Source organism: Haliotis rubra, unplaced genomic scaffold, assembly GCF_003918875.1.
Source record: "Haliotis rubra isolate DU_JTF1 unplaced genomic scaffold, ASM391887v1 Scf592, whole genome shotgun sequence".
Classification (NCBI taxonomy): domain Eukaryota; kingdom Metazoa; phylum Mollusca; class Gastropoda; order Lepetellida; family Haliotidae; genus Haliotis; species Haliotis rubra.
Window position 1 is genome coordinate 234,751 of NW_025767293.1, and position 72,089 is coordinate 306,839.

Here is a 72,089-nt window from a genome sequence, read left to right on the forward strand (position 1 = left end):
GCTGCTTTTTGAGATTTGTTTTGAAAATGTTGACAGTCATTTGCAGTTCTACTAGTTCTTGTTGTTTGTTTCTATTGTTGTTTATAACTGGAATGTATTGTTTTCTATTTTTATCCCTCATTGAGTTTATTTTTTTCCAGACTTTTCTGGAATTTGTTTTGAAGCTTAGGTTGCTGCAGAAATTGTGCCAGTCCTGGTCTCTGGCCTTTTGTATTATTTGTTTTACATTTTGTCTAGCTGCCTGTGCCAGAGGAATTTTATTTTTATCTTTGCGTGCTTGTGGGAGATCTAAGTGCCACATCCGTAATGAATTCAACCAAAGTATTGAAATTGGGTTGGTTGTAAGAGCTGTGACCTGTTGTTTGGTACAGGTCATTGGACTGATTGATTTGGTGTATTTTGAGTAGTTTAGTCGTCTTGCAGCATTCGATTTGTTTGTGCTTTTCACTTTCTTTTGTGGGTTTATTTTGTTTTTCTTTGTAAGTGCTCAAAGCTGATGTTTGAAATGTTACTGGTTGAGGTTTTCCTTTATTTTGTGATTTCTCATGCTGTACCAGAGGTTTTTTCAAACTCAGAGAGAAGTGTTTGATGTTTTGTTTATCCCTGGAATCATTTATAGAAAGATCCATTTTGAGTAGTACCTTGTTACTGTTTGGAGTTGAGGTGTTTGGTTTTTCCCGATTTAGATCAATAGACTGATTGTATCTATCTTGTGTGTGGGTTTTATGATAGTTGTTGTTTGCCTGTTTAGTGTATTTGGTTTTCTTGGTTACATGTCTGTTGAGTTCAGCTGTGAGCTGTTGTTTATATCGACACTTATGGGAAAGTGAGCTATGGCCTGATATCCGGCAATGGATGCAGGAAAGACAAGCTTTACGTTTATCGAATGTATGGTTATTTCTGCTGCATTTAGTGCAATGTTGGTTTTCTGTACAATCTTTTTGAATATGGTCATATTGGAGACACTTTGTACATTGTGTATTTTTTTAAGGTGAGGTTCTACCTTGCGATCAATGATGCTAGCAATGGTATATTTGTTGTCAGGCTAGTGCCTTGGAAGGCAAGAACTACATAGTTGGTTGGTTTTTCTTTTGACATGATTCTGTTGGCAGAAAGAGTTTAGGTTTGTGTTCTGTTGTTGTTGGCTGTTTGGACGAGAGAATCTAGTTGTTGTTGTGTTATTGTTGGGTCTAGTTGTATAACCCCTTTTATTTGTTGACTCAAGTGAGGTGTTACATTTTTATCTGGAATGTTTCTGATTTTGTTTATTGCTTTGTAGTTTGGTGCAAAAGCTTTTTGTGTGAACTCGATGAGATATCCATGACCACAGTTTTAAGTTTAGCAGGTGGTACTCAATTCTGGCTAAGAGCCACACCCAAATTGGTCTACTATTAAGGTTTGAGATAGGCTTATATCCTTCAGTGTACTCGTAATGAGTACTTGTGTGTGGCTTACTGGTTTGTTGGGGTTTAGAATGTCCTTAGTGATATTGACAGAACTGTCAGATGATACTGATGTATCTGTAAGGGTATGATTATTGATTTTGTTTTCTTTTGTTGCTTGGTCTTGTTACTTGGGTGAAGTGAAACTCCTGTTGAGGTTCTGGTTTAGTTTTAACATTACTGAAGTCCAGAAGTCTTGATCTTGGTCTGGAAAATTGAGTTGTGCTTGGCTTTTATAGGTTTGGATATCTACATAGATGAAAGTATCTACTATATAGAATATAAAGTTTTTATAACTGTCACAGCATTCTCAAAGTATTGCTTTGTCATTGTATAAACGTTGTGGTAGGTTGTCTCCATTTCAAAACATGACAGGAAACGTATGAAACATGACCCTATGTGTGGTTTTATTCTGAAGGCGTCACTTCCTTTGTATTCCGCTGTATCAATCCACAGACTCAACACATGGCAGACAAAGCTTTTATAGTATCCTTCACAGCGTATCTGAATATTTTCTTAATAGCTTAAATGAACTTGATATTTTGCGTTTAATGCAGATGTTAATTTCATCCTTTTATTTATTTTGAATGTCGCTTTGATTGAGATTATACTGGCTGGCTGGCTGAGTATGGTTTTACGCCGTTTTTAGCAATATTCCAGCAATATCACGGCGGGGGACACCAGAAATGGGCTTCACAAGTTGTACCCATGTGGGGCCTTCGGCGTGACGAGCGAACGCTTTAACCACTAGGCTACCCCACTGCCCCTGAGATTATACTGATTTAACTCATGTTATTTTGGTTTACATTTTGTAACACTGTCAATATTTTCTCACCGTAAGTTTGCTGATGCGGAAACAACTCTTAATCCATAATGAATTCAAGTCAATTGTCATAGTGATCCTGTTTCTTCAGTGATATTTGCCCATGAGAATGTGAATGAGTGTTGTTGCATGCCGACTATATGTATATTTATGCAGTGTCATCAGTGGAGGACATCCGAAATGGACTTCACACATTGTATCTACGTTCTAGGGAATGAAACCCGGGCCTTCGGTGTGATGAGGAAACGTTTACCTACTGGGTTACGCAATGAACGAGGGAGTCAAAAGCTTAATTATATTGTCTACACAATCACCATACATCCTCACGTCTGTTAAAGAATTTTTTAGTTATTAACGTCTTCAGCTGGGTTAGGAATACGTTGAGCCAGTGGTCACATTTAGGTGTTAACATGTTTACCATATTCAGCTTTTTCAACATGAGTGTTGTGAAGGTGGTAGTGTCAGTAAGGCCTTGTTGAAAAATGCGACGGTAGTCGGCAAAAATTAAATATCCAGCCTACGAAAATGACATGGTGAAATACACAGGGATGATTCTATTTTTTAAAGTTTAGAAACTCAATATTTGTAAATATTTCCGAATTTGTTCTTGACATGAAAACACAATCATGAAAACATGGATGGTTCGTCCCATGTAGTTTCCGCCCATCGTCCTTCATGCAGATGAGCCTCACCGTGAAGCTAGGGCGGACGATAGCATGCACATTTACTTCCTCATTGCTCACTCGTTTTAGGACTCACATGTTTGCGTGGTTTACAGATTAAAATTAAAAAGCTCGAAAATCCAGAAGAAAATATAACAATGATCCTGGCTTTATTTTCAGGAGAAAAACTTCTATTTTTGGTTTTATGCCATTTGTATCAACTGATTGCAAGCATTGTACAATTCCACTGAGTATGTATGTTGACCAGTCCATTCCGTGTGTTAGGACGCCCAAGCAGTCAGAATGCTTATATATAGTTCACAGAGCCAAACAGTAACCGTATATGGTCAAAAGAAATTCAGTTTCAAGAACGTAACTTACAAAAGCCTTGACCCAACCCTATATGATACTGACAACCAACATAACGCTGGAGCCTCGCTGGTAGAAGTAATCAACATAAGTAAATAATCAATTGATCGAAATGCATGACAATCGCTTGACATGTTTATGCAAACTACATTTCTGTCAATCTTCTGCCCCTCCTGTGTCCGTTTCCGGAAACGGTTTCCATTTTCGGTTTTCAAACCTCGCCAGTTTATCTTTCAGGTGATATTCTAGTCCTCGTAAATAGACACATGGGAGATATTTGATAAAGGGAAGTTGAAACGTGTCGCTTGAAGTGCTAGGCGTTGATGCTGTTCTAATGTTACACCGGAAACCGTGATGTCATTTTAACCAATGAAACAACGTATGTCATATGCTCACAACCCAATGCTACTGCGCTTGACAACACCATTGCCTGTTTCATATATTAGCCACAAAAAGTAGCGGGTCGTGAAAAATATATAGTCGCCACATAGGAAATAATGGGAAATAAAATATATATTAGAACTATATATGTACACAAATACAGATGTAAATACTGTAAATAGTGAACTGAACACATATGCTTTTCGTTTCGTGACGTCGGTTGTTTCGACATGGACCTGTGAATCGCGTTTGTGTATATACCTCTCGATACAGTGAGTGTAGCACTTGAGAGAGTGAGCGAGTGAGGTTAGTTTTACGCCGCACACAGCAATATTCCAGCTATATGGCGACGGTGTGTCAATAATCGAGTCTGGACCAGACAATCCAATGATCAACAGCATGAGCATCGATCTACGCAATTTGGTTACTATGACATGTGTCAACCAAGTCAACGAGCCTGACCACCCGTCCCCGTTAGTCGCCTCTTACGACAAGCAAGGGTTACTGGTGATCAATATTCTAACCCGTATCTTCACGGTTGTACTTGAATGACAAAACCGCTGTCGATTTGAGAAGCTTAATAGCTTGACGTTTGATCGCTCAAAAAATATATGAGACAGCAATGAAGTTGCCGATCGCGGATGTGTAGGACGTCCACGTGTTACAACGCAGGTCAGGACAGACTTATAGGTGACAAGTTCCAGACTGCTCAGACCATTCCAGGACGTCAGCGTATCCACACCAACACAGACAGGAACTGATCACGTCATTACGGGTTACGACCGCCGTCCCACAATACGACCTAACCTGACACAACGTCACCTAGAAAACTGTCAAAGGATGGTGCCAAATTCATGTCCTCCAACCTCGGTCCAGATTTATTGACGGATTTGGCCGTTGCTAAAGACGTCTTGCAATTGGGGGAGTCTAAAGTTTATACCTGTCATAGAGAGGAATTGCTATGGAGATGGTTCCATGGTGATCTCGCGTTCGTCAAATGCACGTCAGAGAACCCAATTTGTTCAGAGCAAAGTGACATGCGTGGGCTGCAGAGATATTTTCGGATCATTGGCAATTCCTTTTTCCGACTTTATGGCCCAGGATTAAAGAACCACTAAACTTTGTTTTTTGTTACTCTTTTAACCATTACATATGAAAGATTTGTGGTTAGTCTTATGCGGAACACCAAATTTATTCTTTAAAAACTTGTGGTTAATTAATACCGAGCGATTAAAAGTGGCCAAAAAGTCGCCTGCTTCACTCTCGCCCGCCAACGAAACCACAGACAGGTTACGTAACTCTGTCGCCAGAGCACTGCAGTGACGTCATATGAGGAACGATTTTCAGTTAGTTGTATAGAAAATGTGTAGCACGCTCATCATTTTGATGATTTCTCGACATCAACGACGACATGCCGAATCGTTGCTTTGTCGTCAATTGCTCCTAGGGGTCGGGCGATGGTGTCCCCATGCACAGATTTCCACAGGAACCCGCAGTTCGTGCTAAATGGGTTATGTTTGTGAGTGCGAAGCGAGCGTTGTGGAAGCCTGAAACGATATCTTACTTGTGTTCAGACCGCTTCACGGAAGTTAAAGAATCAAAACTACTTACTAATTCTAGTAAAATATGCATATGATTGATGACCATAAAGATTTTCTATGACACAACTTGTAACCTAACGATTTCTTCCTCGGAAGTGAGTTTGTGGTCGAAGTAACAAATTAATAATATTGTAAGTAGTATTATATTGACACCCACCTCGCTGCCACGAGAGAAATTGTTATGTTATACGCTATGTCATGCAAAATCCTATTGGCCATCAATAAAATACATATTTCACTACCAGTAGAAAGTAGTTTTGATTTTGTAACCCGGTGAAAACAAACCTAAATACCATTTATCCTCAGACTGGCGGATGTTCCCGACAGGGCGCCGCCATTTTTAAAAATAAAAAAATCTGTTAGAATTAATGAGATTATAGTTTGTTTTCATCAAGTTAGAAAATCAAGACTACTTTCTACTCGTAGTTAAATATGTATTTGAATCATAACCAAACGGATTTTGCATGACACAACTTATAACATAACGATTTCTTCCACGGAAGCGAGGTGGGGGTCGAAGTCACAATACTGCGCGACAAATTCCTTCTACATTCCCATGGTTAATGACCATCACCAGTATGTAGATACTAGTCAATGTGCGTCTGTATATTTGGTCTTATAATCCTAATTAGTTTATTATCATACTTGTATGCATTTTGAAACGAAATAAAAAGCAGACGATCTGCTGATACTTATAGTGAATTTATAACAGAACTGTAATATCTAGACATTTTATAGTTTGCCAATGTGAATCATAATTCGCACACACACCCTAGTGCATGTTGTCTGTCTCATTACACTTCACGGCGAAAACAATGATTCTGTTGAATGCTACGACAAATGAATAAAAACAAAATGCAAATATTAAAATTAAAACAGATTAAAGTTATGGGAACAATATCAGGCCATTACCTTGTTCGAGGAATGTATCCATCAATATCCACAAAACTGTTCCAAATGATGTGTCTTTTAACAGTTTAATATACGAAAAAGTGATAAATCTTTTCAGGTATTGGTGTCTCATTGGTCACCCAATATAGCACACCTGGCAACTAATTGCATAATGTCCGCCTTTCTTTAAAAACAGTAATTTAGTTAGCCAATAATGGGCAATCAATCAATGTATTGCCGGTTAATCCTTTGAAAGAAGGACGTTGTTTTTACGCAGACACCGACACGACAGAGTGTATTCAGTATAGATTAGTAAATCTACATACATAAACACTACCTTTTGACAACTCCGCTGTGTAAGATAAAAGTAATTAATCAATCAGCGTGTTATCGGTTAATCCTTTGATCGATGTTTATAATGTTGAATATTTACTCCAGACACAAGAAATGCCAAATGGGAACCTTTGTCGGGTAATCTAAGTGGTGTTACCACTAATTATACCTGTTATAAATTCATCAACTGACCATCAAGTGAATGATGACAAATAACATGTGTAGGTTTATACCACCTAACACGGGTTACAACAAGGGAGTATTAATTGCTGTATTGCATCTGAAAACTTATGGGCCGACACTGTTTTGAGAATACAAACAGATTTTTACATGACATGATTAAATGTCGAGGTAAAAAAACACAGAAATGGGATCAATTTGGATCAGTCATTATACAAATAGGGCCTAACGACACCAATCGATTTTGACAGAATCGTCTATGAAAACAAGTTGTAACTCGGAAACTAGGCAAAGCAGGAGACAAAAGTAAATGACAGTAGATTGTGAGAACATATAGCTTTAATTTTCCACAACAATTGTCACGATTTCAGGTTTATACAGGCCTGTAAACAAGATAATTTAACCCCTAAAATGTAGATGAATTCTGCATCGGCCCTCAAAGCTATTCCTCATATGACGTCACAGAGGCGCGCCGCTCTGATTGGTTGAAATTTCGTTCGCGGGTGAGAATTGTGCACTGTTGTCAAAAAGGTCGATTTAAGTCAATTAAAGGTCGAAATGAGTAGTTTTAATGACGGGGTTTCATTTATAACGATGCCAGTTAGTGATTTATGTATTTGTACCCCCTTGGGTTTATGTGACCTTTAACATTCCAGCAGCACAGTGCCCATCCTCACACAGCTAGGGTTACTGTGCCTTGAATTGACATTTGATAGGATATCTCCCATAGAGCATATGTGGGATGAAATGGAGACGAGTACAAAATATGACAGATAATGTTTATGATACACCTACAGAATACCAGATACCTACCAGCCATATTGTTTAGTGTCACGTCACCCTAACCCTAACCCTAACCCTAAACCATACCCTAACCCTAAACCTAACCCTAACCAACAGAATACCAGATACTTACCAGCCATATTGTTAAGTGTCACGTCACCCTAACCCTAACCCTAAACCTAAACCTAAACCTTACCCTAAACCTAAAGCTAAACCCAAACCGTAAACTCGCGTGCTTTCAAAGATTACGTTATTCTTGAATCTTACCAATTTGAGGGCAGAATTGCAGAGGATATTACAAGTCATTTCACGAGCCTTTTTTTCTTACAGACCAGGCGATGTACTACTGTTCTCGCTCAACGCCAAAAATGTTTTCGACAGTAAAGGGGAATAGAAATTTATTAATATACTGAACTTTAGTACGGGTTGACGCCTTAGTTTTACTGTACACAGCCAGTGTCCAAAATATTTTTTACTGTAGAGAAAATAATTGTAGAATGACGAAAAAGCAAGACTTAGGTGTTTTTTGAAAATGTTGGAACATGTTTTATACACAGAGCAATAACACCTGTCTGAATCATTATGACGCTGAGAATGCGTGCATTTAGTTGATTCACACACGGAAGCAATATTATTTACTTTCGTGTAAGATAGTCCCCCTGAAGAAAATACTACTAAAGTACTCCCAAGTGTGGTAGAGATAGTAATGAACAAAACTTACATTTAAATAATTACAGATTATAATTGGTTGGTTTGTGATTTAACGCCTCACTCAGCAATATTCCACCTGTATGGCTGCGGTCTGTAAATAATCGAGTCTGGACCAGACAATTCAGTGATTAGCATCATGAACATCGATCAACGCAATTGGGATACAATGACATGTGTCAAAATGTCAGCGAGCCTGACCACCCGATCCCGTTAGTCGCCTCTTACGACAACCATGGGTTACTGAAGACCATTTCTAACCCGGATCTTTACGGGTCCAGACTATTTATGACATGGATGATTGTGTCTGATGGGCCGTTGGACGTGCATTCATCAACTGATTTACCGATTTACCTGTCTTCCGATGTGTCTGACAAAATGCGTCCTTGATAAATGTTTAAATTATTATTCACAGTAGGAATAGTAGTATGGTATAGTAGGAATGATATATTGGACTCTTATTTTGGAAGATATTTCGTTTACTTTGTATTGAGTGTTTCAAGATTCGCAAACAATAGTCGATGATCCAACCTAATGATTGATAGCATGAAAGACGACACAAACCACCAGGTTACGACACCCGCATCTTCACTGGTAGAGATGACTTTTTGTAACATCATACTCAAATGCTATTTCAGAAGTGACTGTTTTAATTGTCTTGTCTGTGCGGATTCTTACAAATTGCAACATTTTAGATTCTTTCGATTTTTTTAACAGATTGAGAGTGAAAGACACTAATTAAATGAGATGTAACGTCCCTGTACATTATAGCAGCTAATTGTTTCGATATTGACATATTTCCATACAGTTATACGTGATAGATATTAACTTACAACTTACATTAGAATAGAGGGAGTGGGTCAGTATGGTTTTACGCCGCTTTTAGCAATATTCCAGCAATATCACGGCGGGGACAGGGGACAGAAATTGGCACTACACAATGTACCCATGTGGGTAATCGAATCCAAGTCTTCGAGCGAACGCTTTAAAAGTAGGCTACCTCACCGCCCCTTAGAATCCAGAACAGATAACATACATACATACATACATACATACATACATACATACATACGTACGTACACGTACGTACGTACGTACGTACACACACACACACACACACACACACACACACACACACACATACATACATACATACACATACATACATACATACATACATACATACATACATACATACATACATACATACATACATACATGCATGCATACATGCACGCACACACACACACATACATATACCACTGTGCATACATACATGCATACTTATCTTAACTTCATGTAAAATACTTTAATTTCATTGGTCAATGACGGTTTAACAAGTTTCCGTGTCACCCTCCCAGTGGCAACTGGGAAAAGTATTACCCGCTGCCAGGGTAACCGCCAAGCTCTCCGCCGAGAAGCTGAAGCTCAAACAATCGTATGACGTCATAATATGACGCATGCCGTGCCCGGAGTTTGAAAACCGTTTGATCAGCTGTTATTGTGTTCACTTTGTACAGATTTTTTTTTACTGACTTTGACTGCTTTATTTAAACTATTTCATACAGTGAATGGTTTGCACACTCGCTTTAACATAATTAACAATTTTTATAGCAGTTATATGCTTGTCAGAATATGTTTCACTGTTGTTAAAAATCCAGTTGAGAGACAGACGCCATCTTGTTTGCATGTCATGTAGTCGGTAGCGATCTTTAACATAAAATAAAATGATATCTTGTACATTTGACATGGCGGTAAGATAAATACGTTGTATGCTTCTCTCTCGGGTAATACCCTCGAGAGAAGCATACAACTTATACACACACACACACACACACACACACACACACACATACATACATACATGTACATACATACTTACATACATGATACACACATACATACATTTGTTTTATTCAAGTGGTGCTCGGTCAAAGAAATAGCCGCATTAAGAATGAAGATTCCATTCAAATATTTACTCAAAATGTTTCTGTGTAAAACATTGTTTAGCAATATGTTACGATTAAGGAAGAAATTTGTATCTTTCCTAAAAACAGTGGTATTAGTACGCTGTGTAAGAGTGTAGTGAGCACGGCGCCTCGTCAAAAGCCTTATTTTAGAACAAGGAAGATGTTACATAGAAACCCTATATCCGTTACTGTATGAGTCTTTAAGAGGGGCTCATCCCAATGACCACTGCCACATGTAGCGAGGACATCAGGCCATGGAGGTGTGGACCATCTGTGTACTTATTTCTGGGATAGCAATTACTGGATTACCTGACGTTCAATGTGAGTACAACAGTTGAAGGGTTTTACAGAAATTTGGTCTTAAGAACTTGTCTGAAGTACCCCATGTTTGTCGTAAGAGGCGACTAACGAGTGGTCAGGCTCGTTGAATTTGTAGGTGCTTGTCGTATCCCAGGGATGAACACTTCCCGATGTACTGAAAATTAATGATTAACAAGACAACATTGTATATGAAACGCCATTGTGAGAAAAAAGAATAACAAGAGGAGCGCAGAAGTGAAACTATCCCGATTGTCTGTTATAAGGGAGGTAACTGCTACTAGCTTATCTAAACTAACGGGCAAAAGGAACGATACCAAGTCGAAATCACCGATATTACAAAACGACAAACCACCATTATGAAAAAGGAAAGTGAATTTTAATATCAGGTGTATGGTCACATGCATGGTATCTTTTCTTTTGCCCGTTGGAGTATTTGTAGTACACAGATTAAAACGTTTTAACATCATGAACAACGACTGATCAGCTGCCTCAGCGTCTAGTGGTGACCGCACATGTATACATCCGGGTGCCTAACACTTTGCGGATGAGTCTGTTTGACTTTGTGATTGAGATCATTATTTCTTACTATTTGTGTTTTTGTCATGTTTGCGACTTTATTGCAACTGTATCGTAACTGTGTGTGTTTCCTGATGACGCGGATGGCCTAGTCGCGGTTTACTGTGCAGTATTGCTTCCCTTAGAGCTACCTTAGAGCATGTGTTCGAATCCCATTTCGCCCTGATTGTGTTTATGACCATCATTCCCGTATCAGTGGGTCTGTGGAGACCCGTGAAGGTCCGCATTAGAATTGATCTTCAGTAACCCATGCTTGTCATAAGAGGCGACTAACGGGATCGGGTGGTCAGGCTCGCTGACTTGGTTGACACATGTAATTGGTTCCCAATTTCGTAGATCGATGCTCATGCTGTTGATCACTGGATTGTCTGGTCTAGACTCGATTATTGACAAACCGCCGCCATATAGCTGGAGTATTGCTGAGTGCGGCGTAAAACTAAACTCACTCACTCACTAGAGGGTTTGCGGTATGTCCGAGACCTGTATAACCTTGGGCGCCCTCTTTCGTCAAACTGGCCCCCCGTAACTGTAATACTCACCCACCCACCCATCACTCACTCAGCCACCCACCACTCAAACCACCCACTCACTCAATCGCATAACGGTCGATTTGCACCACTTGATCTGCATATTTAAAACAACAGCCGGCCTAGGAATGCATCTGTAATGTGTCCTCGTGTGTTGTGTACATGTACAGACCCGTGCCAGTTATATTAAGACACTTGACGTACTTCCATAGACTTACATGTTAATTTAGTGTGGCATAAATAATTTTCATGAATATAATTTTTGTAAGATCCAAGTCAAATTTGGCACATTTATGAGGAATCATCTTACCTACAATCACATAATTTCTGTTTAATTTTCCGTTCCTTATTTATCGAATGGCAACAATTTAATCAACATGGGACGTACAGTGCCGTGAACTCCTTCAATATGGCGGCCTATGGAGTTGTGCATCGTGGAACCATACGAAAGTTGATAAATGTGATGTCATTAGTTATATAGTGGTCGGAAAACTGAACTTAAATTATGTGCGCAGAGCAGAGATGATTTCAAATTTGCCTATCACATTTTACAACGATCCATCCTAAGCTCACTTCATGAAAATTATTTATGCTACACTGAAATAACATGTAAGTCTATGGAAATTACGTCAGGTGTCCGAATATATTTGGCACGGGTCTGTAGATCTGATGAAGTTCTTGAGAGGCATTTTGGAAGTGGTATTCAAGTAAAGGGCAAATATTATGGATGACAACTTCTTCTTTATTGTATGTCACAACGTTTCTGGGCTATTCCTTGTCCGTTCGTCAGGTGAATTGTCGAAGGGGCAAGGAATAGCCCAGACACGTTGTGACATACAAACAAGGAGAAGTTGTCATCCATAATATTTGCCTTTTACATGCAGGTCTGTGTTAAGACCAACGTTCCTGATTCCTGTATTTCGCACTTATGTCCCATAGTTTGGTGCCACAGTATCATCGGAGGCATATGTGAGAGAGGTTACTTTAATGCTACTAACGACGCCTGAATATAAGGTTCACATTGGTAAGCAAGCATACTTCAAAACAAATAACATCAATATTTTAAACCTAAACAATCAGTTATCCGTATCGTACATCTGCCGAAGATATTTCTCAGGGCGGAAAAAGGCATAACTACTGAGGACTAGAATGCCACAAATCAGTGATTATACGAGAGGAGGTCAAAAAGTTTTGATTATCTGATGTACAATTAACAGTTAGAGCAGGTTTCGAACTTTTTAGTCTTTTCACTGGTCCTTAAACCAAGCTTCTGTTGTAGCCTTGATTTCATTATTGGCAAATCGACTTCCACGCAAGTCAGACTTTAAATTTCGAAACAGGCTATAATCACGAATCCAGGACAAACCCCCCCAAAAAAACAAAAAACAAACAACAAACAAACAAACAAAACAAACGAACAAAAAAATAAAAACCCAACAACAACAACAAAACAAAGCACCCCGGACATTAACACACACACACACCCACCCCCCACCCCAACCCCCATCCTTAAAATAATACGGACAAACAAAATCCCCTACTCATCACTAGCTTTAGCTTTAGATTAAAGGTTCTACTGATCTTTGATCAACACTTAATCCCCAGATTTCTTGCATGGCATTGGCTGCTGTATCCGAACTGATGTTTGAACTGATGTTTGAAATAATGGGATGATGTGCTATGATCCACTAATATAACTGATAAATGAATAATTGTATACACATTGGCATTGTATCAAAATGTCACATAATGTATGAATAATTGTATGCTCATTGCCATTCTATACATATGTCAACACAAAATATATGTGCTATGAATGATGGGGAAAATGTGCTCAAAATATGTGCTATGTGCTCTTTGACCTTGTTGAATGTTGAAATATTGATAAATATATAAATGGATATAATCCGGGGGGATTTTGTCCGGTTACCATAATCGAGTGCCAGGTCAGGATTGTACACATGGATTCTGCTTGCATTGGTGTGAGGACATGAACTACAGCTGTGTACTTAGTTTTAGAATTCTCCATGATATCAGTAGGGTATTGCTCTTCCAGTTATCACAATATTAATACTGTTTGTTGCGAGGTGTTGAAAAATTCATAGGTATCTCGTGAATGATCAATGTATGCAATACTACTAGCGGCGTAGCTGTTTCACAATTTAAGTAGTAAGTTCTCAAAACTTTTTGACCTCCCCTCGTACCTGGTGGTGACAAAAAATGCATAGCTATATAGATAGCTGCATAGATATATAATTGCAGCTTTCCTTGATAATGAAAAGGCCTTCGATAGAATATGACTCTTCTACAAACTGCATAACTTAGGAATACATGGTCATGTTTGGCACCTACTACACCAGTGTTACACAAATAGTATAGCATTTGTTTCTTATGGTGGTTAAAATTCAGATGTGTACATCAAGGAGTAGGACAGGGCAGAGTTATCTCAGCATGGTTTTTCCTTGTATTCATTAACGATCTTATAACCTTGTTAAGACAAGCAAACTGTGGTATTCAAGTGTATGGCTTAAGTGTTCCAAGTGTCCTACTAGCAGATGACACAACGTTTGTCAGTACTTCGCCGAGGGGCTTACAATCCTTACTTGACGTTGTTCATGACTATGCTTCAAAATGGCGCCTGACCTGCAATCCATCCAAAAGTACCGTTACAACCTTCTCCAAGAGTAACCTCAAACACGTTACTTATGACCTAAAACTTGGACATCTCCACATTCCGAAATCTACCTCTACTGTGTATGGTGGTGTTTACCTTACAAGCAATCTTTCTTGAAAAGGAAGAGTTGACAAATATTGCCGTGTGGAAACAACATCAGTTCAGTGGGATACTTGCCCATGGAAGGTGTAGTGCAGGGGTTTGTGTAATTCTGTGGGAATTTCATGTTAATTTTTGGAACCAATACTACTGTAATTGTAATCACTATTGTGCATGGATTCAGGAAAATCATGGTTCCATTTTTTCTGTTTGCTATAAGTGTCACTGTGGGGTGTTTGAATATGAGTTACCACAATTGCTTGCGACACCATTTCGAGAAAAACAAGTTTTCATAAACCTATCACAACATAGTCATGTAGCATATCAAAAGGCAGTTTATGATGCATGATAAAGAGATAACCACATAATATTCTTCGAATTTCAATTTGGTGACATAAAATATGACAAAATAAATTCATCAAATATTGTCTTTCCTTCATCGGACACCAACGTTGTAAGTATTGACCTGTCTTCATTGAAACCATTTATTCAATTAATGTATTCTCCCATTCGTCCCATTATATATACTACCATGACACGCTTTTATAGTGATGCACAAGTGTCAAATCAGGCCTACCGGTACAGTAAGAATTGACACACTGACACTCGTGTCTGGGTAATTAAATGACAAATGACATAAAGCCAAATCTGCAGTCAATATAAACTGAATGTATTAATACAGGAGTGACAAATTATATCACAGTGAACAAATAACTACATATTGCAAGTGGGGTATGCACTATATTTGCACATGCTTTACAGCAATTTGATGCATGATCCTCGTGCAGTTCATCTGCATAACGTTTGCAGGTGGTTCCCTAAAATTATTGGAGAAATTCATAGTCCATGTAACCGCACGCACACACACACACATACACACTAACACACACACAGAGATAACATATAGTGAGTATTTTAAGTAAGTCTAAAGTTTTGATGGGTACTTCGATGTGTTCATAATGTGCACTAGTATAATATATTTATTACTTTCCCATTGTTAAATAACTTGCATAATCAATCAATCCGTCATTAAGCTGCAAGAACAAAATATGCTGTTTAAATACAAGCTTCGACATTATTTGTCATCCAAACACAAGCATGAAAACTACGCATATGTTTTCTTAATTTGGAAACTAGAAGGGCCCTCGTTAGAGAACATGCCTCCGCCTTGCACAACAATCTCCTTTCACTATTACATTTTTAAAGTACTACTGTGTACTTGTACTTTAATGTACTTTCACCAAACCGTAGGCAGATGGCCCTAGTGTCATACCTAACATAACCGCCAAGATTTATTCAAATCCATCCATAACTTTTTGAGATTTTATTCATATTCTCCATCTATTTAACATTGCGATTATTTTCAAAGTACGGCTGTGTGTATGTACTTTAACATACACTCTTCAAAAAAGAAATGCAAAATAAAATTTGAAAATAATGATCGAAAGTTTGTACACGTATGTCCAATTAAGCATGCTTTGAGAGTTGAATATTGTTGTTGGTATGGTTAGGAAGAACATGCGTAAGCAAATGCAACCATAAACAATTGATTGTGAATGGTTTCATCGATCATCATTGTCATGATGAGCTTGAGCCTGACACAATCAAAAGTCACAATTATTGCTTCTCACGTGCAAAGAATGAGTACAACCTATGACTATAAAAGACCCAAATGCATCTCGCAAATTCATCCAAGACACTTGCAAATACTGGATGAGAAAATGGGACGTCTCAACGGTGCCCACTGAAATATTGCCATTGGACAATTACAAGCTATCGGATTCAAGAGCGTCGTGGCGAGGACCTTCAGCATTCATCCCAGCACAATAACTCGTTTGCGAGATCGTTTGTGGGATCGTTCCATTTCGACAAATGACCATCCAAGACCAGGAAGTCCATGAGTCACCACACCAGCCCAAGATCGCTACATCGCTACACTACGCGACTGCTATCGTTCCGCCCGGGACACAGCACAAGAACGGTTTGGATCTCGGAGAATGTCCGACAAGACAATCCGGAACCGTCTCCGATAGGTAGGAGACGGTTCCTGCGTGCCAGACGTATAAAAATCAACGCCCGCGAGTCAGGTGGTGTAACGCGGTGCAGCCATGGAACCTTGGAAACTGGAGGCACATATGGTTCAGTGATGAATCGCGGTGTCCCCTCAAGCGACGTGACGGAAGACAACGTGTCTACAGACCAAGCAATGAACGTTTTGCATCCAACTCCAGCAGGCAGGTGAACAGATTTGACTGAGATGGTGTGATGATGTGGGGAGCCACCTCATACACCTGCAGATCGGAATTGGTGCTCGTCCAAGTCATTCTTAATGCCGCTAGATATATCGACCAAATTATCTGTCCTCACGTGCATCGCCTTGTCGACCGCCAAAGGGAGCTGCTCCAACAGGACAACACCAGACCTCACACAGCACGTGCTACAGTGGACTACCTGGACAATAACAACATCAATGTCAACCCCTTTCCCTCCAGATCTCCGGATCTTAAACCAATTGATTACCTGTGGGATCAGATAGATAAACGTGGACGTCAAAGTCGTAATCCGCCATTGAGGCTTTAACAGTAACTGTTGTTCAACATGCTGCAGGAGGAATGGAGAAGGATTCCACAACGAAACATCCAATAACTGATTCAATGTGTGCCAAGTAGGTGCAGTTCTAGCAGTAAGAGGTGGTCATACAAGGTAGTAACGTCAACTTCTCGCGGACAGTAGTAACGACTATGATGACTATCATTCTTGTGAAATGTGCACGAGATACCAATGTATTGCTTTACATAATTTCAATGCTGTACCGTTTACTTTCGTTGATTTACACAGCTGAATAAAATGTTGCTTTTGCGTTTCTTTGTTTGAAAAGTATACTTTCTTCAAGATTCAATTGATTTGTCCTGGAACATACCCAAGAGATCCAGTAAGTTTCACTGAAATCCATCTAGTAGTTTTTGAGTAAAGATGCTAACACATACATACATGCACACAAACAGGGTTGAATGCATACCCTCTGAAACAAACCTTCGGTTTGGGCAGAAGCAATTATGATCATATTGATTATTATGCATACATATAGTATTGAGATTCATTGTATATAATGGTAATTGTAAAACACACATCACAAGGTACATTTTGATATACTACATGCCTATGTTGTGATAGGTTCATAAAAATATTTTTTTCTCACATTGGTGTTGTAGCTCGATTATGGGTACCGATGTTCAGTTACCCCAGAATGACACTTATAACCATCAGAAAAAATAGAACCATGTTTTTTTCTGGCTCCAGATGCAATACTGATTACAATTATCAGTGGTTCCAAAATTATCATGTACTTCCCACGGAAAGCATTTTTGCTACATAAGCCCCTGCACTAGTATGTGAATATCGAGTTTCTTAGCAAATATCGAGTTAAAAGGGTAATATGCTCATAGGGGCCATGACATTATATCGAGATTACCGAAATATCGAGACATCCGTATCGAGTTAAAAGAGCTTGAGTAATGATGAATTATGAAGGATTTTGCCGGGACCGAGATGTTATATCGAGACAACTGAGATATCGAGTTATCAGAGTTCGACACAACGGTGCTCGCCTGTATAAGTGTGTTCGCTCAGATATTTAAAGCTGTGGAATGAAAACGCCATCGCCGTAGACGTATCATTTCCTCGAATATTTGTCTGTAAAGCCCATACTTTAATGAAGGTGAATGTTGGAAAAAAGTAACAGGAAAAAACGAAACAGGAAAAAAAGTAACGAAACGAAGTAACAGTTTTTATATAAATACTTATATTAAGACTAAATTGGGATTAGGATGACCTTATTTAAGTTGTTGCTGTTACTTGTTTTTACTGAGCAACTTCTCACCTACTCAGCTTACTTGATAGCATAAACAACTTTGTTACGTAAACTTTCTCCCAGTTGATGACGTGAGAGAGGCTATGGATCACCTGGAGGACATTGTCCCTGAAGATGCTGAGGAACTGCTCACCTACTTCGACGAGATGTGACTGGCACCTACAGACACATTAGACTCAATAAAAACATTTAGTTAGAACTGAGAACTGAGAACATTGCTATTGGATGCCAAGAATGTGCTTGTAATTGTTTTGTCATACTTTGTTAATAAATAAAAAACAAGCAACTGAAAAAGTGTTTCTTTTTTACCTGTTACCTATTTCCCTAGCTAAATCTGTTACGTTTTTCCGTTTCTTTTTTCCCTGTTACTTTTTTTCCGATCACCAATGAAAGTAAGTGAATATGGTCAGCAAACAGGCCTCCCCACCGCCCCCATTTTAGAAAGTACACGAAAGAGATACATACAATTGTAAATCCAGCAAAATAACCCCATGTACGTTTGAAGACTCGCAAAAGAAAGGAATTACAACGTCGATATTAAGAAAACAAAACGTCAAGTGTGTGTTTCAACGTTTACTAAAACCGGATTTTATAAATTTTGAAGCTGAAAATCATGAAGTTGTGAGGCTATACCAGAGCGACATAGTGGTGTGCTGCATCCGTCTTGTTCAGTACTAGTCTATATGACTTGAAGTAGGTCTACTCGAGAGACGGTGGATATCACTGACCTATGAGAGAGCAGACAGTTCATGAATCTGAACTCTTCAACTCCTAGCTGATTGTCTGAGTGTAATATCCGACAGAATAGTGCGGCATAAGTACATCCCTTGTCATATGGAAATAGGCATGACCCGCCTCGAGGGGTGTAGTGAATAAAGCATTTGTCCCGGACAGATTTTTACAGACGCAAACAAATGACACTTATTGTTACCTTGCCTAGATTTAAGGAAACAACATATGGTCCCCTTGGTCCCCAGTAAGGTTTTATAGCATGTTAGTCGTCTACGGCAAGAATATTAATTGTTCAAAGTGAAATATTGATGTAATTGTTGACTGGAATGTTAATGTTGTTAGGTTTTAGTCGCAAAGAAGCCGGAATTCTTCATGTTTCTAGCAACGTGTCATCTAGCCTTGTCGTGATGAAATATACGTGGGTTCATTGTGCAATTCTGTTTATGAATCCCAATCAATCGGCGATGATAACAAGTTAGAGGAAAGGTTATTGTATCCTTCCCATCGGTTGCTCTCTTCATTAATACCTGGGTTCGATTCCCCACATGGGTAGAACTTGTGAAACCCATTTCTTGTGTTCCCCGCAGTGATATTGCTGGATTATTGCTAAAAACGGCGTAAAACCATACTCAGCTCAGCCAGCTCAGCTTCATGAACAAACCCGTGAAGATCCGGTTAGAATCGATCTTCAGGAACACATGCTTGTCGTAAAAGGCGACTGATGGGATCGGGTGATCAGGCTCGCTGACTTGGATGACACATGTCATCGTATCCCGATTGCGTAGATTGATGCTCATACGGTTGATCATTGGATTGTCTGGTGCGGCGTTATACAAACAAACAAAAGTGCGGCGTTATACAAACAAACAAAAGTTGTGATAGTGAGTTACTTCCCATTGTGACAGGGGGTAGAAAAATCAAAAGTGTGTTTGTCACTATGTGTCGCTGCCGAAGTAACGTTAACTTTGTCACAATAACAATGTCCCAGCAGGACATTGGGGACACTACCCAACATTCCTACTATTCTTCAAGGTTTCAAAGACCCTTGGGACAATAAGTGTTGAGGTAATTTCATGACACAAACGGTATTCTTAGTGCTCCTTGAGTCGGACTTTGCAATATTCCAACCTCCTGGTATTGAATTTACCGTCAAATGAACATGCTGCGTCATCACTATGGGACACAAAACATGTTGCCTGTAAATAATCGAGTCGTGGAAAGCAAACACAATTGTTATTAAAATTCTCAAAGTAAATAACAATGGCGACAGAGCACAGAACTATATGTTATATTGAATGTTAAACGTATTTGTGTTTGTGGTGTTTTCGAAAACATTACAGAAGGAACGTAACACTGGGAAAATAAAAGCACCAAGTTTAACATAAGTTTGAACCTTCCCAGCAGCGCCACTGCATTGCACAAGTTACGCCCCACGCCTTATGTCGGCCTGTAAATAATCGAGTCGTGGAAAGATCCAGTAATCAACAGAGCACAGAACATATGACGGAAGGACAGTTTAACAGGACTGCCCAGAAGGTTCCAAGGCACCAAATATTGTCACGGACGAAGGACAAATATTGTCACTTTCTTCGTGCAATGATTAATGTACCACGTACCATTAGACATTATAAGCCTTCTGCATACCGTTATTCACTCGATACGTTTATGCTTGTACAAATCAGCTTTCCTCTATAACGCAAAGGCTCGAAACAAACAAGGAAGAAGGGGCATAACGCCAGGTTTCATAATGGAACTTCCGACGCCAGCCTTTGTTTACAAATCTACTTTGATTTTTTAAAACATCGGTTGATTGTGAAACTAGTTTTCACAGGCTGCAAACACAAACGTTGTCGCATGAAAATAGTGGGACCAAAATAGAACACGTCTTACAAGAGTGTATGTATGTCGCAGCGCTCACGTAAAACAGGTTGCGCTTTTGAAATGTTGGTTTGCAGATTCATGCGAGACGATGCACGCAATATATCGTACACAAGTTGTACCGTATTAGTAGGAGAATGAGGGAGTGAGTATGATTTCATGCCGCCTTCGGCAATAGTCCAGTAAAAACACGTCACGGGACACTGCCAAAGGGCTCCCCACGTGAGGAATCGAACCCGGGTTTTCTGCATGAGAAGGGACTGTTTTCATCACTTGGCTACGCCACCGCCCCAGTTGTACAGTGCTGATGCCCTTGACATTTAGGATGCACTGATTTTACAAACCGAAACATGAGTCTCATTAACCAGTTCAGACAATGACCTACTTTTCAGCGGATCCGAATTTTCTCGTGTGAAAGTGAAAAGAGACACTACAAACAACTATGGTTTCACTGAATTCCAATCCCTTGTTTCATAAAAAATGGTATTTAAAAATTGCTTTTAATTTAAAATTTTAAAAATATCGTATTTATATATTTTATGTCGAGGTTTAGGCACCATGTCCTTAACCAAGACGTCACCGACTACCCCTGTTTGAAGAGGTCGTACAATGATTCACAATTCCTTTGGCTCACTGGTTACACTTGTTATGTGCTCTTTGCGCTAATTAAATGTATTTTTGTAACGACAATGTGATTGATAGAACATTAAGTCCGTAACAGACGGCCAAACTTTTCTAGCGGCCGAGCCTCGTTTTGAGATTTCCACCAGATTTCCGTTTGTCAGAGCACGCTGTACGGCAGAGCACGCAGCACGACGTGTTTGCAAGGATTAGAAGGAACGTAGTGTTGTAATATACAAGTGATTAAATGTATCAAATAATACTGATTAATATTTATATACTGTATATATCCGAGCGAATGAGTTGGTCTCTAAATTCTGGACTGGTTATTGTATTAAATTGCGCAATAGGACGAAACCCAGTCAGCAGGAAACGAGACTGTTGTGTAATCAATGTTTTGACTTGATCAGCATCATACGTTATTTTGTCCTCAGCTTTGTACAATTTTTGTAATAAAATAACAGAAGCCCACAAAGTTTTTAGTATGTAATTATCTACACACATTACGAAATAATAAACAGTAACTGTAAACCATAAACATATCTCTAACGTTACATATTTCGCTATGAACTTGCAATAGTATTCATGAATTTTAATGAACTTTCAGAAATATATTTTAATATACTAGCAATATAGATTTGATGGATATTCTTACGTACGGAAACTATTTTTAACCAACGTACAGATGACGTGGCGGCTCTTTGCTTGGCTCACTAAGTTTGATTTGGTCCTGGATGCAAGGATTGTTCAAGGAACTGGCCATGCTTTGTCTTGTTTCAACTCTAATACTTACCCTTCATATTCAGCTCGACTTTCAAAAACTTACATTAAGCAGTCATCACCCACTTCATTCATTCAATAATCAAGCAAAAACCTTCTGCTTTATAAAGCCTATAACTACATTCTAATACCCCTGAGAAATTATGTAAGTGCAACATCATCAGATATTTAAATTTCCCGCTATTACCCCCAGTCACGCTATTACTGGTTGTATTTTACTATTATTATCCGGTCAATTTGACAACAAGGCATAGCGTAAATCTAGCTTGGGACAGCAGAGGTCACTACGGTCTCATGTGGCCTGCCGCTTTGTATTTATTTGGCATCGTTGTGTAATGGTCTGTTTTTATGTTTCCATGATAGCCTTTACACAATTATGATTAATATGCTGATGTCAATTTGTTTACGTCGTAATACGGCTAAACTACCGACTTTAAATTTGAACTCACGGACATACTCGCTCATGAAAGATATCATCTCCCAATGAGGTCTACAGACAGTTCTCAGTGGAGTTCAGGCTCTGCAGCTTTCATTATTTATTTTGAAAATGAAACTGGACTGAACAAAACATTTGACTGCAATATAGTTCAAGACTATGGTGGGGTAGCCTAGTGGTTAAAGTGTTCGCTCGTCACGCCGAAGACCCGGGTTCGATTTCCTACATGGGTACAATGTGTGAAGTGTGAAGCCCATATCTGGTGTCCCCTTCCGTGATATTGCTGGAATATTGTCAAAAGCGGCGTAAAACCGTACTCACTCACTCACGAAGGGGGCCCTTGGCATGAAATACGGCTTTAATTCTTCTGGGCATACTGTCGTATATTACCTTTTCTCAGGGAATACCAGTGTATCTTTACTGATCCAAAGAGATGATCTTTAATGGATGTTGAAGTATCACTTCTGATTTGTGTTGGAATAATATCCCTAAATGATTCAATAGGACTAATGTCAGAATTTCAAGCAGTTTCACACCATTGAACGAGTTGAACGTGAAATCTATTCATATTCCCATGATGTATGATACCATTTATGATACATTGATGTTATCCTTCCCTATTCAGGGTACACACACTTATTTAAAAAATGTTGGACCATTTGTCAAAATCCGCCCTCAAGCGTGAATCTTTGGGATGGCGTGAGTTGTGTTTTACAGTAGATTACAGATAATAATCGGTATCTTTCATGTGATAAACACCGTGCTTGATTCTTCTTACATCTGAAGATCGATTCGTCAAAGAAGCGAATCTTATTCCAACTTATGCACTTGCACATCATTTTTATCGCTGTGCGTTGTTGAGAAGAACTTTCCTGCTTGGAACTTGACATCGGATGCCAGTTTAAAGTAATGTGCGAGGGATGGTAATGTCACTTGTACCCTACGAAATCGACTGTTGAGAATGTTGAAGGTGACATACCGGTCTCTGAGACACGCTTTTCTGATTTGTCTGTCTTCATAGAGCGTTACGTTCGTTAACAGTGTCAATTAGTCCAAGTTCTTATATAGCTTGGTCATATCTTGATCGGCAAACTTATGTTTGTTTCCAATACTGTACCAGTTTTTTTAAACTAAGGGAAACCTTGCATACATAAAGTCAGTCGAGCAAAGAAGTATAGAGGTAAAGATCAAATTATTTACTCAACCACTTGACTATTCTGATCGATTTTAACTTGTAGGGTGCTGCATAGCCCCAAAGGCAAGAACAAGCTTAAGTAAACTCTTCAACAAAAAAAAGAAACGCACAGACCAAAAATAAGGAAACGTATTAGACGTATTTATGTGTACATAAGTCGATTAAGCTTGAACGTAGATGGAGGAAGTTCGACTTACGGATGAACATATGTATTGTTGTCATTGTCAGCATTAAATCATCTCCATTAAAGGGCATCTAGAAGTGGAATGCGTAAGAAAAGCAAGATTTATGGATTGTCAACTTCTTTATTGTGAATAACACGACGTTTCGGGGCGTATGCTTGCTCCTTCATTAAGGTGAATGGTAGGTTGTTGTTGTTATTTGCTTTATCTAACGTCGCACGCACAACTATGGTATTTCGGCTACGGGGTAGTACACTTATTAAGAAATGAGGGGGAACAAAAAAATAGAAATTTTGGAAGAGTGCTGTTACAAAAAACAAAACGAGTTTTAAGGGAATTTATATAGATATAAAGGTTAAAAAATGAAGTTGTTTAAAAGAGAGAACTCATTTGAAAAACAACATATATACATACTTATAAAAAAAATTAAAATGGTAAAAAGTGGAATTTGCAATTTGCCAATCTTAGTCTGGTTATGGCAACATCAATTCGGCGTGTTTGGTGATAATTTTTACATTTTGCATTTTAGTGTTTGTTGAATTTGGTAGAGTGGATAATGTTTTCCTGTTATTTGCCAGTTATAATTGAATTTATTTATCATTATATTGTTAACTTTATTTGTTAGGTCTGTTTTGGAGTAAGGTATTTTTATTTTGTTTTGTTTTTTGAGTGGAGACCAAGTGTGGCAGCTTGGTCTGCCATCTCGTTGCCATGGACTCCTGTATGTGACGGGACCCAGGTAAAATGTATTTGATTATTTTTATTTCGGTGGTATAGTATTCTTCTGTATATGTTATTTATTAGATCTGGTCTTTTTGTTGTAGAGTAAGTTTTGAGAGCTTGTATGGAGCTTAAGGAATCCGTTAAAATGCAGATGGTAGTGTTTGTTTTGTCAGATGTTGTTTGCAAGGCCTGAACTATGGCTGCGAGTTCTGCTGTGAAGATACTGGAGTTTGCTGAGAGATTATAGGATTGTTTAAGGCCTTTTTGGGTATGTAGATACTAAAACCAGTACTACCATTTTGGTCCTTGGATCCGTCAGTATAAATATGAAGATTATCTTGTGGATTGTAATTTTGTTGTATGAATTCTTGCACTGTGAATTTATTAAGTATATAGTTTTCAGTAAGCTTTGTGTTGGCCAATATTTTTGGCAGTAATGCTGGAGGAAGAGATTTGTAATATGGGTTTGTATTATATTCTGTAGTATATAAATCAAGTTGTTGTTTAATTTCCTGTATTTTTTGTCCAAAAGGTTCTGGGCATGTACCTTTATTGATAACGATTTTATTTTAATTTTAAGAGATGTATAGTGGTTTTCAGTTTTGTTTGTTATTGGGGTTGTTAAGGGATTGAGTTACATATTTCATTGTACCGCCTCCGTGGTGTAGTGGATAAGAGCGTCCGCCCGGAGAGCGGAAGGTCGAGGGCTCGATCCCCGACCGAGTCATACCAAAAAGATGTTAAAATATGGTACTTGTTGGTCCCTGCCTGGCGTTCGGCATTAATGGGTACAACAAGGACTGGTCGGCTCAGAGTCAGTATAATGTGTCTGAGTGGGGTATTCATGCTTCACTGCGGCATTGTATCTCAGTGGGCGAGAACTATATAACCAGCTTCAGTCTGGGCTAGTACAAGCAGCCGCACATACACATACACTGACTGACTGAGTTTAGTTTTACGCCGCTTTTAGCAATATTCCAGCAATATCACGGCGGGGGACACAAGAAATGGGCTTAACACATTGTGCCCATGTGGGGAATCGAACCCGGGCCTTCGGCGTGACGAGCCAACGCTTTAACCACTAGGCTACCCCACCGCCCCTACACATACACACGCAATCACGTCGTCATATGAGCGAAATATTCTCAAGCACGACGTTAAACCCAATTTCACCTCACCTCACCTCACCTCACCTCACATACCGTAGTTCATTGTACATCGTTCCCATTTGAGAGTGAGGTCTAGTTCCCCGCATTCTACCAATAATGCTTGGAAGGATGTTCCTGGGAAGGCTCCAGTTATACATTTAAGAGCATGGAATTGGATGGAACTGAGTTTGTTTTTTATGTGTTTGTGCAATATCTTGAAATATTTTGCAGCCATGGAATAATTTAGATTGATGAGTGATTTATATTGTGGTAGTAATGTTTGTTTGTTGCTAACTCATTTAAAATATGATTGGTATTTACTAATGTTGAGATCTGACTTGCATTTTTCTGCATGAATTGAATGTGTTTGTTCTATGTTAAGTGCTGGTCTAGGATTAGACCGAGAAATTTTACTGTATATGATTGCGGTACTTTTTGACTGTTAATATAAAGATGTACGTTTTGTTTTCTTCGGTGTTGTGCTTTGAATACTACAGTTGTTGTTTTAGTGGTAGAGAGTTGGAACCCCCATTGGTTGGTCCAGTTTTCAATATTAAGTGCAGCTTGAATTTGTTTTTGTGCTTTGTGTATATTGTTTTCATTAACCTATATTGCTCCATCGTCGGCAAACTGGGGTTTGTTTAAATTATGTTTTTACTGAGGTTGTTGAATACATCATAACATTGAAGAGAGTGGGTGAGATGATACTTCCCTGGGGTGTGCCATTTACTAGTGTATAGTTTTGGGAGATTTGATGGTTTATGGAGACCTTAAAGTCTTTGTCTGTTAGAAAGGCTGATACAAAATTTAGAAGTGCCCCTTTTAAACCTATTCTTCCTAATATTTGGATGACACCCGGTCTCCAGAGCATATCAAATGGAGACATCCAAGAAGACTGCAAGTGTGTATTCAGCCAAACGGCAAATTATCACTTGCCAAATTCCTGAAACAATTACCCACACAATCTTTACTGCTCAAAATATAATAAACAAAGAACCCCATTTACCAATGCTTTAAAACAGTACCTCAACAATGCTAACTCTTCTGATCTCAAGCACATTCTAACAAATCCCAAATTAATTAACCCACTCACTAAATATCTCATTCATACAAAATTATAGCAAACAATCCAGCAACAAAAGCAATAATACCACTTTTTACCACTTTTAAAATTGTTATAAATTTGTATATATGTTCTTTGAACTTTTAAAAAGAGTTATCTCTTTTTATCAACTTCACTTTTTAACCTTTTATATGTTTATCATTATTCACATAATATATATGTTTTTAAACATTGGTTGGTTGAAAAAATACAATAACAAATACTTTTTACTACGCTACATTTGTATTAAATTCCAAATCTCTATTACTCTTTACCTATTTCATATTGTTTACCTTTTAATTCGGCCTCCCGTTCAAATTTCCCTTAATACTCAGTTGCTTTTGTTTTTGTTGTTTTTTGGGTAGTCACACCTTTCAAAATATTTATTTCTGTTCCCCCTCATTTCTTAATAAGTGTACTACCCCGTCGCCGAAACACCTTAGTTGTGCGCGCGACGTTAAATAAAGCAAATAACTACTACTACCCTACCATTCACTTGATGAAGGAGTAAGCATACTCTCCGAAACGTCGTGTTATTCACAATAAAGAAGTTGATATCCATACATCTTGCTTTTCTTATTGTCTGCATTAATTCAGTTCACTCACTGCACATGTGTGGACACAAGAGGGGGTGTAGAGATCAGTATATGGTGACACCACCCCTTGCAGCCGTCACTGCTCGACACAGCTTTGGAAGGGATTGCACAAGTCGTCGGATATTTGCTGGGGGAATTCTTCACCATTCCTCCTGCAACGGGATGGCAAGTTCTGCCAGTGTCTGAGGACGATGCTGAAGATCATGGACGCGTCGATCAAGTTCGTCCCATAGATGCTCGATCGGGTTCAGATCAGGCAATTTGGATAGCTGGCGTTTGCATTGGCGAGATAGGCACCTGTTACACGAGCTGTGTGGGGTCGGAAGTTGTCGTGTTCCCTCGGCGGAAACAGCTCCCTCTGGCGGTAAAGTGGGAGGAGGTGAGGTCGCAGGATTTGGTTGATATATCGATTTGCTGTAAGATTGCCTCGAGCCACGACTAGCCCTGATCTCCTCGTGCAGGACATGGGTCCCCACACCATGACGCGGTCTCCACCAAATCTGTCCACCTGTCGGCGCAAAACATTCGTGTCGATGTCGATAGACACGTTGTCTCCAATCGCGTCGTTGCAGGAGGAAACGCGATTCATCACTAAACCAAACGCGTCGCCAGTTCCCTAGGTTCCATTCCTGCATCCCGTTGCACTATTGGACACGTCGTTGTCGGTGTAGTCGTGTCATCATAAGCCCAACTGTATGTTTGTTTGGTCGGAAATTCTTTGAAGACTAGTGTCCGTTGCTGAAGGAAATCGGTGACATAGGTGAAACACCCGGATGAATCAGTCTTGAGCAGGCGTGGTCACTCTTGGTTTTCTACTTCTGGGACGATCTTGGGTATTAGCGGGTATATCGAGCTCGAGGCCATGATCGAGATATGGTGCTGTGGTCGACGTTGACGTGTCTTGCAACGGCAGACTAGGACTCCCCTGCTTCCAAACGTCCAATGGCGATATTTCAGTCAGTGGCATTCAATCTTAGCATTTGTTATCTTGGTTTTGTAAGGAAATGATACGGATGGATTTGGTTTGAACCTTTTATATTCGATGTCTCTACACATTGCACGTGTATTACGTGGAAAATTGTTTCTGTATGCACTTTTTCATGTCTCCTTTTCATTATTTATGACAAACGTTTACAAACACATTTTGAGCGCAATACACAACAACCACGACATGATTAACGAGATTCAAACATAAGAATTGACTTAATGACGATTGCTGTCACAATATATCGAAATGAGCTGCAGAAAACGCCTGTTCTTTTCTTCTCTTTTTTTGAAGAGTGTATGTACAGTAGCAATTCAATACAGTGTAACCGGTACTATCAGAAAATATAATTTTAATGATTCATTAACAATCATGACTTATTTCCCATTAGTGACCTATGCTCCCTGTCTGTTTTGTTCCATTTCACAGTAGCAGTACTGCTATAGATTGTGTTGAAACCAAAATACTCGTAGATGTTTCATTTTAGTAGGATACACTAACGTACATACTCATATCCAGACTGAGAAATTCCGTTTTATAATGTATAATTGAACCTAAAATATTTACAATATAATCCTTTTACTTTATTTCATTCTGAATTAAACTTTTGCTCGACAGCTGCATGTGTGGCAGACTGATGTAAAACAAAACATGTTTGTGTTTTAAATTTTCAACTTGGTGTCTTATCCTTATTCCTAGTAGGAGGGGTAAGCCTAGTCCGTTCGTCATGCCCCAACCCTCGGTTCGATTCTCTCCATGGGTACTATCTGCGATGCGCATTTATGGTTTTCCCTGCCTTGATATTGCTGGAATAATGCTGAGAGTTTCGTAATACCATACTAAATAACTCACTCTCTCTCTTGACATCCTATGGGGAGGTATAACTGTGTAATGTCTTTGATAATTATATTACAGCGAAAGGCAGCTTGGCTGAATCTAAAGTGTTCGTGGAAAATGGGAAACCTCTGCGGAAGAACAAGGCTGCAAAAATATTTGATGAGAAGCCGAAATCCTGCGCGAAAGTCAATGGCATCTTGAACATTACATTTGTGGCCCACACGTTTACCGGTATCGACATTGTTGTCCTGCCAGGAAGTAAGTTCATTGTAGATGCATGCGATGAGTTTGATTGAGATACTTTAGACAATTGCAAATTCTCAAAACAAATGACCATAAACTACCAAGTGCGAGTACATATTAATGTAAACCGTGATATACATAAACAACATGTATATTATTAAACATAAAACGAGATACTAAGCAATTTATCTAAATTTGGTCGTTACAACAACAATACTGTCTGTAACATTCAGTCGCATATAGTCGCGTAAACCAAGTTTCTTGATTTTATTGTATGATAGGAAAACTATAATTAGTTGTTGTTTCAGATATAACTCTGACGGTGGACGGAGCGAACCTACATGAAGACTGTCGGTGTGAAGAGGGAACAATAACTAAGAAGAAATTAAAGTTAACTGGTATCAATTTTAGTTGTCCATTGCAAACGTCGACGAGCCTCCAGCTGTTCGGCGTGAAACGGCTTTGTGATCTCAAGCTGCACAACAAATCGGGTACGGTGTTAGCTGACAAGACACATGACAAATTGATGTACATATATGAAGCATAATATAACCAGAGTATGACAACTTTGTTTTAGGTGCAGGGGGAAAGCAAATAAAGTGCACTGAGTGGAACCAAATGAGAGAAGACACGACACAAAAGCCAGGTAATCACAGATCATCTAAAAAGATAGTTATATTTTACATGTACGTCCACGGTAGAGTATACAAAATATGGGAATTAAAATTATGAAACAAAATATTGACCTAATAAGGAAACATACCTGAAGACAAGGTTTTAAAATATACATATTAAGTGCGTTTTGTTTATTTTTCTCTAAAATTATAAAACTAATGTTTCAGGGAGAAGCACAGAGCCCCCCGACCCTTGCTCCAGCGGTTCCTTCAAGTGCCAGAATGGAACCTGTAGCCTTGTGAACAACACTCCTCTTTGTCAGTGTTACGATGGTTCAACCGGGCAGCACTGTGACAAAAGTACAATTATTTGTGTGCCTGCTTTAATAGTTATACATGCTTGTATCTAACTTGTATCTCCTTGCCTGCAGTTATTTCTTCTCTTTTTGCAGAGTGATTAAAACTGTCCGTCATATTGGTTTTCACTTCATATCCAGTAAAGACCCGCGGAAAACCGGGTTAGAATTGATCTTCACTAACCCATGCTTGTCGTAAGAGGCGACTAACGGGATCGGGTGGTCAGGCTCGCTGACTGGGTTGACACATGTCAGGTTATCCAAATTGTGTAGATCGATGCTCATGATGTTGATCAGTGGGTTGTCTGGTCCAGTTTCGATTATTTACAGACCGCCGCCATATATCAAAAATATTGCCGAGTGCAGCGTTAAACAACAAACAAACAAACATATTGAGTAAAAGACCCACAAAAGTGAAAAGACACACAATGAACATCACTAGTCTCCCTTCTATTGATTTCTGTATTGAATCTGCTACTTTTCGATACTGATAATTTCCTGAAGCCACGTTTTGAAATCACAAGGGCCATTATTGTATATACTGGAAGAAATGTCACCCATGTCTCTGATGAGTATTGTCCGGTCTTACATACGCTATAAATATTTCCACCAGCATGTGATCCCGGTACCTTTGGGGCAAACTGCAGTGAAACGTGCGGAGAAGGATGTGTCAATAGTACCTGCGACGTTAAAAGTGGAACATGCTCCTGTTTGCGCGGATGGAATGGATCAAGATGTGAAAAGGGTGGGTTTGGAGTTTTAATAATGACATAGTTTAGCTAAATGATTCAATTAGCTTAGTGTTGTTGTAACAATACGTTCATTGGCATCATTTCAGCAGAGTCGATATACGTCTCAAAAGTTTATATATAATATATGTGTGTATAATTTCAGCATGTACTCCTGGTACGTTTGGTGCGAACTGTAGACATAAGTGCGGGGAAGGATGTGTCAATGGCACTTGTGGCATCAAAAGCGGAAATTGCTCCTGTTTGCGCGGGTGGAATGGATCAAGATGTGAAATGAGTGGGTTTTGAGTTTTAATAATTACGAATTGTAGCAAAATTGGGAAAAGATTTGTTAGCACAATTCTATAAAAAAGCTTAAAGTTTTAGAACGGGTTTAACGTCAAAACTATAGTAGAAAATCAGTTAACATTTTATGAAGTCGATATACGACATAGATTACCTCAGCATTGTGTATGTCTTCATGCTTGGGTGTGTAATATTTCAGCTTGTGACCACGGTACCTTTGGCGTAGACTGCAGTAAGAAGTGTGCGGACGGATGTGTAAATGGCTCCTGTGACGTTAAGAATGGAACGTGCTCCTGTTTGCCCGGATGGAAGGGATCAAGATGTGACACTGGTGGGTTTTGAGTTTTAATAATTACGTAGTTTAGCTAAATGATTCAATTAGTTTGGTATTGTTCTGACAATATGTTCATTGACATGAGTTTAATGGAGTCGATATCTTCTATTTCTTCATCATTGTACATGACGTCAAGTGAGTGAGTGAATTTAGTTTTACGCCGGATGAAAGGGATCAAAATGTGACATTGGTGGGTTTTGAGTTTTAATAATTCCGTACTGTAGCAAAATGGGAAAAGGATTGGTTAGTACAGTTCAATATAACCCTTAAAGTTTTAGAATGGGTTTAACGTCCAATCTATCATTCAAAATGCATTTAACATTTCATGAAGTCGATATACGGCATTACTTACATCATCATAGTGTATGTCTTCATGCATGGGTGTGTAATATTTCAGCTTGTGACCACGGTACCTTTGGCGTAGACTGCAGTAAGAAGTGTGCGGACGGATGTGTAAATGGCTCCTGTGACGTTAAAAATGGAACGTGCTCCTGTTTGCCCGGATGGAAGGGATCAAGATGTGATACAGGTAGGTTTTGAGTTTTAATAATTACGTAGTTTAGCTAAATGATTCAATTAGCTTGGCATTGTTCTGACAATACGTTCATTGACATCAGTTTAATGGTGTCGATATCTTCTATTTCCTCACCACAGTGCACTGATGTAATAAAGCCAAATCTACATCAGAAAAATACCACATTAATGGTTGAACGCATTAAAATATCCCGCGAATGAATTATGTGTATAAAACAATGAATGTTACCAGCTGTACATGCGGCGTGTTATAGTGATTGGTACCATTGTATTTACAGATCAATATACGGCCTTAAACCCCGCAAATCTGAAAACTGATTTCACAAACAATATTTTTCTACATTTTCTATTTATTACTGACAGTGACAATTCACAATATCCATTTATTTGTATTGTCGTGTTATGGTTATCAGTTCAGATCATTGATAGCATCAGATGAATATTTGGTTCTTGTATGCCTGATCTACCACCAGAATGCCCAGACGCAACCTTCGGTGACAACTGCACGGGAAGATGCAGCCGTGGGTGCTCCCGACCCTACTGCAACAAGACAGACGGAAGCTGTGTGTGTCGGCCAGGGTATAAAGGTTCCACCTGCCACGATGGTCAGTTATGCAACCTACTGATCACAACTTAAGTAGAATTTGTATGTGACATTTATATGAGTTCACCAATAAAGGGCAAGGTCATAACTTGTTAATTAACTATAGGTACAGTCGTAAAAGCAAAAGATAGCAAAAAAGAATAACAAATGAACTAGTTACCTTCCAGAAGAAAAAATATAATTTTGGGGATTTGACAATGTTCCTGAATGATAAATGCAAAATGGCCTGTTTTCCTTCATTAAGAAATGTGTGATATAGTACACATTATGTAAAGGATCTCATTAATGTGCATGCAGGCAAAGCGATTGATGGCTCCATTCCGAAAGACCAATTTACATAGTTATCTCCCCCTAACTGGTTTTAAGATTCACACATAGTTTTTGTTTGTGTTGTATAAAACATTAAACATAGGTGACATATGCATTTGATATGTTTGAATGTCTTACACATTTGTGCTTAATTGTAACCATTTAATACCATTTTATATTGCAATTTTGTTCTAGTAAACTATACTGGAGAATAACAAAAGTGCATACATCTCAGACGAAATATACGTACAACTCAGTCAAACATTTGATTTTTTGATATTACACATATATCATTCGTATCACATTGCAACCGCTTTAGTTTTAATAATAACTATAGTTGGCAAATAACATCTAAGAGTACAGTCGGTTACCTGAAAAAATGTTGAATCATTGCTCCACGCCCGCTAGTGGGCTTAAGCTACGGCTTTGATTTGTAAGGCTGATATTTTTGTATTCGAGACCCAATTCTAAATAAGAAATTATAATACACAATGCCATTTAGAAAGTGGTCAAATGTAACATGCTATGTTTGTGATTACACTTTCTAGTACAGAAAGTACATATTCTAGTACTCTTGTTTGGTCGAGTCCCATCCAAGATTCGAACCCACACTCTCAGCCTCAGGCACCTAATCGCCAGCACACAAAGTCAGCCTACTCAGCCACGGTGGATTGTTTACGATAAATTGATTTTTTTCTCTGTTGATTTTACAGATGTTTTATGCAATGTTCGTGTTGAAAGACTTGGTAATGAATATCATGGCCTTTTAAAATACCCAGCTTATAGCAATTTACTCATACGATACTAACCTGCTCATTATTAGGAAACTCCAGTCATGTAAGTATCCTAGTGTTGGGAATTGGTTACAATCTCATAATTGCTGATTGGTTCATTAGAACCGATCAATCATAGAAACTAATTGGTTAGCGTCATTATAAAATTTTCCAGTTATGTTTGTTAATGCACAACAACAACAAAAAAAGAAAAACCATGAAGTTCTTTCGGGTGTTTTTGCAAGTTGCACAAAATGCATTTCCAAATTTTACATTTATGAAGGAGGACTAGTATGCTAGGAACATAAATTTCCTGGAGTCTTTTAAGATAAATTTGATCATGATTTGGAACGAGCTCGTTGTGCTTATGAAATGTAAATTAATTGACACAGAATAACCAACATTGTGACAAAAATACTGTTAATGCAAACAAGTGTTCCAAAATTGTTTGTGTTCAATTATGAGAAAACATGATCAATTTCTTGATAGTTCAGTCACTGGGACCAATCTTCGATTATTTCAATTAATCGGACCACCACTAATATATCCCCGCCCTCAACGAATACTGATGCTAGTTTGTCATAGTAACTCTCTTTGTGAGACGATGTTAGGCATTCAAATATATAATGTAGACGCTCTCTTTACAACCTGTCCTCAAACTGACAATCTGTAGTCAGTCATGGTAAGTATATATGTCACAAATTCTGTTGGCAACAACCGTTTTGGATTTACTGCTACTGATGGAAGGGTGGAAATAGGATAGACACCATAATTTAATTTGGAAAACTGACTACATTTAAAATCAATAGGCGAATTCATGTTTTGACCAACGACAACTTTCATCGTGAGTTATGCCATTTTTCACAATCCGAAAACAACAGAGATAGCTCCATGTTATAACATGAGGGATTAAACTCTTGTCAGAGATGTGTTAAAAAGATACAAGTAGGTGTATTTAGGGTTAATGCATCACATTATCAACGATCTGCATTGGCCTTCTATACACTTTGTCTTGTCAGAGTGTAAAAACGGAACCTATGGTCACTACTGTAATGCCAACTGCAGCCAAGGATGTTCCACAACCGCCTGTGACAAGATCAACGGGTCATGTAGCTGCAAAGCTGGCTACACTGGGCCAACCTGCGATGAACGTACGTCCTATACGAGTTTAATCTTGTCAGATCGTAATGATTTCTTCAAAAATATAGAAAGTGGATAGTTCGTATGATGTATTTAGTTTTAATGCATCACTTACATCTGAAATGACCCTCTAAACACTTGTCTTGCCAGGGTGCAAAAACGGAACCTATGGTCACTACTGTAATGCCAACTGTAGCCAAGGATGTTCCACTGCCGCCTGTGACAAGGCCAACGGGTCATGCAGCTGCAAACGAGGCTACACTGGCCCAACCTGCCATGAAAGTAAGTTCTATACATGTACATGTTTCATATTGTCAGATCATAATGAGAGAAGCAGATTCTAGTTTGTATGTGATAGGTTTAATGCATCACTTCCATATGAAATAAGCACTTTTGTTATCAGAGTGTAAAAACGGAACCTACGGTCACTACTGTAATTCAAGCTGCAGTGAAGGATGTTCGAGTGAGTGTGACAAGGCCAACGGGAAAGTGCAGCTGCAAACCGGGATACAAAGGAAACAAAATGTGTCCGGCGTGAGTTACATCAAATGTTTCTTATTGTTAACGCTTTAGACTTGCCCTTGCATGTATTTGTGACTTGTGCCAGTGTCGGGTAGGACACGAGCACCTTTACGTGACAACTTGGTCTTATGACTACTGAATGTGATACATGAGCGCATGCTCATGACAAAAACAAACTCACAAAACAAACAATCGACTCCCATTTCAGCAAAGATTTCTCGTCAATATGAAAAGAGTTTTCATCGCTTCTATGAACTATCATTATTTAATAATCAATTAATGCAACAACATACTCCTGCATCAAAGTTCTGAATTACAGTATTAAAAGAAATAAGCTTTGAACTTCCCAATAATGTGTTAAATCGTAGGGTTGTTAGTGTCAAGAGAATAGTTTTATATCAGTAGTTTACTTACATTTAATATGACTCTTGACACTTGTCTTGCCAGGGTGCAAAAACGGAACCTATGGTCACAACTGTAATGCCAACTGTAGCCAAGGATGTTCCACTACCGCCTGTGACAAGGTCAACGGGTCATGCAGCTGCAAACCCGGCTACACTGGGCCAACCTGCGATGAACGTACGTCCTATACGAGTTTAGTCAGATTATAATGGTGTGTTCAAAAAGATAGAAGGTGAATAGTTCGTATGGTGTATTTAGTGACAATGCATCGCTTCCATGTGAAAGCACCTGATGCGCACTTTTCTTGCCAGGGTGTAAAGACGGAACCTATGGTCACAACTGTAATGCCAACTGTAGTCAAGGATGTTCCAGAGCCGCCTGTGACATGATCAACGGGTCATGTAGCTGCAAAGCTGGCTACACTGGGCCAACCTGCGATGAACGTACGTCCTATACGAGTTTAATCTTGTCAGATCGTAATGATTTCTTCAAAAATATAGAAAGTGGATAGTTCGTATGATGTATTTAGTTTTAATGCATCACTTACATCTGAAATGACCCTCTAAACACTTGTCTTGCCAGGGTGCAAAAACGGAACCTATGGTCACTACTGTAATGCCAACTGTAGCCAAGGATGTTCCACTGCCGCCTGTGACAAGGCCAACGGGTCATGCAGCTGCAAACGAGGCTACACTGGCCCAACCTGCCATGAAAGTAAGTTCTATACATGTACATGTTTCATATTGTCAGATCATAATGAGAGAAGCAGATTCTAGTTTGTATGTGATAGGTTTAATGCATCACTTCCATATGAAATAAGCACTTTTGTTATCAGAGTGTAAAAACGGAACCTACGGTCACTACTGTAATTCAAGCTGCAGTGAAGGATGTTCGAGTGAGTGTGACAAGGCCAGTGGAAAGTGCAGCTGCAAACCGGGATACAAGGGAAACAAATGTGTCCGGCGTGAGTTACATCAAATGTTTCTTATTGTTAACGCTTTAGACTTGCCCTTGCATGTATTTGTGACTTGTGCCAGTGTCGGGTAGGACACGAGCACCTTTACGTGACAACTTGGTCTTATGACTACTGAATGTGATACATGAGCGCATGCTCATGACAAAAACAAACTCACAAAACAAACAATCGACTCCCATTTCAGCAAAGATTTCTCGTCAATATGAAAAGAGTTTTCATCGCTTCTATGAACTATCATTATTTAATAATCAATTAATGCAACAACATACTCCTGCATCAAAGTTCTGAATTACAGTATTAAAAGAAATAAGCTTTGAACTTCCCAATAATGTGTTAAATCGTAGGGTTGTTAGTGTCAAGAGAATAGTTTTATATCAGTAGTTTACTTACATCTAATATGACTCTTGACACTTGTCTTGTCAGAGTGCAAAAACGGAACCTATGGTCACAACTGTAATGCCAACTGTAGCCAAGGATGTTCCACTACCGCCTGTGACAAGGTCAACGGGTCATGCAGCTGCAAACCCGGCTACACTGGGCCAACCTGCGATGAACGTACGTCCTATACGAGTTTAGTCAGATTATAATGGTGTGTTCAAAAAGATAGAAGGTGAATAGTTCGTATGGTGTATTTAGTGACAATGCATCGCTTCCATGTGAAAGCACCTGATGCGCACTTTTCTTGCCAGGGTGTAAAGACGGAACCTATGGTCACAACTGTAATGCCAACTGTAGTCAAGGATGTTCCAGAGCCGCCTGTGACATGATCAACGGGTCATGTAGCTGCAAAGCTGGCTACACTGGGCCAACCTGCGATGAACGTACGTCCTATACGAGTTTAATCTTGTCAGATCGTAATGATTTCTTCAAAAATATAGAAAGTGGATAGTTCGTATGATGTATTTAGTTTTAATGCATCACTTACATCTGAAATGACCCTCTAAACACTTGTCTTGCCAGGGTGCAAAACGGAACCTATGGTCACTACTGTAATGCCAACTGTAGCCAGGATGTTCCACTGCCGCCTGTGACAAGGCCAACGGGTCGCGCAGCTGCAAACGAGGCTACACTGGCCCAACCTGCCATGAAAGTAAGTTCTATACATGTACATGTTTCATATTGTCAGATCATAATGAGAGAAGCAGATTCTAGTTTGTATGTGATAGGTTTAATGCATCACTTCCATATGAAATAAGCAATTTTGTTATCAGAGTGTAAAAACGGAACCTACGGTCACTACTGTAATTCAAGCTGCAGTGAAGGATGTTCGAGTGAGTGTGACAAGGCCAGTGGAAAGTGCAGCTGCAAACCGGGATACAAGGGAAACAAATGTGTCCGGCGTGAGTTACATCAAATGTTTCTTATTGTTAACGCTTTAGACTTGCCCTTGCATGTATTTGTGACTTGTGCCAGTGTCGGGTAGGACACGAGCACCTTTACGTGACAACTTGGTCTTATGACTACTGAATGTGATACATGAGCGCATGCTCATGACAAAAACAAACTCACAAAACAAACAATCGACTCCCATTTCAGCAAAGATTTCTCGTCAATATGAAAAGAGTTTTCATCGCTTCTATGAACTATCATTATTTAATAATCAATTAATGCAACAACATACTCCTGCATCAAAGTTCTGAATTACAGTATTAAAAGAAATAAGCTTTGAACTTCCCAATAATGTGTTAAATCGTAGGGTTGTTAGTGTCAAGAGAATAGTTTTATATCAGTAGTTTACTTACATCTAATATGACTCTTGACACTTGTCTTGTCAGAGTGCAAAAACGGAACCTATGGTCACAACTGTAATGCCAACTGTAGCCAAGGATGTTCCACTACCGCCTGTGACAAGGTCAACGGGTCATGCAGCTGCAAACCCGGCTACACTGGGCCAACCTGCGATGAACGTACGTCCTATACGAGTTTAGTCAGATTATAATGGTGTGTTCAAAAAGATAGAAGGTGAATAGTTCGTATGGTGTATTTAGTGACAATGCATCGCTTCCATGTGAAAGCACCTGATGCGCACTTTTCTTGCCAGGGTGTAAAGACGGAACCTATGGTCACAACTGTAATGCCAACTGTAGTCAAGGATGTTCCAGAGCCGCCTGTGACATGATCAACGGGTCATGTAGCTGCAAAGCTGGCTACACTGGGCCAACCTGCGATGAACGTACGTCCTATACGAGTTTAATCTTGTCAGATCGTAATGATTTCTTCAAAATATAGAAAGTGGATAGTTCGTATGATGTATTTAGTTTTAATGCATCACTTACATCTGAAATGACCCTCTAAACACTTGTCTTGCCAGGGGTGCAAAACGGAACCTATGGTCACTACTGTAATGCCAACTGTAGCCAAGGATGTTCCACTGCCGCCTGTGACAAGGCCAACGGGTCATGCAGCTGCAAACGAGGCTACACTGGCCCAACCTGCCATGAAAGTAAGTTCTATACATGTACATGTTTCATATTGTCAGATCATAATGAGAGAAGCAGATTCTAGTTTGTATGTGATAGGTTTAATGCATCACTTCCATATGAAATAAGCACTTTTGTTATCAGAGTGTAAAAACGGAACCTACGGTCACTACTGTAATTCAAGCTGCAGTGAAGGATGTTCGAGTGAGTGTGACAAGGCCAGTGGAAAGTGCAGCTGCAAACCGGGATACAAGGGAAACAAATGTGTCCGGCGTGAGTTACATCAAATGTTTCTTATTGTTAACGCTTTAGACTTGCCCTTGCATGTATTTGTGACTTGTGCCAGTGTCGGGTAGGACACGAGCACCTTTACGTGACAACTTGGTCTTATGACTACTGAATGTGATACATGAGCGCATGCTCATGACAAAAACAAACTCACAAAACAAACAATCGACTCCCATTTCAGCAAAGATTTCTCGTCAATATGAAAAGAGTTTTCATCGCTTCTATGAACTATCATTATTTAATAATCAATTAATGCAACAACATACTCCTGCATCAAAGTTCTGAATTACAGTATTAAAAGAAATAAGCTTTGAACTTCCCAATAATGTGTTAAATCGTAGGGTTGTTAGTGTCAAGAGAATACTTTAACATCAATAGTTTACTTACATTTGAAATGACCTTCTAAACACTTGTCTTGTCAGAGTGCCAAAACGGAACCTATGGTCACTACTGTAATGCCATATGTAGCCAAGGATGTTCCACTACCGCCTGTGACAAGATCAACGGGTCCTGCATCTGCAAAGATGGCTACACTGGGCCAACCTGCGATGAACGTACGTCCTATACGAGTTTAGTCTTGTCAGATCATAATGATTTGTTCAAAAATATAGAAAGTGGATAGTTCGTATGATGTATTTAGTTTTAATGCATCACTTACATCTGAAATGACCCTCTAAACACTTGTCTTGTCAGAGTGTAAAGACGGAACCTACGGTCACTACTGTAATACAAGCTGCAGTGAAGGATGTTCCAGTGAGTGTAACAAGGCCAACGGAAAGTGCAGCTGCAAGCCGGGATACAAGGGAAACAAATGTGTCTGGCGTGAGTTACATCAAATATTTCTTATTGTTAACGCTTTAGACTTGCCCTTGCATGTGTTTGTGACTTACAGGACACGAGCACTTTTACGTGACAACTTGGTCTTATAACTACTGAAAGTGATACATGAGCGCATGCTCATGTCAAAAACAAACTCACAAAACAAACAATCGACTCCCATTTCAACAGAGATTTCTCGTCCATATGAAAAGAGTTTCTATCGCTTCTATGAACTTATTATTTAATTATCAACTAATGCAACAACATACTCCTGCATCAAAGTTCTGAATTACAGTATTAAAAGAAATAAGCTTTGAAGTTCCCAATAATGTGTTAAATCGTAGGGTTGTTAGTGTCAAGAGAATAGTTTTATATCAGTAGTTTACTTACATTTAATATGACTCTTGACACTTGTCTTGTCAGAGTGCAAAAACGGAACCTATGGTCACAACTGTAATGCCAACTGTAGCCAAGGATGTTCCACTACCGCCTGTGACAAGGTCAACGGGTCATGCAGCTGCAAACCCGGCTACACTGGGCCAACCTGCGATGAACGTACGTCCTATACGAGTTTAGTCAGATTATAATGGTGTGTTCAAAAAAGATAGAAGGTGAATAGTTCGTATGGTGTATTTAGTGACAATGCATCGCTTCCATGTGAAAGCACCTGATGCGCACTTTTCTTGCCAGGGTGTAAAGACGGAACCTATGGTCACTACTGTAATGCCAACTGCAGTCAAGGATGTTCCAGAGCCGCCTGTGACATGATCAACGGGTCATGCAGCTGCAAACCCGGCTTTACTGGACCAACCTGCCATGAAAGTACGTTCTATACGCGTTTCGTGTCGTCAGATCGTAATGATGGAATACACCCAGTCTGTCCAAGTCAGGTGCCATCCAAAGTCTGACTGACATGCATGAATAGTTTGTCATTCCTACTAACAAGGCCATATATCCATAACCATTATAAGTAAACATCACTGCATAATAAATTATTTAATCAAAGTTCTTGGCATACGTGATATAGTAAACAAAGTGCCACATATAAGTCCAGTTTTTTAACTAAGGAAGAAATCTGAAAAAAAACATCCAACGGTGCTATCAACGTTTGACCTGACATGTAAATATGATGACATGTCCATTCCTCTTATGTACTGCATTTCAAAGCTACATAAAAATCCGTACAAACAGATATTTATTTGGGTCCAACAAATGTACCACCAAATCCCTGTCTCAGATTAACCATAGTCCTTAATACTATGAAGGAAGGAAAGTTTCGATATTCACAGAGAGTATTTTAGACTACCGGAATTTATACTGTGTGGATTCTCAAAAACTCAAAGTATTTGCTCACATTTTTACAATCGCAGAAACGAAACTAGTTCCGTTTTGTCAAACATTTGATTTTTCAATGCTGTATACCACTATCCCACATAACACTTAAGGAAAAGCTTCTTTTCTTGATCCATGGGGCATTTGTAAATAAACGTGGTTAACGCAGATATAGCTACATATGTATCTTCAGAGGTGCAGGGGAATTAGAAATAAAAGCAACTGTCATTTAAAGTTAACCGAGAAAACAATATGTGAAATTCCGGACTTTCTCATTGATAACATGTTTGTAAAATTTGGGAGTAAAACATTTGACCAAGAAGAAGGCATACCCATGTTCACCAATTGTGCTCTCCTTCTTGCGGATGTGTTTTTTATGCATATGAATCGGAATTTCTACTTCGGTTGGCGAAAACAAAACAAGGTGATTTGGCAAAGAATTTTAAGTAAAGCTTCAGGTATATCGATGGTCTAATATCGTTCAATAATCCAAAATAGCCAATTCCCTTCACCTGATTTACCATTTGAGTTTGAAAGCACGTAGATAAGGGAGACTACCTTAGCTGTTTCATATTCAGATTTATGCAGATACAGAGTGATAAAAAACTCTATACAAGGCTTTATGAAATAAAGGGCTGATTTCAAGTTTCCAACAGGCAACTTTCCTTTCATGTCGAGCAATATTCCAATAGCTCCAGCCTTTGGTGTTTGCATTTCACAACATTTAAGGTACAATCGAACATGCTCTTTTAACCAAGATTTCAAAGAGCGACATACCACTCTTGCTTAGAAGTATATAGTTCGATCAAAGTTACAACATTCAAGGCCTCAGTAAAGCTTTCAAATAGTTTTATGGTAGACATTTGGAGGACATTTCCAAATTCGGTGCAACAGTGACGAAAATAATGTACAATGCAATTCCTCAGTTTGACCAGTACCATAGGTTCCCGAATTATTTCAGGTGAACAACTAACAAGACATTGCATATGTTTATGACCGGCGCCACCGGTTAGGCAGGATACGCTAACCTTTTCACGAAAGTGTTTTATCACTTCTATTCAAATAGTTACAAGCTGAATAGTTCGTATGACGTATTTGGTATAAATGAGTCACTTCCATCTGAAATGTCTTGTCAGAATGTAAAAACGGAACCTACGGTCACAACTGTAATACAAGCTGCAGCCAAGGATGTTCCAATGAGTGTGACAAGGCCAACGGAAAGTGCAGCTGCAAGCCGGGATACAGGGAAACAAATGTGTCTGGCGTGAGTTACATCAAATATGTCTTATTGGTAACGCTTCAGAAAAGTTCAGTCATAGACACGTTGAGGACCTGTTCATACATGAGACATCAGTGCATAATATGCTACTAAACTCCCTATTTACACTTGTACCATATTGTACACTAGTGCAATATTTCTTTAGGTGAATATTTACATGCCCTTGCATGTGTTTGTGACGGGTGCTACCACCAGTAATGCACACTGCAGTTAAGGATGTTCCACTACCTCCTGTAACAAAATATACGGAGCAGGTAGATGCCGACCCTGATATGTGACATGCATCAGTGTATGTTATCATTTAGCTGTGACCCTATACCACATGAATTCTTATAAGGGATAGTTCTTCAGAAGTTCAGAAACCTTCCAGAGGGATGTAACAATTGAGAGCATGACAGAGATGACGGGCATGTTCTTGCAGCCCGGGTTGGAAAGGAGAAAAATAGCGTCTTCAGCAGAATGTCTGATATAGAAAAAGGAAAATCGACACGATGTATGTTCTATTATGCTTGTAGAATGCGACGAGGGATACTTTGGTGTAAATTGCAAAAGAAGTTGCAGCTTGGGATGTGTGAACTCGTCCTGTACAGGAACTGATGGAGGGTGCAATTGCAGAGCAGGATGGAAAGGACACCGGTGTAACGAAGGTGAGGCAACATGTAGTTGATACATTGTTACCTATTACACTCTTTATTTCTTCACTTGCATCAGTCCGCCGTTGTACTTCCACAAATTCACATCTAGGCCAGAATGTTGTTGATGGTGTCACTACAATACATGTAATTGATCCTTTCCTGTATTACGAATAAAATCTTAACATGGATTGAAAAGGTTAACTGAAAGTTGTCTCCCTTGAACAGACAACTTCGTACATGTATTTCTTGTACCGATGTGCTGATATAAATCTATTAACAAAGACGTTTTTACTGCATTTAACTAATCATCTGAAATTCAGTTCCTTTCATTCATAATTATAGGGCAATTAATCGATATCAACAACTCAATCCATGCTGTTTTTAGTCCAAACCGTTTGAGAGGCACAGATGTCCAAGTCGTCTAAGGCGCGGCAATTAGCTTTGCAGAGTTGTATCCCTTTGGCCACGCCACAAATCTATGATTGTGGAATGGATCCCCGGTTTTCCGGACCAGTGGTTATATTTCTAGGTTTGCCAGCACTATACGTGTGTTTGTGGGATTTAACGAAGATCTAAAACGTGCTATACAAAGGTCTCTCCTCCAACATCAAGCTGTCACACACGGATATAACGTGACCATGTTAAAAGCGGTGTTAAACCTCACTCACTCACGTCTTATGGTGGAGCATTGTTCATTCCCATAGGTACAATATGTTAAGCACCTTAATCTCTGCCTCTTTCACTCACTCCTAACCAATAGCTCCCCGAAACTTCAGAATGTTGACACAAAATACGAAAAAAATACTGCTTACATTATAACTATCCATCATTTACACATTGCATCTGGATAATCTTTCGTTTTGTTAGTTATTTAGATATTTATTTAGTTGTTAAGAAGCATTACATACACACATGTTTACTCTACCACCTAGGTGTATGTTACGTGTGTTTTTTATAAGATAATATCTATTTCAACTAAAACCTTCTCCCACTAGGATCGTCTGAAATATAACGTCAACTTTTTTGTTCTCAAAATGTTACACCCATTTTTCATCTGTCGATTTTAAATACTCAGAATGATCAATCGTTCGACTGACTGATTGATTTTCAGTTCATCATTTCAGGGTTTTTTCGTTCCTTATATAGTTGTCAGTTTTGTAGTCAGATATGTGTCCTTTCCATTATTTTATTACTTACCTACCTATGTAATTATTTGATTAATTCAATCTTCTATCAGCTCATTTAAATAAGGTCACTTCTATATCTATTTAGTCAGTTATCTAGTTTTATATATATTTACCTGGCAGTTAACGTTATAGGAATGTGATTGTTTCATTGTAACAGAGTGTGCAAACGGTACATACGGCGAGAACTGCAGCCTACAGTGCAGCCACGGCTGTCGGTATCCGTGTGACGGTGCCAGTGGACGGTGCAAGTGCAGATTGGAGTGGGAGGGTCCCAAGTGTCTAGACAGTAAGTCCTACATTTCATCATTACTGCCTATGTCAAATATATACGAGGAGTAGGAAGAAACTGAATGCTATCAACACCGACCTGAAATGCAAGGAAATTAATTTGAATATGTTTCTATATACACATCCGTGAATATCCGGGTTAGAATTGGTCTTCAGCAACCCATGCTTGTCATAAGAGGCGACTTACGGGATCGGTTGACCAGGCACGCTGACTTGGTTGTCACATGTGATCGTATCTTATCTTATCGTATGTTCATGCTGTTTATCACTGGATTGTTTGGTTCAGACTCGATAATTTACAGACCGGCGCCACATAGTTTGACTATTACTGAGTGCAGCGTTGAACAACAAACAAACAAACAAACAAACATGCATAATAGGATTTTCATTATTTTGATTAATTTAATTATTAGCATATTATCGGTACACGAAAACATTATATGTCTTTTTTTGGTTTCAGTTGTTTGTGGACTATATTAACGTGTATCGTTCATGCAATATGAGGATATGTTTAATTTCAACAAACTGCACAAGAAAATATATATATCTTAGCGCTCGCCCGACAGGTGATTATTTGAATAGGAATATAAACACGTATGTAAAATTGTTCAATGATGGTAATAGTACATATTGAAAGGGATCTAGGAGTTCAAAAGTATGTTGGAATGAGCCATTCAGATGTCTACTATTTAGATGTATTTTAACTTTACATATAACATCGGAACTTATCAAGCATGTGCACCTTCCTCATTCAGAAATACCGCTACGGAAGACTGACTTTCTAGGGAGCGAGCTGATGTTCCATGTTGTGGCTGCGTTTGCCATACTTGTGATCGTCGTTATGGTAGCAGCGGCCATCTTGTTCCTTAGGTAATGTACACCTGGTCACATGTTTTTTCACAGCTATGTTTCCAAACGGAAGTTGTTTCTGAAGGCAGTTAGGCTGGTTATTCTTTTGCACTGGCGTTCTATACTGTTCCTTTCAAAACCAAATCACGACATCCATTGTACGAAATAATTTCACGTAATGCACGACGGATTTAATTCGCTTGAAAAGGATTTTATTTTTCTGCAAATAGCCATTACTTTGTTATTTCTTATTGTTTCCGCCGCAACGCTTTTAGTAATTCCAGTTGAGGCTATCGTTGTGTTTAGATTAATCATACTATGTGCCAGTGACGACGTCATTGTTGTAATTATTTACGGACATATTTACGTTAACAAGCGACCTAATACGCATTCTTGTGTTTCAGGGATCCGATAATGAGATGGAGAAACGGCCACGGTATTCCTCGATCTTCTTTACGTTATCTTTGCGTATATGTTTCACTGATAGATAATTATTTATTTTGGGGAAATTTTCATATTTTATCATTCTATTATAGGGACTTCCCCAAACCAGGGATTGTACTTGATCAAATTTAGCTTAGATCGCAAAAGCCATCATATATTTGTTTTCTTAAACTTCGAAACGTTAAGTATCATAATAATCAAACAATCGATCGTTGTAAAAAGGCGCAGTGTAAATATTGATGTGCAAGTTTCACAGTTGCACGAAGCATACGTGAAAGACAAGACAGTGTTTAGTTTTGGTAGACATTCTTTCTATCATTTCACCGACATGTATTCCACAGTCCTGACAGATGATCTTGGTTCCGTCGGGTTCCATAGGAACCTATTTACAAGAATAGGACTTTATTCATTACCCCGGTCATTCCATAAAGAAGCCATTAACTCACTCTTTCATATGAAGCTGTCAACGCCGGCGACGTCGGTCCTCCACGTCGTCAAGCCGGTAAGGACGATACCCAGGAAACCAGTCTGAGTACCCGCAGCGGCCCGTCTCCAGTCAAAGACGACCGAAAGGCCACAACATCGGGAGGAGAGCCCAGCAAGAAAGTCTCAATGAGAGGACGTCTCACTCATTTCAAAGAAAAGCGCGTTACTCTGAAGAAATCGTTGATGTTCGAAAATCAGTCGGTAATATAATCCATTTCCGCTTAATTGTAGTGTTATGCTTCTCTGTTTACATGGTGAGTATCTGGCCCTGTGGTTTACGGCGGGTCATTTCGTTGGGCAGCTGGTCGAGCGTTCGAATCATTGATTGGTTATCATTACGTATTATCAGTACCATGCCCCTGGTTGTTTTAACCACGTGGTAGAAACCTGGGATACTTTGATCTAATCTGCCACGTCAAGTTGACAATATGCCCTAATGACCACACCCACGTTAGATCGAACGTATACATGTTAAATGAGGTCAAAGCGACATATACAAGTAAGATGCATATGATATTAAATATCAGGATGTTTTTATTGAGATTCTATAACATGCGTTTATGATACAATCTCTCTAGGAAGACCAAATGCCTGGTGCCAAGGGTGATGACAAGGACAACCCTGAAGGTAATACACCTCCATACTCTAAATCGCTTTACGGTCCTGGGTCCGTTTCACAAAGTTCTCGTAAGCCTTAGATCTCGTAACTTTTCTCGTAGCATTCGTACCTCCTATGTTATAGTATAGGAGATTCGAATGCTACGAGAAAAGTTACGAGATCTCAGGCTTACGAGAGCTTTGTGAAATGAGGCCCTGACTCATAAGAGGTGCCATAAGCAATATCATGGTAGGGTCTTTGACCAAATATAAATTTAGTATATCAACATATGTTTCTCAGTGGATTAACAGTAAATAATATATATATATATATATATATATTAATCTCACTTACTTCCTTTGCAATTTAATCCGATTTACTAATGTATTAAACACACACAAACACAATCATTGTTTTATCGGCATTCAACAAGTTGGTGAGTCAAGGATAAAGCATACGCATAGATAACAATTCTTGTTTATTGTATAGAGCGATGGTGTATATTCTTACACCGTTATCAAGCTGAGAGTAACTACAACCAAGTGAGGAGAAGTATATATACATAGTATGTGGTGACATACATAGATTAACATTAACAACAACATGTAATTGAATAACAAAGTGGTACATACTTGGTTGAGGCAAGGTGAAGAGTATGCTTATTGGCTTCATGGCCCGCGCCATTTTGCTATTCTTACTTACCCCCTGGAAAGGGTAGGTTGGTTTGTTGTTTAACACCGCGCTCAGCAATATTCCAGCTATATGGCGGCGGTCTGTAAATAATCGAGTCTGGACCAGAAAATCCAGTGATCAACAGCATGAGAATCGATCTACACAATTTGGATACAATGACATGTGTCTGACCTCCCGATCCCGTTAGTGGACTGTTAAATAATCATGGGTTACTGGAGACAATTTTAACCCGGATCTCTTCGGGTATGGAATAGGTTATTTGAGGTTAAACAGGTTTAATCAGTGACTGCATGCTGTTCTCATTGAAAAAGTACCTGTGTGAGAATCATGTGCGCAAACATCAAAATTAACATGCAAGTGCGAACTGTAAAATGATGACCTTCGAGGAGATGTCTTCATGAATATGTATTAACACATGCCTTATTGAAGTTCAGAAATTAATTTTTGTCCGCAGCACAGTTACCTGTTCCGTATGTTTAGTATAATTTCTGTCATTTCTCGCAGGAACACCCACTCCCCGAGATGAGGCGTTGTTCGCGGAGAACAACATCTGTGATTCTGCATCTCGGATTGCTGTCAAGGATTTTCATACCTATCTTGCTCAGAAGAAATCCCAGAAAACCACTTTCGACAAAGAATACAGCGTATGATTCCGTTGATATGATCCAATTATTTCCAAATTGACAGATTGGTTATAATCACCGTCAGCAGCACACCCGTTCTCGTGGGTTTCTCGAAATGTACTCGTCTCCAGCAATGGAAATATTCCTGATGTATTACTAATCCACATTAACAGCCTCCTATTAGGACCTTCTGTGCCTATAAACGTCCCTATGAACTTATTATAACAATCTGGGCCTAGATTTTCGAAGCTCTCTTAGCGCTAAGATAGTCGTAAGGTAATGTTAATGTATGGCACTTACGATTATCTTAGCGCTAAGAGAGCTTCGAAAATCTAGGCCCTGGACCGGAGCATCGCTAAACAACATGATGAATTATTGCAGAAATACCCGTTAACATCCCTTTCGGCTTTCGCATTCCAAACTCCATTCTGTCAAGATAACGTCCTTTCCAGGGTTCCCCTGTGACTGCTTTGACGGCGTCATTACGACAACGGCGACTTAATAAACACTAAACACTAATAAACAGGCGGGCAGTGTGTAACAGAATGAGCAACCATCCACGCCATTGAGATACGGTGGTGGTACAAAATAAAACTCATACCTCAAATGTACGGTTGGCTTCTCTGATATTCACAGGCACTAAGGTCCAATTCCTTCTTGGATCTGTAGGTGCTATATTCCATAGTGAAGAATACACTACCTACCTGTGTGGATTTTTCTGACTGTATATTTCAGGAGTTTCCGCAAGGGCTCTCTGCCTCTCATGATGTTGCGCTTTCTCTTGGAAACAATGCCAAGAACAGGTTCAAGGGAATATATCCATGTACGTATACCTTTGAATTCAATCTAAATATTGCAGTAGTTTGAGAAACAATTATGGGACTATTGACACCCAAGCACGTTTACACGTACTACGGCTATTTATCGATATAGATAATTGAGATTGATAATCGTTAATCATTATCGATCGATTATCGATAATGATCGGAGACGTAACTTTGAGCAACAGTCTGAAAAATATGAATATATTTCACATCACTCATGTGTATGTTGTGTGAGAAAATTAATTAATGACAATTTGTCCTGTCCACGATATTTTCGATTATCGATCATTTGAGCCAGATAGCTTTGAATATTTTTTTTTTTTTTTTTTTTTTTTATTTATTAATTTTTTTTTACATTTTTTATTCATTCAGGATCAGTAGATACAGATATACAAAGTACATGATGTAACAGCACACCGTAAAACAGATATTCATATGGGTTGGCATATGGGTTTGAATATTATTGAACTTTATGCATAGTCCGTACATGGGATACATGCAACACAAATACTGTCACAAAGGATAATCTTCCACCCTCTTCGAATTATTACATGTATGACCGGGCTTGGGGAGCCTATTGGTTAAAGCGTTCACTCGCCACGCCTAAGGCCCGGGTTCGGTTCCCCACATGGTACAATGTGTGAAGCCCATTTCTGGTGTCCCCCAGTCGTGATATTACTAGAATATTGCTAATAGCGGAGTAAAAATAATCTCATTCATACATGTATGTATGACCGAATGAAACACTTATGTTCCAGATGACCACAGTCGAGTATGCTTGAAAACCAAGACCTTCAAGGGAGGATACATCAACGCCAGTTACATTAATGTAAGTTCTCTCTACTGACAAATGATAAATAATTGTACCAAAATGTAATAAAGTAACCGACTAATCGCGTATGGACAACTTATATGCAGCTTGGCAAATATTTTAAGAATTGTAAAAAACAAGATGATAAATATGATTTATGAAAAATATGTAAATGCTTCAATTATTGATTAATCAAGAATTATATCATTACTATCTGATTTTACACAGGGTCCGTCAAACAAACGACAGTACATCGCCACTCAAGGTTGGTGAATAATTCATATACACTCACTAAATGTATCCACCAATCAGAAATTGGTTTGGAAGAATTACATCCAGAAAAATGTTTTACAACATGTACACGTGAGAGTATATCTGTCATATACTGAAGCTATAACCGACGGCTGCTAATATAGGTGTTGTTGATTGTATTTGCAGGCCCACTACCCAACACTGTGGCTGACTTCTGGCAGATGGTATGGGAGAACCAATGTCCTGTTATTGTCATGCTGGCCAACATCATAGAGGACCAGAAGGTGACCTGATCACATAAGTTAAAACGACAAATTACTTTCCATGATCATACTAGAGCTGATCATACTTGTGACACATTTGTGCACATGCCTATACTCAAGGTTGAAGGTTTGTGTTGCAGGAGCGATGTCACCAGTACTGGAATGATAAGGGTGTTTGTGAATTTGGAGATTGGAGTGTCACCTGTCTGGACATCTGCCAGCTGGCGGATCTCACCATCAGGACCCTAAGTGTACAGAAAAACAGCGTTTCTAAGCAAGTGAAGCACATACATTTCACTGTATGGCCTGACAAAGGCGTCCCGAAGTACCCCATGTCGCTTGTGACGTTGCGAACCATAGCTCGAGAATTCTGTGATTTCGACAAAGGGCCAATGGTAGTTCATTGCAGGTAGGTCACAGGGGATATCATGGTCTTTTCAAATCTTTTTATTCTCTTGATCTCTTTATTTGTAAAAGGACATTCATTTAGCTCCTATATACTGATGTTCCTCTAAAGTCTTTCTATGCACGTTGGATGAGATGACATGTGGTAGCCTTCTGAAACACACTACCCGAGCGTGTCAGTCGTTTTTATATCCCATTGATGCCAAGCGCAAGAAATGTAATAACAAGTAGCATCTTGTGCAAAGGATCGAACCACCTTTCTTCTCTCCCGACAGACGCTGTATCCACTCGACCACGAAGACCCATCTGCACATACTAACATTTTCATTTGTTTCCAAATGAATTATCGAGTTCCGTCCCCTGGCTCAAATTCAAGATTCACTTTATGTTTCGTTTTTATGTCTGTTAGCACTGCATCTACGCTTGGTCGACCTACAGGTATTTTTTGTGAAATATCGGGAACCTGTACTGTTAGCACCATAGTAACGTTACTCTCTCGCTGTCCTTGTCTAGTGCTGGAGTAGGACGCACTGGGACACTGATTGCCCTAGACTATCTGCAACAGGAAGCAGAAACCCAGGGAAGTGTCGACGTGTACGCATGCGTGTGGAAACTAAGGACGCAGAGGCTGAAGATGGTCCAAACCAAGGTAATGATTGGCAGATCTACCGAAAGATTAAACTTTCGTAATTCATGCTAGTACAAGAATGACATGCACACTGAAACCTTCTGTAATTTCTACATGAATTCTTTCCTGAACAGATTAGAAAGAATTTAAAAGTATAACCTGTTCACACTGTAACATAACTTTCAGGCAACTTTAGAATGGACATGCATACTTCTCGTGAACAAGTGAGGTCACTATGGATTTTCAAGGATCCATACAATAATTTTCACCTCCCTTTACCCTTTACGTCCCACGGAATTTGTTTCGTTGAGACTGGTTATTCTCAGGACATTTTGTAGGTACATTTTTTACCACAAGGATCATCGACTGACCATTTATTGTGATGTGCTAGTGACGACGCGAAATGGTAGTACTTAACATCAGTAATTGTATGTAATGTGTCGTTTAGGACCAGTACGTGTTTCTACACGACTGTGTGCTGGAAGCTTTAGAGTACACGACGCCGACAGTGACAACAGCGGAGGTTGGCAAGGTTTACAAGAAGAAACTGGAAGACACAGACGGGGACGATAGCCTTCCAGCAAGATTTAAGGTTTGTGTTACTTATAAATGAATACATTTCATAAAAAAGCAAGAGAATGTTATTGATATAATGGCACCATGAAAGTGGTAATGTTCTTCGACTATCACACTAGTGTGGCCAAGAATGGACTGGAGATACATGGAACGATGATAGTTAAAGTGTTTGCTTGCTGCACTTAGCAATATTCCCTATATGACGTCGGTCCCAACACAGTCGATTCTGGACTAGACAGTAAAGTGGTTGACATCATGGCCATCGACCTATGGATCTATCGTTGCCGTAACACGCGTCAATGTATACAGTATTGATGTATGTAAATGTAAATGCATGTATGTAAATGTAAATGCATATATGTAAATGCGAATCGTACAACTCACCGCTATGTGCTAAGAGTCCTGTGGTGCAATCCGCCCCCTGGCCAATGTCTAGACACACTCCTATCTCCACACCCTTGTCAGGCCAGGACGGATGACTTCTCTTCTTGTTTTGTTTCAGAAACTTAACAGCTGCCCAACGCCGGACGCCAATGCAACTGTGGCCCGTTATGCTGAGAATATTCAGAAAAATAGGAGACAATCAGTATACCCAGGTATTATATTTATACGTATATTCAACTTCCAAAATCAGTGTATCTAACGTTATAATCATGGGTTGTATGTTACAGCTTGTATATGTTAAGAAGAAGAACAAGTATTATGGATTGACAACTTCTTTATCTCAGTTGATGCGACGCTTCGGTGTATAAGCTAACACCGCTTTTAAAGAAATGATACCCAACACTATGCACAAAGAGAATTTAGAGTTTGTTTCTTCTACACAGATATCTGATGTTAGTTGATTCTCATGGTTAGGGGCGGGACGTACGTACGAGTCTGATTAGGATTGGGTGTGGTAGACATCTCCTCTGGTGGTTGAAGCTGGTTCACCGAAGGCTTGAAGAATGTTCTGACTTTTCCACTCTGGAACACAGGATCTATATTTGCTCGTTTCTTTAGTAGTCTGCGGATATGTTAGATGGTTGCATCGATGGCTGTAGGATTTTGTTAACGAGGTTGGGATGACACTGATTAAAGTTTGTAACGACGTGACGAAGGTGTTCTAACTCGGCTTAGAGTGTTTGAGCTGAGTTTCTATAATGACAATAAATATCAACAATGTAATCACACTGAACATTAAGCAGATGTACCAGCTTCTAAATGCCAAGAAGTTATGTACATGTTAAGTGCATGGCAAAAGACAGTATAAACCGATTAAGTTTGATGAAGATAGTCTTCTTGGATAAGTCCATTTTCAAGTTTATTCTTTCCTTTGCTCGACAGTTTTTATATGAATCGCTCTTTTACCATAGTGCATTTGCGACATGATTCTCAGAAATGTATGTCTTTGCCAGATGACAGTGAGCGACCTGTCCTCACGACTGAAGTAGAAGGCCAGACCGATTACATCAATGCTGTTTTCGTGTCGGTAATACTGTTTTACATATCTGATCTCTTCAATCCAGCTTCACTTGATAACGTTTAATTGAGAAGCTGACTGACATACAGACCAATTAGGCAGTGTATTTAAACGGGAGGTCTAACCAGGAGTCGAATCACCACCACCAACACCACGTGATTTTATATCAGTTGACGAAGGGACCAAACGTCAATTTCTGGTAGTTCGAAACAAGAATCGTGTAGTCCTATTGTCAGTAGGCCGTCAGGTATATTTTGCCTGAACGTTGTTAGAACTTGGAACATCAGGAAATGATTTATGCTTATCTTAGCCAAATTCGTATGATGTCCTGTTTAATCCGGACACTCTTTTCCCTTCTGGCCAAGTGGTAAAAGTGTTCGCTCGTCACTCTAAAGATCCGGGTTCGATTCCCCATATGTGTACGATGGATGAAGACCATTATTGGTTTCCTCGCCGTGATATTGCTGGAATATTGCTAAAAGCGGCGTAAAACCAAATATCAGCATAGGTATTCGCTATACCTATCTTCCAAATTTGACGCATCAGTGACCGATGCCCTTCCCTGTTTTCACACAAATGTTCCACTGTTTGGTTAGGGAAAGATTTGACTTAATAAATGAGGTGTCACTAGCGAAGCAGGATGCGCTCATCTGTCCGGGAACACATGATATTATCACTGAAATTATTCCTAACCACACCCTTGTTATATAGGTGCAATCGGCCAGTGGAGCATGCATTTGAAAGATATTTCATATGACTATGGATAAGATTTTGTCCATTTTGTTCCAGAAATTGTGATGCAACAGATAGTGTTATCAGAGGAGATTGAATTAAATTTTGTTTTTACAGGTAATGTATACAGTTAAACTATAAATGTAATTTTAGATTTCAAAACAAAGTAATGTTTGATAAATGTTTGAGCTTTGATTTAATCTTTGTTCTTGTATGTTTTTGGCTATATTTCTAGTCCTACAAGAAGCAACGTGGGTTCCTCCTGACCCAGACACCACTGGCATCTACAGCTGTCGACATCTGGCGTCTCATCCATGATTACCGCGTTTCAGGCATTGTAGTGCTGGATAATTACACAGAGGATACATCGGTACGGGCTTGGGGTGGATGGATATATTGTCAGTAATTGTTAGCGATGCCTATGATACAGATGGAATGGCACAGTAGACTCTGTTTTTACCATATATTTCTTATGATTGGGGAAAGGATTTTATCTCATATTCACGATATGACAGATCCCCTGCATGGCCTAGTGGATAGAGCGTGTACTCTGCGAGCGTAGGGTTAAGGGTTCGATACACAGTCGCGACGTTGGTACATGTTATGACTGAACGTTTTGGATCAGTGTGTTGTGTCTGAGCTTTGTGTGTGTTGATCTGTAACATAATATCTCAGTCGACAAGCTTAATATAACCGGTATTAAACCGAACTGGTATAATCCGGACACTTGAGATAAAGGTGCAATAACTCCTTGAACCCCACTTCACTGATCAGATCACACAAATTGCATTTCTTGTTTCTCAGCGCGGTTGTCATTTAGAACTCTTGTGTCCATTGTCTTACACCTAATCACAGGGAATATTAGTAGACTGTGGTTTTTACCATATATTTCTTATGATTGGGGAAAGGATTTTATCTCATATTCACGATATGACAGATCCCCTGCATGGCCTAGTGGATAGAGCGTGTACTCTGCGAGCATAGGGTTAAGGGTTCGATATACAGTCGCGACGTTGGTACATGTTATGACTGAACGTTTTGGATCAGTGTGTTGTGTCTGAGCTTTGTGTGTGTTGATCTGTAACATAATATCTCAGTCGACAAGCTTAATATAACCGGTATTAAAGCGAACTGGTATAATCCGGACACTTGAGATAAAGGTGCAATAACTCCTTGAACCCTACTTCACTGATCAGATCACACAAATTGCATTTCTTGTTTCTCAGCGCGGTTATGTCATTTAGAACTCTTGTGTCCATTGTCTTACACCTAATCACAGGGAATATCGAACACCTGGACATTCTACCTCAGGTATTAATACCATATGATGTGTTACAGGACGATTGTGCGGTGTATTGGGCTGAAGCGGACAAGCCAAGGCAGTATGGGCCCTTTACTGTATCTTTCATAAGGCTTCAAAACCATCCTGGATTCAGAACGGAGCTTTACAAATACACAATGAAGGTAACGGCTTTAAAAGATGATAATACATGATACAGCGTTTGAGTGAGTGAGTTGGGTTTTACTCCGATTTTAGCAATATTCTGGCGGTTGGACAGGATACCAAAAACTGAAGTATCTATACTGTGGAATCACAGACAACTTGTACCCCTTACCACACATCAAGATCCAGACCCTTCTGGTCAACCGTTACAACTGCATTGTGCAGAAGGTGAAACGAATAGTTCCAGTAGGCATATCAGTAAATTCCGTGTTCATGATCGTCACATTTCGAACATCTGTAAATTTAGTTTGAGTATGCCTGCGTTTCTTTAATCTCCCTGAATTATGCAAAAGGAGACAATTAAGATGACTACACAAATATAACCTTTCGTAAAACTTGCAACTTCTCTTGCAGGGTACAAATGAATCAAGGGAGATAACTCTGTTCAGAGCAGATTCTTGGAACTCGTCCGATCTCCCGACTAGCTCTGTTCACTTTCTGACTCTGCTGGATTACATTAGACAGTGGAACCCCAGCACGGCCCCTCTCCTGGTGCAGTGCAGGTAAACATTGGTGCAACAACAGGGCGTGTTCAGTGTGGGTGAAACAGGTTGTTAGAAAGCGATCAAGTCCTGTGTCAGGTGTAGGTAAAGAACACGGTCCTGTCCAGGGTCAATACAGGTTGACACTGTGTTAGAACACTTCCCTGTCCAGAGTCAGCGAAGGTAGACATTGTGTTAGAACACGGTTCTGTCCTTTGTCAATGCAGGTAGACATTGTGTTAGAACAATGTGCAGGTAACTTAAAGGTTGCGTCATGTTACGCCAGTGACGATTTTCCTCCGTAACAGATTCCGTTAGGCGTTAAAACAAAAAAAAGCATTCTTTCCCGGCTTAGTGTGTGGCTGTCCGAGTAATAGAAACATTAAGATTTTACAGAAACGTGTTACAAATGTTCTCAATCCTCTTCACCCGTGGTGATCCGGGTTCGAATTGGTCTACAGGTACCCAGGCATATCATTAAAGGCAACTGACAGGATTAGGTGGTCGAGCTATCTGACTTGGATGATGCATGTCGTCATAACCCAATTTGCGAAGATCGATGCTCACATTGTCAATCACCGAATGGTCTAGTCCAAACTGATTTTTAAACCGATTATTTAAAGATAGCTAGGTTATTGCTGTGTGCGTAGTTAAACAAAACACACAACTCCAAACTTCACAATGCACATCGTTTTTTAATGTTGTCCAGGGATGGAGCAACTCGATCCGGGCTGTTCTGTGTGGTCAGCACTGTACAGGAGCAGATCCTCACCTCCCAGCGTGTGTCAGTTGACCAGGCCATCAGAACCACTCGCAGTGTCCGCCCCCAGGTCATCCCAACCATGGTAATAGATTCCACTTACAGAACTCACACGTGTGTCAGAGAGAGAGTGAGTTTAGTTTATAAGTGGCTTTCAGCAATATCCATCAATATCATGACGGGTGACACCAGAAATGGGCTTCACAGTTTCTGGAATCGAACCCGGGTCTTCGGCGTGACGAGCGAACGCTTTAACCACTATGGTACAGTATAGAGTATCCAAAGTGGTAGGGTATCCTAAGGGATGGTTATCCTAATGGATGTGTATCTCTGATATGCAAGACAATATGTATCAAATTATGTCTCTTTGCAATGAGAGGTATCACCGGCCCTGGCGTTCATCAACGCTGTTCCATTCCAAGCGGTCTGGATCAAGAGAAAATAGTTTCTACATGAAATGAAAATTAAGGAGCAACTTATCTATTATATTAATATATTGCGTAAAAATACATCGCGCACTTTTACATAATTATGAGCGGTGTTCTGTTTATTTTAAAGGTTTTGTACCCATGTAGCTTGTAATTTCCATGTGAGTGTTCTTGTTCGTGTTCTAATTATATACTGCTCAAGAGAACAACTCATTACATATTAACCCGTGAAGATCCGTGTTAGAATTGATCTTCAGTAACCCATGTTTGTCGTAAGAGGCGACTTATAGGATCGGGTGGTTAGGCTCGCTGACTTGGTTGACACATGTCATCGGTTCCCAATTGCGCATATCGATGCTTATGCAGTTGGTCACTAGATTGTCTTGTCCAGACTCGATTATCTACAGACCGCCGCCATATAGCTGGAATATTGCTGAGTGCGACGTAAAACTAAACTCACTCACTCACTCATTATAGATTAATGATAGTAGAGGAAGATTTCTGAAATTCTTTTGAGTAGTATATTTGTGCGCGTTACAGATGCTGGGAGAATATAATTATATCATACCTTTTCTCACATCCTTAGACTGCACAATACCTAGTGGCTGCAGAGAGGCACATCATTTGAAAGGTTTCTTACACATCACCTAACACAAATTTCTTATTTTGGGGAACAAATCTATAACATATATATTTTGTTTTCAGGAACAATACAGATTCTGCCATGCCATTGCGATGGAGTACCTGAGTGGACCTTGGAAGGGAATATAGCATATTTTGTTATAGATTTGTTATGCTGCCGCAAGGTGAATGCCATAAACATGGCTATTTACAGCGATGACTTCTTCAAACTACACGGCTTTGTTTGAATTACTTCTATTTAAGTTACGTTTGTTGTAGTAACACATGTATTACCGTTCAGCTTTTTTTATTTTTATGGCAATGTTTGATACAGGTTCACTTATGACTATACAATTATACAATAAAATGCGAAACATTTAGATAGACTATAAGAATAGATAATGATATCAAGAACATTTCATCATCGAAAAACTGTCTAATTACTGAAGGCGGAGTGCAATATTTCCCATCGGAATGAATTATTAGAATTATTTTGAATGACAATTGCTTCAACCACACAAGATTCCTTCAACATAGACACCTCTAACTTCAAAGTGTTCCTCGATGTACATGACAGGAGTTCATAATATTTGTTGTTTTTCTTTAATTCAATTATTTTATTCTTTTTATGTTTTTGTTTACCCATATTTAATCTTCACATTTAATGTGTTAATATCTAAATACAAGAGGTGTTTGTGGGCTTGTTTTGTTGTACATAGTTAATGATTCTTTTGTTTGTTTCTATTTCAAGCCATCTTTATCAATTTTATTCTTATTCTTTGTTAATGGTTCACCTTATACTTATTATTTAACCCTTTTAGATAGTACATTATATTACATTCCATGTAACAATGTATATATGGTCGGCTGTTAGATCGACTTTTTGGCACTGTTCACGACTATAACCTAAAGATGTGGAAAATTCCGCACATATACTCATGCCAATAATGGTTGTCACCCCCTTCAAGTTTTCTAATTGGAGAGGGGCTTTGGGGTGTGAGGTGTGTGGGGGTGGGGAGGGGGTGACAACCATTATTGGCATGAGTATATATTGTTGATAGCATATGAACATGAAATTCCAACTCTTTCGATGCCGATGAAAGTGAAAACTTTTTGTAATATTTATCAAATATTTCTTTTGTTTTCTTAATAAATAGATAATAATTGTTTTTATGGATTTGTTCATTTTTTTGCACGGGGAGAATTACATGCGTATTACACGCGATTAAAGATTATCAGGGGTCAGTTGCTTTGTCTGACTTTCTTCCCCCTGAACATTGATCTGTGACATGGTCATGCATCACAATGCATAAGGGATTAGTAGCCCAGTGGTTAAAGCGTTCGCTCGTCACGCCGAAGACCCGGGTTCGATACCCTACATGAGTACGATATGTGAAGCCCTTTTCTGGGGTCCCCCGACGTGATATTACAGTTAAAAGCGGCATGAAACTTAATTCAATCACATTCGAGGTTCCATACGTTGGGCAGGATATTTGACTTCACCACTATTTGATATATTTTAATAAACACTTACTTATGATCTCGAACAAAGGGTATGTTTCGTATGATTACGGGAATGTTTTGGCGTTTGTATTTATTGGCCAGGATCGACCCAGTTGTGTTTGCAATTGTGGCTGATGGACAGAGCTGACCCGACACATGCATCAACTGTTATATGACAATGTAAATCTCCAGAAAAATCTTAACGTCATGAGCCAATACTTCCTTGGCAAGATTTTTATGTGGTAAAATGTACAAAAAAAATTGTCTATAATATTGTTTAAGAAACACGTCACATTTTAATTCTGGAAACTCAGTTGTCCAGCGACTCTCCGCACTCTGGCCAGGTGCTGACAAAAAAGATGAACATGCTGTTATCATGGATCACAGGCAAACTGTAGCGCAAATATATTCGAGCAAAGGTTGGCAACGTAAAATATTTTCAATGTCAAAATAAGATATCGCCACCATTACTGCTGCCAGCTTCCGGTTCAACTCAGGAACAGCTATGCTATGTTTGATCTTCTTCCTCATTAACACTTACCCTGGATGTTAACACTGTATGTGGTGCAAGTGAATTCAACGCATTGTCAAGTAGTGTTTGTTGACTTCGGGTGGGTGGGGGTGGCTGAGTGTGCATGTGAGTGTGACTGTGCGTGTGCATAATCTGGACACTATACAGAGGACATCACGATTATAACATGTATCCGTACAAGGAAGTATGTCAAGACTAGAGAGTGCATGTGAACCGAAGGTCATAAACACAATCAAATTGTACAAAATTTCCTTTGTCATTTAGGAAATAGTCTTAAAGCAAGTCATGACCTATACAGTCTGTGTTTGTAAATGTTTACAAATAAAATATCTGCTACAAGCAGAGTTGATTCATGTATCATCGCATAATGAGCTTGCGTCTGTGATTCACAATCAAATATTGACAGTAACTGTTTCATCGGCATTCAAGACGTTGGCGAGTCAAAATGAAACCTATAACTTTATGGATAACAATAAACACGATGTTGTCATCCATAAAGTATGTTTTAAATATTGACAGTACCAGGTATTTGCAGAGTTCCTCGGATCCTGACACACTCGTGCCAGTCATCACAAACACATGCAAACACACGTCAATTGTTCACCTTAAAACACAAAAAACATCTAAGACGAGCATCGCTTTTGTTTTTGTTTTCTCAAAAAGGGACACAATTTGATTTTACTGAGATACTGTTCAGAGCGGCGTTAACACAACAAACCCAGTAACTCATGCATCAAATACGTCATGGAAAGTAGGAAGTTGTGAGTTATAGAATACACTCAAAATATTTCCTGTACGAATTCAATTACCAGTCTTACAAATACCCTTCGCTGAGAGGCACGAACGAACACGGTATGCCACTTATATATCATTTTAACAAAATGTTTAATTACTTTTGTAAGAACTTGTGTTAATGTTAATAGTTAACAGGAAAGCTATATATATTCTTGAGTACATCGGTATTCTAACACTCATGGGTGAAAACGTGCGAAACTTTTAAAAACCAATGATCTAGATAAGTCAGTCTGGGACCAAGGCAGTTTTAATATTTGATTACACCAAGTAAATGCGGACATGCACTCTATAAATCAGTATTGTAGACTCCCGACAGAAGCTGTCATCGATAACCAACGAGATAAGCAGACACCAGTGGTAAATCTCTGCAAATGCATGTAGCGAAGCTTGACCGCTGATATGGTTGCTAGACACCGCTCTGCCGTGGGTTTGAACCCTAGATTGTGCCTAGATGAGAAGCGAGGTCTATCAATAATCGCGTGTATCTCAGCAAAGTACCATCATCTAATGTGTGCTAATAAGTATCTGGGCCCCCTTACACAAAGCTCTCGTAAGTCTAAGATCTCGTAACTTTTCTCGTAGCATTCGCACCTCCTATACTGTAACACAGACTTACGACAGTCATAGCGCTACGATAGTTTTGTGAAAAGGGGCCCTAGTATGACTAAAACACGGTTCGAAAAAGCGTAAAATTGAAGTAGCTGACTCATATTTTAATGGTACTATCAAATTATAATTTTCTTTTTCAGATGGACGTGAATGCAGCTCTCCTAATTGCAAATCTTGCTGTATGGCCCGTCATCGTGGTAACAGTGTTGACAATGATCTTAGGCGGTTGTTTAAGGTAACAATGTTTGTTCAGTAGAACGACTGCTTGTGAACTGAAATTTCACCAATATTTCAAGTTGTGTGATTCGTTGATGAATATATCACTCTTTCGTTAGCTTGTAGTCATACAGCGATGAAAATATATCAAGGAAGAATAGAAACTAGCTGAGTTGAGTTTTACGTTACATCATCATTATCTCAGCCATATAGCTACGAGACCAAGGGCTCCTTTCACGAAGCAACCTTTACTAAGGTTCACCTTAACTCCCATTCTGTAACATTGCACAAAGGTTACTTTAGTGACTTACTCACCTTAGTGCTTTGTGAAAGGAGGCCCAAGTCTGCATACATTTTAAGTACTAAGCTAAAATGACCTGGCTTTTAAAAACATATTTATTCATTACATTATTATTTACAAATAAAAACGTCATAGCACACATACAATAAACAAGCAATCCGTCATTCACATTGCATAGCTCCAATTTATGATACCGATCAATCTCTCTCAAGTTGTTCACAATGAGATGCCCGCTCATGCGGAATAGAAAATAAGGCAATCATGTTTACTCCTGTGTTCAATATGTAGGTTTCTGACGTATTATTGTTTATACTGCATTACTATATATAACAAACCGACCGGTTTACCGGGCCTTACAAACCTATATTAGCTGAAAAAGATTGTCTTTGAGATCAAAGTTCAAGCCGATAACTCATACCCCGGTTCATCGAAACAAAGTATACTCAAATCTGAGCTTCATCTCAAGTCTTAGTTTTTATTCTTAGATTTACGCACTTCCCGAAATGTCTTGAACTCGATGCTAAGCTAAAACTGCGTTAACACGTGGTATTTGGTAGGTTGGTTACTTGGTAACTTAACTTGGAGTTGTTGTTTTTATCGCAACCAGGTTATAAATTCAGCTGAGTTAAAATCTCAATTGCTGCCCAAAATCTTGGATGGGTAAGAAAATTATTACATAAATCAAATAGATGGGATTATCTTTTCTTAGAAAGATAACATGTGAAATTTACCAATGGTCTGCAGATAGTAATTGTATTAAAAATGTTGTTACTCCAACCTTTACTAATCAGTTTTGGAAGGATGTGTTACTTGCTTGGACTTGGTTTATATCTAAGCAAAAAGATCCTATTACAAGTGAACTTGAAGTCCAGTCACAGTCTATCTGGTGTAATGATGACATATTGATTGATAACAAACCTATTCTGTATAAATATTGGTATAACAAGGGAGTTGTGTTTGTATCTGAGATGCTGACAGCAGAAGGGAAATTTCTATCCTTTGATGACTTTAGAGATCTATATAAACTCAGAACTAATTTCCTCACCTTTGAAGGGGTCAAACAAGCAATCAGTACATACATGTTCAAGGTAAATATTCCAGATTTTACAACTCTGAGCATTAAACCGACATACCCTTTTAATTTGTCTAAACTAAGATGCAGTGAAAAAAGTAGCAAATATTTCTATGAAACACTCCTATTCTCTATATTTAAAACAGAACACTATAATAAAAACTGGGATAGCTTGAATATAAATCTCCTACCAAAGGACTGGGAAATATGTAATATTATCCCATGGAAGTGCACATATAGCACTGATCTAAGATGGTTACAATACAGAATTATCCATAATATTGTACCTACAAAACAGTTTTTGTTTAAGATCCAGTATATAGACTCTCCCATTTGTAGTTTTTGTAAATATAACATTGATTCAGTTACCCATCTGTTATGGGACTGTGATATTGTTCAAGATATCTGGAAAAACCTCCAGTCGTGGCTCCTAACTGACTTGAATATCCCATTACATTCCACAAAACAGAAAATTTTGCTTGGAATCAATGGAATAAATAATAATCCAGTTAATGCCCTAATACTTGTTGTGAAGCAAGTTATCTTTAGACACAGCAGAAATTCAACTGTACCCTTTATCAGTCATGTGAAAGAGAGATAATTAAGTATTATGACATTACAAAATATGTTTATTCCTCTTCTTGTGGTGTTGACAAATTGTTCCCCTTTTGGTCATCTCTTCCAGCGCTATAAGTAGAGGGATGAATAATTTTGTCTGTTATCCTTATTTGATATAGATACAATGCATACCCCCACCCACTCCCCTCCACACATACATACATACATACATACATACATACATACATACATACATACATACATACATACATACATACATACATACACACACACGTACATACACACAACCATACGTACGTACATACATACATACATACATACATACATACATACATACATACAGACAGACAGACAGACAGACACACGTACATACACACAACACATACGTACATACATACATACACACACACGTACATACACACAACCATACGTACGTACATACACATACATACATACATACATACATACATACATACATACATACATACATACATACATACATACATACATACATACATACATACATACATACATACATACATACATACATACATACATACATACATACATACATACATACATACATACATACAACATTCATACATACGTACATACATATGTACACACACACGCAGACTATGAAGTTACAATGCTATGTGATGACATTTACAGACTTTTTCTCTGGAAAATCATTACATGTATATCAGCACAATTAGCACAATTGTACCTGTCAATGTCACCTATTGACTACAACGGTAAATAAAAATATATAAAAATCTTAATCTCTGTCTGAAATGTGAGTAAAAACTGTTTCGAGAAATCGGACAGATAGTTTTGTGGGAAGCGAAAGTAACGAAACTGAACCTTTGCATTACAGAATGGCTTATCGATGCTGTTTTCAAAAGTCAACGCGACATTACATGGTGCAATTGAAGGATTATGGACGGGTAAACAGAGACCAAGAACACAGATTACAAAATGATGATGATGAAGTTGACGAAAAACTGACGTGCGATAAGAATGACCAAAGGGCAAGTGATACAACCAACCATGACAGTGATGTAATAGACATAGACCGGTTACAGTTACGCGTTACAAGCTATTCCTCTGAAGATGAAAGTCTGACTAATGACACGATGACGGAAGATCAGACAGAGACGAAGTTTGAGAACACACAGCACGTTACTGAACTTGAAACTACAACAGAACCAGTGTACCCCAAATCTAATTCAACCGCTGATGGACGTGATGGCGGTGGGCCTGATGCAAGGAAAGATAGGCCCCTTCACCCAATTCCTACTCCAAGGTTGAAAAGCAGTTCCTCAAGCGAACAAACAAGAGAACGCACCAACGCATCCTCAGAAGCGATATTGGCACAAATGGCAGATAGGTTCGAGAACCTTGATAAGGACGACGTATTTCCATCGATGCTTGCTACTCGTACGAAAACGTTACCACCATCTGTATCCAAGGCCTCTAACGACACGAAACCCTCTTTGGGGCCACCACCTCTCCCAACGACGCTGCCAAACTGGACTCGAAGAGGCAGGAAGCCTCCAGGAAATGCCTTACAAATGGAGAAGGCAGGGGCTGAAGAACTGCATGGAGATATTGGAGAGGAACTAATGGAGAAGGCGTCAAATACCAAGAGAAAACCAACACCACCGAAAACTGTACCGCTGATGCCACTAGCAAAGTGTCCAATGGAGAAGGAATGCCAGACTATATCTGTCCGAAAAAACTCCGTGAATAGGAGACCAACTGCACCTCCCCCATCAGTACCAAACCTTGCAGGAAAGAATCACTTTGAGATTACAGAATGCAGCTCATCCGGTGCGGAGGGTGGAGGTGCAATCTCGCGAGAAGAGCCTACAAATGCATATGATGAAATATGCGATGAACAATTACATGGTGCTGACGCTGTCATAAATCATTATGATGCCATAGAAGACCACTTGTATGACTGTATCGATGATATGCCACGATGCAGACGTAGCGGTCATAGGCCAAACCTAGCCAGACAGAAGGATGTGTTTAGAACTGAAGGACTTGATGATACAGAAGTTGTTAATCCTTTCTATGCGGGGAGATTGGAAAGGTCATTTAAAAGAAAGATGAAAGGTCAAGAGAATAACCCATATGCTTCATTTATAGTAGAAGATAAGGCTGATCCAGGAAATGAACAGAAAACATCCAGCCCAGATCAACGGATGAATCCTCGCGGACATATCAGCCCAAAGCATCAGGTTGATGCAATGGCTTTTAAAGCAGAGCCATTTCGAATTTCTCTGGATTCTGGTTATCTGACCGCTATTGCAACTCATCCCTACAACCTCCATGTGTCTGGATACAAGAGAGAGACATCCAAAGAAGGATCATCTGAAACTGATCGGCCTGGGAATGAACCAACCAGTGTAGAACCTGACGACATACCACTGAATGATCAAGGTACCCACTACGTGAACGAATGTATGGATGTAGATAAGGCACCTACACATCCACCATTAGCTGCCAAAGTAAAGGAAATCAAAACAGAGGATGGACACTATGAGGATTTATTAAGTGACTCATTTGTTGCGAGCAATAAATCATTGAAACCTTCCGTACCTCCTAAACCGAAACCCGACAAGAGATATTCATAGAAACAATGCTTGATGTATGTCGAGCGCACATCCGGACCTATGTAGGTTTTGGCTGTAACTATTCCTTAGACAATAGATGGCCGTAAACAGGAGGCCATTGAGGATTTCACGAAATTGCCATTTGTTTAACTGAATAGTTATGAACTTGTTTGTTGATTATGTCGCACTCAGTACTAGTCCACCTATATGACGGTGGTATGTAAATATGTTAATAATCGTGTCTGAACCAGACTATTGAGGGATGGACAACATGAACATATATTACGCAATTGTGGTACGATAGCATGCATTCACCAAGTCAACAAGCCTGACCACCCGGTCCCGTTAGTCGCCTCTCACGACAAGCATGGGTTGCTGTAGATACATCTAACCAGGATCGTCATGGGAGATTTGTGTTCTTGGATATTGTTCGGAAGGAGCAAGAAATATGAAAGAAATGTGAAGTTGTCGTATCACACTTCTGCGTATGTTGCAGTCCTGCAAATTGTACATTGGTTTCCCCCATTTGAATGTCAACCGTATATGTTGGGACGTGAGCGTAGTGACCTGACCGTTCGTTAACCATTACAACAATCACTTGGAGTAAGGGGACATTAAGTGTTTCGCTAAAATAGGTGGATTATATCCATTTCAAGTAATGATGTATGTTTCATTATAACAAATACTTATATCATATTCTCTCATCTACCTTGTAACTCTGTATTCATAGAAAAAACTTACGAAAACAAATGCTATATATGGGTATTTTTTCATTGCACTGTACATAACGTTTAAGCTTGTTATAGAATAAAGTCGATTCTTAATGTTGGAAAATGTGCTATTTTTTAATTACAATTTACAATTTCCATAATGGAAATGAAAATCTCACAGATTATTTTAATATATACTCTCCCAAAAAAGAAACGCATATAGGAATATTAACTGTATTTTTATGTTTATTTTGAAACATCTTGTAGGCTTTATGAGTCAATGAAATATAGCGAAATTGCACACTGGGAATGCAGAATTATCCGTCTTTGGCACCAACTCGAGGAACGTCAGTTTGAGTGTCACATGGAGACTTGTGGTGGCGCTGAAGTCAGTACCTCGTGTGACCACCGTGGGCATCCAGAACTGCACGGCATCGCCTCGGCATCGAACGAATAAGTCTCAGAATCTCGTGTTGCCCAATCGCAGCCCACTTTGCCTGTAGTGCCTTCGCGAGTTGCTGAAGTGTTTGGGGCTGAGGGTTACGGCGTCGCACCCGTCTGTCCAGGGCATCCCACATATGTTCTATCGGGTTTAAGTCCGGTGATCTTGAGGGCCAGGGGAGCACATTGATGTTGTGGTTCTGGAGGAAGTCTCTAGTGTGACGTGCTGCTTGGGGCCTGGCATTGTCCTGTTGAAACAACTCCCTCTGGCGATCAGTGATTGGAAGGAGGTGTGGGCGTAGGATTTCATCACAGTACCATTGAGCTGTCAGGTTGCCCTGGATCATCACCAAATCACTTCTCCTAAGGCAGGTGATCGCTCCCCACATCATAACACTGCCCCAGCCAAATCTGTCCACCTGGGGAACGCAAGCGTCGGTGAAACGTTCACGTCGACGTCTGTACACCCGCATTCTTCCATCGCGTCGCCAATAGAAATCGTGATTCATCACTGAACCAGATTCTACGCCAAATCGGTAGGTTCCAGGCCTGAACGTTGGTGCACCATTGAACTCGATGTCGACGATGTTGTTGTCGAAGCACAGGGCCAAAATATGGTCTTCTGGCACGTAAACCAGCCTCTCTCAACCTGTTCTTGACGGTCTGTGCAGAAAGCCTCCTCAATCCGGGTATTTGTCGAGCGGTACTGCTCGCCGTAGCTGTTCGATGACGCAGGTGATGTACCCGGATGTAGCGATCCTGCGCTGCAGTGGTCGCTCGAGGTCGCCCACTACGAGGGGCATCTGCTACCGAATTCTGCCGGCGATATCTCTCCCAGAGCCGTGAAATGGTGCTTTGGTGAACATTCATGCGTCGGGCAACTGCACGTTGAGACTGGCCAGCTTCAAGCAAACCAATGGCGATATGACGGTTGGCTTCACTTAGACGTGGCATTTTGCGTTCGTCAACAATATTCCAAATACAGTGAATAAGCGACAGACAGCGATCAACCTTTTATACCCATCATTGAGACTATCTGATCCCCAACTTTCACGTGCATTGCATGTGCATTGTGTATTCTGTGACACTACACGCCGAAATTGAAAATCATGCTGTTAAATACGGGTATTTTACGGATGGCGCGTTTTGTTGTGATGTTTCAAAACATAAACACCATAGGACTCATAAACAGAGCAAAACCTTTTGTAAAATGAATCACGTTTTAATTCATTGCTACATGAAATTGCTATTTTCATGATGCGTTTCTTTTTTGGGAGAATATATAAGTAAAAGGAATCCACTTTAAAAGAATTAGTCATTCTTCAGCGTCAGTTGGCCAGATAGCTCTCAAATCTAACAAGGTGTAACAAAATATGAATAATACATCATTATTACATTGTGAGATTTAATGCATATATGCACAGATAGAAATGCCCAAGACCATGGCTATTATCCTTTCTTTATCAATGATACCCGTGAAGGTCCGGGTTAGAATGTGCCTTCAGTAACCCATACTTGTCGTAAGAGGCGACTAACGTGATCAGGTGGTCAGGCTCGCTGACTTTGTTGACACATGTCATCGTATCCCAATTGCGCAGATCGATGCTCCTGTTGTTGATCACTGGATTGTCTGGTCCAGACTCGATTATTTACAGACCACCGCCATATAGCTGGAATATTGCTGAGTGCGACGTAAAACTAAACTCACTCACTCTCTATCAATGAACTGCCTACGACAAAACGCCAGTTTAATAGACATGATCAAATACTGTTCTGCTCTCTGCAGATCATTATTCGCGTTGTGTATGAAATTATATATGTATATACTCACTGAAAACGTTGTTTCATATGTTAGCTTCAGTTGTAAGTATTTCAGACACCATGTAGGCGAAAGTGTTACAGCCTTGGGCGGCTGAGTGTCTCCACTGAACTCTAGTAATCCCATGCAACTACCATATCTACACACGCACTCACCCACTTCTATATACCTTATATAAGTGTGAAAAATAAATATACACTCACTGACAAACTTAAAACTAAATACTACATACTACAGCCACTCATCAACACTGATTTCACTCAACTTAACTCGACTAACTTAAATCTGTACATACTGTATCTACACCCACACCGATTTAACTCAGTTTCGATACAATATCAACTAGAACGATTTTTATGGATGGACACCTTCTTTATTGAAACGGATGCGACATATCGGTGAAGATGCTACCACCGTTACCAAGCAAGTGATACACATTATGAACAAGGAAAATATATACATGGGTATTAGAGTATATATAATTAACGAGTTTGTTGTACAGTGTGATGACATTACTGATAGTTTTGGATTGTGATAATAGGTAAAGGCTTTGAAGCCAGATGGACAAAGGGTAGGGCTGCTTAATCTTGATTGGCCTTGATAAGATGATGGTAAGCCGTAGGGGTGTAATGACCTTGATTTACGTACTGTTTTAACTCAGTGTAAATAGTATATCCACACACACTCACACAAACACACACTGACCAATACTGATTTAACTCAGTGTAAATACTATATCAACACACACACTGACCAACACTGATTTAACTCAATGTAAATACTATATCCACACACACTGACCAATACTGATTTAACTCAGTGGAAATACTATATCCACACACACTCACCAACACTGATTTAACTCAGTGTAAATACTATATCAACACACACAATGACCAACACTGATTTAACTCAGTGTAAATACTATATCAACACACACACACTGACCAACACTGATTTAACTCAGTGTAAATACTATATCCACACACACTGACCAACACTGATTTAACTCAGTGTAAATACTATATCAACACACACAATGACCAACACTGATTTAACTCAGTGTAAATACTATATCAACACACACACTGACCAACACTGATTTAACTCAGTGTAAATACTATATCAACACACATACTGACCAATACTGATTTAACTCAGTGTAAATTCTATATCAATACACACACTCACCACCACTGATTTAACTCAGTGTAAATACTATATCAACACACACACTGACCAATACTGATTTAACTCAGTGTAAATACTATATCAACACACACACTGACCAATACTGATTTAACTCAGTGTAAATACTATATCAACACACACTGACCAATACTGATTTAACTCAGTGTAAATACTATATCAACACACACTGACCAATACTGATTTAACTCAGTGTAAATACTATATCAACACACACACTGACCAATACTGATTTAACTCAGTGTAAATACTATATCCACACACACTGACCAACACTGATTTAACTCAGTGTAAATACTATATCAACACACACTGACCAATACTGATTTAACTCAGTGTAAATACTATATCAACACACACACTGACCAATACTGATTTAACTCAGTGTAAATACTATATCAACACACACACACTGACCAATACTGATTTAACTCAGTGTAAATACTATATCAACACACACACTGACCAATACTGATTTAACTCAGTGTAAATACTATATCAACACACACTGACCAATACTGATTTAACTCATGTAAACACTATATCTGATTTAACACACACTGACCAATACTGATTTAACTCAGTGTAAATACTATATCAACACACAATGACCAACACTGATTTAACTCAGTGTAAATACTATATCCACACACACTGACCAACACTGATTTAACTCAGCGTAAATACTATATCAACACACACAATGACCAATACTGATTTAACTCA

The 72,089-nt window shown here is 39.2% G+C and overlaps 2 protein-coding genes across 11 annotated transcripts; both read left to right on the plus strand.

Moving 5' to 3' along the window:
- The first annotated feature begins 10,314 nt into the window (after positions 1 to 10,314).
- Positions 10,315 to 60,125, plus strand: LOC124255095 (multiple epidermal growth factor-like domains protein 10). Of its 10 annotated transcripts, none has more exons than XM_046688930.1 (43): positions 10,321 to 10,464; positions 29,505 to 29,684; positions 29,978 to 30,160; positions 30,247 to 30,315; positions 30,512 to 30,643; positions 31,253 to 31,384; positions 31,534 to 31,665; positions 31,873 to 32,004; positions 32,405 to 32,536; positions 33,015 to 33,146; positions 35,247 to 35,378; positions 36,603 to 36,734; positions 36,874 to 37,005; positions 37,127 to 37,255; positions 37,691 to 37,822; positions 37,957 to 38,088; positions 38,479 to 38,607; positions 39,043 to 39,174; positions 39,309 to 39,440; positions 39,832 to 39,960; positions 40,398 to 40,529; positions 40,669 to 40,797; positions 41,218 to 41,349; positions 45,385 to 45,513; positions 46,271 to 46,385; positions 46,769 to 46,800; positions 47,269 to 47,495; positions 47,873 to 47,921; positions 49,090 to 49,229; positions 49,944 to 50,031; positions 50,791 to 50,861; positions 51,072 to 51,108; positions 51,282 to 51,379; positions 51,499 to 51,767; positions 52,277 to 52,412; positions 52,840 to 52,983; positions 53,470 to 53,563; positions 54,365 to 54,438; positions 55,397 to 55,531; positions 56,500 to 56,625; positions 57,020 to 57,168; positions 57,857 to 57,992; positions 59,041 to 60,125. In XM_046688930.1, the coding sequence occupies exons 1-43, from the start codon at positions 10,398 to 10,400 to the stop codon at positions 59,104 to 59,106; spliced, it is 5,310 nt and encodes a 1,769-aa protein (XP_046544886.1). In that variant the 5' UTR covers positions 10,321 to 10,397; the 3' UTR covers positions 59,107 to 60,125. The 10 variants fall into 10 exon arrangements, with proteins under 10 accessions (XP_046544891.1, XP_046544886.1, XP_046544885.1 ...); XM_046688929.1 differs by lacking the exon at positions 41,218 to 41,349 and adding an exon at positions 43,921 to 44,052; XM_046688932.1 differs by lacking the exons at positions 36,874 to 37,005; positions 41,218 to 41,349 and adding an exon at positions 43,921 to 44,052 and having other exon boundaries at positions 10,322 to 10,464.
- A 1,665-nt stretch (positions 60,126 to 61,790) lies between these two features.
- On the plus strand, positions 61,791 to 68,013 carry LOC124255099. The gene is made up of 3 exons (XM_046688940.1): positions 61,791 to 61,843; positions 62,536 to 62,630; positions 65,441 to 68,013. Exons 2-3 carry the CDS (start codon positions 62,536 to 62,538, stop codon positions 67,203 to 67,205), a joined length of 1,860 nt encoding a protein of 619 aa, XP_046544896.1. The 5' UTR covers positions 61,791 to 61,843; the 3' UTR covers positions 67,206 to 68,013.
- Positions 68,014 to 72,089: the final 4,076 nt, after the last annotated feature.

Excerpts from the sequence above, each read along its gene's own strand:
- LOC124255095 (XM_046688930.1), top strand. The coding sequence starts at position 10,398 with ATGGAGGTGTGGACCATCTGTGTACTTATTTCTGGGATAGCAATTACT. Across the intron at positions 29,685-29,977 it reads CATTGTTGTCCTGCCAGGAA|ATATAACTCTGACGGTGGAC; the intron begins GTAAGTTCATTG and ends TTGTTGTTTCAG. Across the intron at positions 57,169-57,856 it reads CCTCTCCTGGTGCAGTGCAG|GGATGGAGCAACTCGATCCG; the intron begins GTAAACATTGGT and ends AATGTTGTCCAG.
- LOC124255099 (XM_046688940.1), top strand. The coding sequence starts at position 62,536 with ATGGACGTGAATGCAGCTCTCCTAATTGCAAATCTTGCTGTATGGCCC. Across the intron at positions 62,631-65,440 it reads ATCTTAGGCGGTTGTTTAAG|AATGGCTTATCGATGCTGTT; the intron begins GTAACAATGTTT and ends TTTGCATTACAG.